This window comes from Vigna umbellata, chromosome 6, assembly GCF_029865625.1.
Source record: "Vigna umbellata cultivar VRB3 chromosome 6, Vumbellata_1.0, whole genome shotgun sequence".
Lineage (NCBI taxonomy): Eukaryota > Viridiplantae > Streptophyta > Magnoliopsida > Fabales > Fabaceae > Vigna > Vigna umbellata.
The window spans coordinates 22,220,787-22,292,875 of NC_142170.1; the positions used below are offsets into that span (position 1 = coordinate 22,220,787).

Below are 72,089 nucleotides of genomic sequence, written 5' to 3' on the forward strand. Positions count from 1 at the left end.
AGGGTATTATATTATCTGTACATATGATACCCATAAAAGATAAAAAAAAATTAATTTATATTTTATTAAGTTAAATTAATTTATAGTTTTAAGGTTAAAATTAATTAAAATAATTTTTAATTTATATTTACAATAATTTATATTATATTTTATGTATTTTTTGTAATTTTATTTAAATATTTGTGGGTATTCGCGGGTATCCACGGGTATACGCGAGGTTTAAAATATTTGCGGATATTTTTTAAGTAGGTATCCGTGCAGGTAACAGGTCGGATAGCCGGTGGATTTTTTTTGTTGGATCGGATTGCGAGTAGGCATTATCCGTGTGGGTAGCAGGTCGGGTAGCCGGTGGATTTTTTTTGTCAGATCGGGTTGCGAGTAGGCATTATCCGTGTCCGACTCGACCCGTTGCCATCCCTACCCAATACAATTAATATAACTTCAATTTATTTTGAGAAAATGAAATAATAGTAATAATAATAATTATAATAACAATAATAATAATAAAAAATAATAATAACGTAATTTTAAAATTATTTTTGATTTTTTTCTCTTCTTATAACAATTTTTACAATTATATATAATATTAACAATTATCATTTTATTTTACTTTTACTACAAAGGATATTTTGGTAATCTTTAATTTTTTTTCAATTAAATCGTTTTTTATTTGTTCGTCGGTCAAATTTTACATTAATTTTCATAATCTTTACTTCTAAATTCACTCCTACTTACCACCAAATCTCTTCAAAAAAAGGACAATTAATTCACTCTAAAATCTCCACAAATCCATATATTTTATCTTCTCCAAATCTATCATTTGAAGTGAACATCGCCTAAGTGGGATTGGAAAGTTTTAAATTCGTCCCTATTTATATATTATGCTTTGTTGACTCTCAACTTTTATTAAAACACTTAAATTAGGTTTTTTTCGTTATATTTTCAAAAATGATATTAAGAGAGTAGTAATTTGACAAAGTATAATGGTTATGTCAAAGTTTTCTAAAATCCTCCCACTCTCACATTTCCACATGGCCAACTCTTTCTCCCTTTTATTTCCCCACTATCTACACACATCATTCACTATTACTGCAAAAAATAACAAGAATTACCAACAATCAAACTCTGTCGAAAATGATAAAATCTGTCGATAATGGATTATGGACGTCAATAATTACCAACAGCTCCTATCTGTTGGTAATTACCAATGGCCATATATAGTTGGTAATTACCAAGGGCCATAGGCCGTCGATGATTATCGAAGGATAACGACTGTCGATAATTATCGAGGATCTATGACCGTTAGTAATTGAAGTCCTATTGGTAACATTCCTTACCCACCACAATAGACTTGCCAATAAAACACTCAACACACTCAGAATTCTCAGTTCAGACAATGCAATCAATATCATGGAACATGAAACATGAAATAAATATCATTGATAAAAATAGTTATTATATGATTGTATCATTCAAGCCATAGATAAAACAACTAAGTTTTAAAATAAAAAAATTACATAAATTTTTTAAAAAGTTAATGAACCCCTAATAGTCATTATAATCATCGGAATCATCTTGTTCTTCTTCTTGCAGAGGTAGTGGTTGGGGAGGTGGTTGTTGTTGGACAAATGGATGTAGTGGAGTGGGTTGCATTGATGGGCGTTGTTGCTAGGACGATGATGGGGTGGACTCATTTTGTCCTTGTTGAGGCAACAATGTCATGACAAAATTTTCAAGATTTTCATTAAAGGGTAACTTGTAGATGAGAGAGAGGTAGCAGTTAAGCAACTACAAATTGCAAGAACTCAAGGAAAAAGTCTACTAGAATGGGTAAGCATAGTTGAATGGGTTATGGTAGGTATATAAGTAGGTCAAAATCTCAAGATTTTGAAAAGTACAAAGAACTAAAATGTAATCAGGTGTTGTATTTGTGAAAGTGGCAATTTCATATTTTGGTATGGAGTATTTAAATTACTTCACTAGTCTTGATGATGCGTATATCTACTAGTGGATTGGTAACAGGGGTGGGATTAAAAGTATTGCTAATTGTTGCTTTCATACACTAGTTTATATAGGAGTATTTGTTACAATTATTGGGTAATGCTGCTGGAGTTCAAATTTACATATGAATGTCGTCTTTCACTTTAAACATGGAATGCCTTATGTTTTAATGTTGGAGGTTGTAGTTTTGTTCATGACAAACATTTTGGTAAATTTGTTTTACTCTATTTAAGTGTTACCACTAGTGCAAAAACAGTGTATAGTGTCACGCCCAACTACTGAACAAACGTTAAAAATGACCGGTGACATTTTTGTAAATAAATGCAATTATTATACGTCGTTTAGAATTGTAATTCGACGTCAATTTGTTATAAGACATCGAATATTGAGAAGTCTAACGTCCTATTGGATAAATTTTGCGAAAATGCTTGGCGCAAAGGTAAAAATGTATTTACGTAAGTCCCCAAATGCCCTAAAATAAAATGTCTAAAGGATATAAAAAATCAAATGCCCTAGCGTTAGACGTGAAAAGGTTATGAATTCAATAAAAATTTGAGTGGGAGATTGAAAATTCATTCACTTTTCTTAGCATGCGAGACCCTCTTCTCTGCTCAAACTTTTTTGGAACGAAGTTTGACGACCATCACATGTAATCTTTCTTTGATTTGATACAAATGCATGTTAATTAACTACTTTAGGTATGGTTTTCTTTTGTTTTGACCGATTATTTTCGTGTTATTGTCCTTCATAGGTGCATTCTGCTTTCTCTCTCACTGGTGACAACACTTTATTCCAACAAACCCACCTTTTGAAGGTTAGTTTTCGTTTTCGTTTTCAAGAACTTATTTGGTAAACTTGTTTGCTATTTTTTTTGTTGAACTTGTTTGTTGTTGTTGTTTGGTTGAACTTCTTTGTTGTTGTTGTTTGATTGAACTTCTTGGTTGTTTCTTATTGTTGTTTGTTGTTTGTTGTTTGTTGTTGATACTACATTACATGTTCATAATTCATGTTTTATAAAATACTAAAAACTAAAATTTGTTGTTTTTTTGCTTTTCAAGTCTCGTGGAGTTGTAAAAAAGGATCACAATTAATTAAAAAAACAAAAAAAATTGATAGACATCGTATATTGATAGAATTCGACGTTAATTTGCTTTACGTCAAACTTTTTAAATTCAACGTCAATTTAACGTCTTTCGATATAACGTCGATCTCGAATTCGACGTAAAAAGTCGAAAAACACCGACGTTATATGGTATTTTTGTACTAGTGTACAATTTACATGTATGCATGAAGCTAATTTTGGACAATTCAAACCAATTTAGCTGTTAAATTATTGGTCAATGATACCTAGATAGGACTTGTGTTGGATAACTAGATTAACAATGAAATTAACTTGGGTTTGAATAGAAAATAGAGGGTGAAAATCTGTTTAAGGTTGTCTACATTATTTGGAAGAATTGATTCAACCAGGGAGTAGACTAGAGTTTGGAGGGACTTATATCTTAAACGTATAATTTCTTAAGGTGAATGTGTGATCTTATTCTAATTCAACCATTTTCTTTATGCTCTTCTACTACTTGGTGTTGTGCCTATTGCTTACCAAGTTGTTGAATAAGATAACAGAAAATAATGAGGGAGACAATTACAAGTTATCGTATGTTTTGGTAGGTGTTTTAGCTTGTGCACAAGTGACGGAAAGGATCCATCTCTCAATGATGCATATTCTTCTATTTGGAAAGGTTGCTAAAGTGGATACAAGTGCAACAATCATTGATGAAGCCAATGGTAAATTGTCCCCAATGTTAGATGATGAATCAATATTTTCTTGACTTCACTTAGGTTATTGTACTTGATTTAATTTGACCAGAAATTCTTATTGTGATTATTAATTGCAGGGGAATTTTTGGAATCATATTTTGGAGACAATAAGGGCTGCCACGTCATTCTAAACCCTCCACATTAGCATTTTAGTTTACAATTAAATTGTAAATTCGTAGTTAGTGAATATTGCACCAGATTTCTATTAGATTTAATTTTGGGCCCAATTTTGGTCTTTTTGGGAGAGACCCAAAGTGTTGGCGAGATTGGCACTTACCTAGGGTTGAATGCCCATTCGCTTTTCAACTCTCCTCATTCTACATTTTCACGTTTTGGCTTCTTGGAGAACTCCCTCTTAGGCTTTCGTTTTCTCTTCTCTTTGTATTGAACTCCTTTAATAATCAATTGCATTCCATTTTGATTTTTGTTTTCCGTTTTTCCCTCTTTTCTTGTTGTTGCACTTGGGTTTTCGTTTTGGTATATGGTTGTTGTTCATCATTAGTTTCCTTTGCTCATTTCGTTTTCCTCTCATGAACTCATTTTTCCAGTTTTAAATTCGCACTCTATTTAGTGTTTTATGGTTTCGTATTGGGTTCGTTTTTGTGTTGCGTTTTGGTGTTGTCGTATTCCAGTTCTGTATTTTGCATTTCTAATGTTGGGTTGCAGTTCTAATTCGTTCATAATGGTAGCTTCATCAGTTTTGGTTGGTCATTAGTGATTGTGCAGCGTTTTTCATGAGATTATTGTGCTTCATTGTATTCTGTTCTTGTGTGCCCAGCGTCATGATTGAATTTGTTTTGCCTATTCTAATTAGGACATGCTTAGTGGACTGATTGGGTTTAATTATCGCTTAGTTAATTAAGTTATATGGTTAAGAATCAATTAATTAATGATGCATTGCGTTTGCTTAATTCGCTTAGTTGAGTAATTCTATTGGATTAAGGGTGAGAGGAATAGTTAATTATTGTTAATATGTGATTGAAACAAATGCACTTGAACTAGTGGCCAACCTGTTTTGCATCGTTGTTTGAATTCATGCTTGAATTTGGTAGCTTTTAGTTCATAAAACTGTCATAAAATACCCCCCACCAAGTGTTTGACTTAATTCCTGAACCATTGTTTGGTCCTTGAGAGACGACCTAGGGGTCATTCTCCTAGCATATACCGCATTTAATAGCTCATTTATTTGACTCGGGTACGATCTCGATCATCGGATAGTGGAAGGGAAAAGGAGTTGGATGACAACTATATGAGTTTGTTCACACTCATCGCAGTGAACAATGACTAGTTCCTAACTTATTTAGCTTTCTAAATGACCCTACTAAGGTACCACTCTTTAAACAAGTTTGTAAATGACCAATATAGCCTTTATATATGCTGAAGTAAAGACTTAAAACTGGAAAAGTGGCTCTAGTTGCCCGTGTCCTTTCCTAGCTAATTCACTATTCATTAGACCATGATTTAAACAATGAGATATCAATCACTCATACTAGCATAATTCATTCAAAGAAAATGGTTAAGATAACTTATGTCGACAACAAAGTTCACCCTTCATTCACAAACTCATATCAATAATAGATATAGGAAGCCATACCATTCGATCAACATCATCTAGTGTGCGTTTTATGAAGACATAGGCATAAATATAGGCCAAGGCGGATAATTGGTAACGTTATTGTGGCAAAGGTCAATAATGCCAAGCAAATAAAGAATTATTACAATTGCTAACATTGTCACTGAAGTTCCTTTCAAGCAAAGCTCAATACCAAGAAAACAAAAATAAAATAGGGAAGCAACCAAGTAAAAGCAGCTTCCATAACAGTCCAACAAAATCCAAACAACATATATCCCTTTAATTAAAGTCTAGTAATAGTCCAAACATTATCTTAATAAAGAACAATTACAAAGAACCACAAATTAATCAAACCATTGACATGAACACACCGCTAACACTACGAAATGTTCTTATGGCCTCTCCCACAAAATGAATTTCTGAAGTGGGTACAGGAACCTGAGCCTGTGGATCCCGAACCTCGTCAAATGTCACACGCACATGAGGGGGTAATAGGGGAACACCATGAACAATCTTCCCTCCCTCAAGTACTCGTCTGACAGCCACAATGCGTGGGGGATCCCCATCAACCAACAGCTAATACTGACCACTATACTTAGTAGGGTCTATAGCAGAGCATGATCCCCTAGTGCTGACCCTAGGTGGTATGGGAGCTTCAGTGGGCAAACCCATGGTGGGTTATGTCATGGAATGCAACTTATCTTCAAGCGCTTTTTGAATTTCTTTTTGTTCTTATAGTTGCTCCATGAATCATTGCTCCATTAATCTCATGCTTTCGTTGAGCCTTTCCTCCCATTGAAGATCCATCTTCCTCAGTGCCTCCTAACTCATGGATTGAGTGTTTTTTTGTGCGGGGCCAAAGTAGTCACGAAGACCATTCACCCCAGGAACTCCACGTACACGTCCTGCGTGCTCGGGCTTTCCAATGGTTGTTCCTTGAGTTTGCTGCTCAACCAACTCATCCTACATATAAAAAAACTTTATTACATAAAATACATGCGATGATAAATACACAATCAAACAATGCTTTAGTTCGAACTTAAATTTTTTGTGAGATCAAGGCAGCTAAGGAAGATGTCATTTTCCATTCAGATTTAGTCGGAGCAACCTCCATGGCTCGTACCTAGCAGGTGCGGGTTCTAGGTCGGGGGACTCAAGTCCTAAGGCCTCCGCTTGAGTCTTCCTCATCTTCTTCTCAAGTTTTGCATAACCACCTCGTCATAACACGTGTGGTGCATCATTTAGCCTTTGCCTTTCTTGGGCGATAAACCTTTTACCTTGTGAAACCATGTATATTCATAAGTGTAAAATCATAATAAAATGCATTAGCTAAAGACTCTATAGATGTTAAGAGACAAACCTGTCAGTCGGCAGACTCTCTGTTGATGTTAACTCTTGCAAAGCAATAAGGTTACTAATATTTGAAGAATAACCTTGTGAAACCTTCACGCTTCTTAAAAAGTTATAAAAACTTTGTTTTTCTTTTTCAGAAAGAGTGTGACATGTTGGGGGCAGATAGGTGCGCCTTCCAATTGACTGTGGATGTAACTCAGAACGGATTCCCATGTCAGCCAAATCTTGTCGTGCTTTTATTCTGTCTTTTGTCTTCCCTTTCACATTTAATAAAGTTCCAATGACACTGTCACAAACATTTTTTTCAACGTGCATGACATCTATACAATGTCTAACATCAAGTTTACACCAGTAAGGAAGATTAAAAAATATTAATCGTTTCTTCCAAATGTTTTTCGCAAAGGTACTTTTATGATGTTTTCCGAAGACAATGTCAATGTTTTTGACTTTGCTGCACACTTCTTCACCATTGTGGGGTCTGCACACAACCTCATCCTCAACACTTCCATTAAATGCTTTTTTGAATCTATGGTAAGGGTGATTACGAGGGAGGAATTTTCGATGTCTTGTATATACTATCTTTTGACCATGCTTCAATTGAATGTAACTAGTGTTTTCTTCAAAAATGGGACATGCAAAATGACCTTTAACACTATAACTGCTCAAGTTTCCATATGTTGGGAAATCATTTATAGTGCAAAACAACATTGCACGCAAACGAAAAGTTTCTTGATCATCTGAATCGAACACTTCAACCCCTTCTTCCCACAACATTTTGAAATCATCAATTAAAGGTTTCAAGTAAACATCAATGTCATTTCCAGGTTGTCTAGGACCTGATATCATCACGGACAACATCACATATTTTCTCTTCATGCACAACAATGGAGAAAGATTGTATATCATCAACATAATTGGCCATGAACTGTGTTTGCTACTTAAGTTCCCACAAGGATTCATACCATCAGTTGCAAGTGCAAGTCTTAAGTTTCTTGGATCTGCACCAAATTTTGGAAATGTTTCATCGATCTTCTTCCATTGTGGTGAATCAGTTGGGTGTTGAAGAAGATTATTGCACTTTCTTCTTGCAACGTGTCAATTAAGGTTCTTTGCATCTTCTTTAACAGAGAACATATGTTTGAACCTATATATTATAGGCAAATACCACATCACCTTAGCAAGTGCACCATCATTACCTTCATCACTAGTGTTTTTGTCAGTTTTCTTTTTAAAACGGGATAAACCACACGTTAGACAATACTTTAGCAAAGCAAACTCCTTTATGTACAAACCACAATCATTAGGACAAGCATGTATCTTTTGATATTCGAGTCCCATTGGACTTAAAATTTTCTTGGCCTCGTAATGACGAATAGGTAGAGTATTATTTTCCGGAAGCATCTCCTTCAACAACTCCAACAACTCTGAAAATTTTATCAGTCCATCCATTCCTTGTTTTTACACTAAACAACTTCAAAGTTGCAGATAGACGTGTGAAGTTGGGGCATCCTGGAAACAACAATTGCTCTGAATCATGTTTAAGAGAATCATACAAATTAGCTCTTCCAAAATTATCTTCACCAACATCACGTATCATGTCCTCTAAATGATCAGTCAACCGTTCTTCCACATAATTCGTTCCTCGTGACGTGGTAAGTTGGTTCAGTACTTCTCCATGCCAAGTCCAAACGGTATAAGTTCTCATTATGTCGAACATGAATAGATGGTCACGCATATTGCCTAAGTCTTGGAGTGTTTGATTAAGACAACGAACATAAGGACAAAAATATGTCTCTTTCAAAGACTTAACATTTTGATCAACATATTGCAAGAACTCCGAAACACCCTTCTCATATTCTTCACTGATGCGACGTTCATTCATCCAGCTTCGATCCATACTATGTTCGTAATACACTTCATCAGTTTCAATTTTTTAAATTTCACAAGGTTAGGCACTACCCATTCAGAAAAATTATTTTTCATAATTTGCTAAGACATAGGCAAAGAAGTCTATATCATAAATTTGATAAGATTTTGGCAGCATTTCACATTGGTCTCCGATATACACGAAATGAGAGTAGTCAAAGATGACAACAATCAAATATGCATTCGGAGAACAACACAAATACTGAACCAAAATTTTATCAATCTTATCCATAAACTCCAACATATATGTAGCAATTTATGAAAAATAATTTTCCCAAACTGTCCAATCGGACAATTCAAAATTTAATACAAACGATTTAAAGATTAATCGTTTGTATTAAATTTCAAACGTGAACTAAGTTTCACTCAATTAGATACTAATAATCTAACATACCAATCATAACAACACAACAAAACTTTATCACATGCCTATTCAAAAGCCAATAACATGCATACACAAAAGCCAATAACATGCATACACAAAAGTCAATAACATGTATATATCCAAAATCCAACAACATGCAAATCCCATAGCCAACAACATGCAAATTCGAAAGTTAATAACATGCATATTCAAAAGTTAATAACATGCATATCCAAATGCCAAAAACATACATACTGAAAATCCAATAACATGCATAGACAAAAACTTTTAAACAAGAATGCTAACCTTCTTAACCGATTACAAACGTAGTGGAGGAATTCGAGGAGTGGAAAACGCAAACATACGCTGCCCAAGAACGCAAGAAATCACCGCCTAAGGAAACGAGCAAAATTGCACCAAAACACAACGAAAACTCAGGGGCCTGGACGTCTATAGAGACATCAAACGTCCGACATAGGGGCCCAGACGTCTAAAGCAATGGAACAGGGCACCTTTTCACCTACTTGTCACATCATTAAGCGTCTGACATAGGGGTCTGGATGTCTATATAGACATTAGACGTCCGACATAGAGGCTTGGACGTCTACACTGCGAAATAAAATGAGTTTTGGTATTCTCGTGCCACCATGAAACGTCAGGGTCTTTCCAGTCTCACGTCTAAGAGTTGTAAAAAAATATTTTCTACCACATTTTGGCGTCCGACTCGGAGGAGTTGATGTTTTCGTGAGTATAGACGTCGGGGACCATCCTCGTCGGACGTCTATAACATTAACTTATTTATAGAAGTGCCACCGGTCATTTTTTACGTTGGATATTCGAGGGTCGAACGTCTAAAGGGTGACGTTAAAGGCCTTTTCTGCACTAGTCATAAGAAGAAGCTCTAATTCTTTTCCTTATTGGCATTTTTCTGCGAAAGTTAGCATTGAATTTGCAAAGACAGAGGAGTACAAGGAAGAAGGTGCAAGGTTGGTGCAAGAGAATGAGAGAAGAAGAGCTTTCGGGGGCTTAATTTGGTAGAGTGTTGGTGCAAGAGTGGTTTGTAATCGATTATAGGGTGTTATTTATTCATTTTTTAACGTTTCTAACCATTTTTTATCGTTACAACGACTAGGTTTGAAGTAACTGTGCGTATCGATTATGACTAACAATAATCGATTATTGTTTCAAAAATAATTTCCAAAAATCGCAGATAATCGATTATTGTGTCAAATAATCGATTATTATCGAATGAAAAACCTATATTGCAAAAAATCTTTAGATAATAAATTATTACTTGTGATAATCAATTAAGTTCGAACTAAAACATTTTCTCACCTTGAGATAATATTATGACCTTGAGATAATCGATAATTATGCATTGATTTTTGAAAAACGCAATTTTTGACCAAATTTCATTTCTAATACATATCTAACACTCCTAAATCTCTCTTAAGTTCGTAAAATCTGTCCTTAAGGAATGATTTGGTGAATATATTTGATAATTGATGCATTGAGTCTACATATTTAATGATGCAATCACCTTTTTGAATATGATATCTTAGAAAGTGGTGTCTAATTTCAATATACTTAGTTCTAGAGTGCATTATGGGGTTCTTAATCAGATTAATGGCACTTGTATTGTCACATTTTAAGGAATATGGTTAAGGAAGATATCAAAATCTTCAAGTTGTTGTTTCATCCAAAGGATTTGAACACAAAAATTCCCAGCAACAATATATTTTGCTTCAATGGTAGACAAGGCTACACACGCTTGTTTCTTTGAGTGTCAAGAAACTAAAGAAAAACCTAGAAACTGGAAAGTTCCACTAGTGCTCTTTCTATCAATTTTACATCCCCCATAATCAGCATCAGAATATCCTATTAGAGTTGGGGTTGCATTTGAAGGGTACCATAATCTAAAAGAAGTATTGCCTTTAAGGTATTTCAATATTCTCTTAACCACTACAAGGTGGGATTCTTTGGGATTAACTAGATATCTAGAACAAACACATACACTCTGCATTATGTCTGGTCTACTAGCTGTAAGGTAGAGTAAGGATCCTATCATGCCTTTAAACATGGTTTGATCAACCTCTACCCTAGATTAATCTTTATCTAAGTAGCAAGAGGTGGGAGTGTTGGCTTCTTTAGTGATATCCACCCCAAATTTCTTAAGAATTTCTCTACAGTATTTAATTTGAGAAATGAGCGTTCTCTCATCCATTTGCTTAATTTGCAATGCTAAAAAAAATGTTAACTCACCCATCAAAGAAATTTCAAATTCACCTTTTAGTATACTAGCAAATTCACATAAGGAATTATTAGTTGACCCAAATATTATATCATTAACATAAACCTGAACAAGCAAAATATGACTTCCTACTTTTGTTATGAACAAGGTTAACTCAACCTTTCCTCTAGAGAAGTCATTATCAATCAAAAATATATTAAGTCTTTCATACCAAGACCTAGGTGCTTGTTTAAGGTCATACAAAGCTTTCTTCAGTTTATAGACATGATTAAGAAATTTAAAATCTTCAAATCCAGGGGGTTGTTCAACATATATTTCTTCTTTAATAAAACCATTTAAGGAAGAAGTTTTAACATCCATTTGATACAATTTAAATTTCATCAAAGATGCATAAGCAAGTAATAATCTAATAGCTTCTAACCTTATTATCAGTGCATAAGTTTCATCATTATCAATACCTTCTTCTTGGCAATATTCTTTAGCTACAAGTGTTGCTTTGCTCTTAGTGATATGACCATCCTCATCTAACTTGTTTCTGAAGACCCACTTTGTTCCAATTACTTGATAACTTTCTTCTCTAGGAATGAGTTCCCAAACATCATTCATTTTAAATTCATTTAGCTCTTCTTGCATAGCTACACACCATTTATCATCTTGAAGAGCCTCACCAATGTTTTTGGATTCTATATGTGAAATAAAGGCAACAATCATACAAAAATTATTTAAATTATGTCTAGTAGTTACCCCTTTTGAGATGTCTTCAATTATGTTGTCCATAGAAAGGCCTTGTGGTTGTTGATAGCCTCTAGGATCATCTTCTTATTGTACATGGGGAATTTCAGAAGGGGTATTCTCATTTATGTACATCTCTTCAAGGGCTTCCCTTAGATAATCTTCATCACCTGCAAATGGCTTATTCTCCTCAAGAGGGTCCATTATCTCATAAAAAACAACATGCACAAATTCTTCAATAATCAAGGTTCTCCTATTCAATACTCTATATGCTTTACTAGTAAGATAGTATCCTAAGAAAATAGCTTGTTCAAAATTATCATCAAACTGTCTCAAGTTATCTTTTCCATTATTCAAGACAAAGCATTTACATAAAAAAAAAATTCAAACGAGATACATTAGGCTTTCTAACTTTAAACAACTCATAAGGAGTTAACTTTAAAATTGGCCTAACGAGCATTCTATTGAGAACATAACAATCAGTACTAACTGCATTAGCCCAAAAATATTTAGGAAAATTTGACTCATTCAAAAGAGTTCTAGCTCACTCTTCTAATGATCTACTTTTCCTTTCAACAAGCTCATTTTGTTGGGGAGTTCTAGGAGCAGAAAAATTATGAGTTATACCATAATCATCATAAAACTTTTCAAAAGACTCATTTTAAAACTCATTACCATGATCACTTCTCAAAACTTTAATTTTTCAGATCTTTTTCATTTTTGACTCTTTTTGTAAAGGTTTTGCACGATTCTTGTAAATGCATACACACACTTGGTTACAAATAAGAAAGGCAATTATTTGTTTTGATGAATGAATTGAAGTTTCCAAATAGCCAACCCTAATGCACAATAATAAATCTCTCATTTACCTTTTTTAGTCTTATTTTTTTGGTTTATAACCCTTGAGCTTGTAAAGAAACCAATCTTGTCCCACATCCCAAAAGAAGATAATAAGTAATAAATTTGACTAGAACAAAGATATGAGATGATATTAAATTTGGGGAAATAAAGATGATTGAAAGAGTAAGGAGTAAATTATTTAGGAATCTTTAAGTTTAATGATATAACATCTCTTAAAATCTCTCAAAAAAATGAAAAAAAAAATGAGAAAAGCAAAGAAAACATAACAAAGTAAAAAGGTTACATGAAAGAAAAAAAAGTTGATATATAAAATGAATGTGAGGGATTATTTTGTATATGGAGATAGATGATGTTTATGAAGGATTTAGGCACATATTTGTTCTTCTCTTCTTAAGTGGTTTCTTTGAATACTTGAAAAATCATAATTCTTCTATTCAAGTCAAGTTACAACCTTTGAAAGACCTTTTGATCTAAACCAATGTGTGTGAATTGTGTGAATGAGATGATATGAAACTGACAAAGTAGTTTTATGACATGATATTTATGAGTTTGTCATCGATAAACATATATGTAAAGTGAAACACAAACTTTGTGTGAGCTTTAATGATGCAATTCTTTGGTTGTCAGCTCTCATTATAGGTTTAAGGTTATGATTTGATAAAAGCACTATGCCAAATGACTTTTGAAAATATAAGTGAATTATTCCCCTATACTCTTCACTAATAACTCAAAATTATACATGATTATCAGAGTTAATCCACCAAAACATGTATAGACTTCCAAACATTCCTTTACACGAAAAAAATCATAATACTTAAGTAGACTTCCCTTCTAACATGTAAATGTAACAAAAATGATCCCTCCAATCTCCATCAAACAAGTAGTCATCATCATTTCACCACTAACCCAAGAGTTTAAATCACACAACAACAACATGATCATAATAGAAAAGCAAACAAGGTTGAGATAGTTCCTCTTACCAATCATCACTAAAAATTATTCAACGTATACAGAGACATACAAAGGTAACAAAAAATGATTGCCCCCTTACCTTATTTTATGCAAACAACTTCTTTCTTAGTTTGGCTCTTGCTTCTTTTTTTTCCTTCTACACAGCTTCTCTACTAACTCACCCTCACAGGTAAAGAAAATATTCTAATGCCAAAAAAGTCGCACCACTAAAACTCACGTTCCCTATATAATTTGTTTTCATGTTGAATATACTAACTACCAACCCTAAATATGTTACATTCACTCTTAAAATTTTCTCATAATTCACCTTAATTAGTTTTTATTTCCTATGCTTGTGACTAGATACAATGAATTTGTTCCCATGTATTCACCTTCCACAAAAAATGCAGAAACACTAAAAACCCTAATATATTTTTGCTTAGGTCAGGGTTCAAACTCATCACCCCCAAGTTCCATACCAAAACTCCAAACAAAATAGACTATTAAATTGATGTTATCATTCAAATACACAAAAAAAATATAAACAACATCACACACCAATATGTCCAAAAATATAATAACAAAAAGAAATAAATCAAATCTAATGCACACAAAAAGAACCGAACACATATGACTGACTATGATACACTTTACTTTCATATAACTTATCATTTATTATTTTAACTAATGGTATCCATGCCTATACCACCCTTCTAGAAATTTATTTTTCCTAGATCTTACAAAGCATATCACTTCTTATAGCAAAGAACTTTGACATGACTTCTATAGAAAAGAAATAAAGTGTTAGATACTAATTATGTAAAAGACACCACAAAGACAACCACATGCCTTACCCTCAAAGTAAGCAACATGATCCTTGGCAAAAGGGATAGTAAGCATCTCCCGATTAAGTAGCAGAGGAAGTTGGGTATACACGGTGGATGAGGCCTTCAACTTAAATACCTAGTCTTGAAACTTTTGAAGGATTCGGTATACATAGTGAACAGAGAACTATACTAAGCACTGCTTAAGGACACCCAACTAACCTTGACATCATTTTTCAACTGGAAAATATACATAAAGGAATGACGAGTAGGGGTAAGACCAAGACTTTTACACAAACCTGGAATGCTTACATAAAGGCCCAATTGTTCGGGGTGAAGCTGACTTGGAGCTAGATAAAACATTGAAAGAAGACCGCTCTTAGAGTAGGTCAAAGGAAAAGAAATATCAAAATATTTGGATAAATCTCATACACAAAGACATAATTTCTCACTCTCTCTTGGGGCCTCATGAAAACGCTATCCTCAAGGGAGTTGGGTTGAGCGATCAACTTGTTTAGGCAAACATTGAAGGTAGCCACGAACTTGGCCACCTTCTTGACAAAAATGAAATCTAATGCATAAGACACTACTTACAATACCCTAAAGTTTAAGTTGTACGACCTTCTTTCCCTTGGCCACCTTCTTTTTATTTCTTAAGAGTCATTATGGTCACCCCAAAGGAAGAAACCACTGGGCCACAATAGCGAGGGGTTATAGTGAGGAAACTCCATCACCAGAAATAGAACAAGAAGACTCAATAGAATAGCCCTCACCCAAAGGGGTGATCTCCTTATCTAACAAAGAGTGACGACTATCATAATCAAAAGAAGAAGAATAAGACATATATAAAACAAACACAACACATAAAGAGCGAAGAGCTCAAAAAAAAAAAGACGAATTGAAATTGAGAAGAAAGTTGAGTAGTGAAGCATGAGCATAATGATAGGACAAGAAGTAAAACACAGAGAAGAGAAATGTGAAGTTATAAGCAGGGAGAATTTGAAACGCCAAAATGACAGACCCAAGCATGACCTTTGACACTTCATCTCCTGTGTTCTAACACTCAGATGATGACACGTTAGCAGCATTTTTAAGATCATTTAATGGAATAGAGGTTTCGTAACCCAAGGCAATAATTACAACGCTTCAAACATGTTACTCAGAAAACCCCTCATGAGACTTTACAGAAATCGAAAAAATGACTAATGTCACATAAGTTCACTGCTTAGAGGTCAACCTTAAAGACAAGATTGAGTCGAACGTGATCAAATACAAGAATGTACAACATGACTAAACAGTCAATCCATTTGCAAGCTTGAAGCTGACTACATCTCGACCAAAAAGCCAATTATAGTCACAACAAATTTGTTCTACCTACCAATTAAACTTTCGAGCATGGGGGCTTGTGTAACTACTTGGCCTGACAAACACACTAACAAACATTACCCAACAAGGCTCATTCAGTATTATTGATTTAAAGTGGCTAAATAATATTAGCAGAGGTATTTGTTGCTCTAATTACCGAATATTAATAAAATGTATAATAAAAGCTCGGTAATTTAATTATATGATATATTGATGTCATAAATATCCTTTTATACTATATTTGAATATAATAATAGTTAAATAATATATTACTAATGTTATTATCATGCTAATTTATTGCATATGGTTAATAATGATTAATATGGTAAAACAATATATTATTAGTGTTTTTATTATTGGTTGTTATTCTTTAGTAATCTTGATTTTGTAACATATTTCATTGGGTGTAGAATAACATTTGTCATACTTACTCACATACTTATAAAGAATTTGTAGGTAAATTGTCTCTCTTTGTCATAGTCATCAATAACATTCAAGCCATCAAGATGATCAGAATTATTTTTTAGATAAATTTTTTAAACACCATGCTTCGGATTCCACTAAAACATTTGTATAATAGATAAAATATAAATCTCATTAAATAGTAATGTAATGTTGCATTGAAATATTTTTAAAAGTGTACTATCCAATTATTTTTTTCTTTGATTTACCAACTATTTTTTTATTGGAGAGGGAAAGGGTAGATTGGTCACTTAATAATTATTGTATTCCTACCAAGAGTCAAAAGAAGAAAACAAGTGAAAAAAAAAACAAACACTAAGAAAAGGAAAGGAAAAAATGTACATAAAAATTATTGTTTTCAAAAGAATTTCTTTAGTTTATATCATTACATGTTTTTTCATTGTGAAAATATTTAGTGGAATGATAACAACTTAGTTGAACAAAAATGTTGGGTACAAACAAAGTCCCACATCAAATAAAATAAGACATGAACATGAGTTTATATACACATAACATACCTCCATTGATAAGAGGCCTTTTGGAGTGGTACCAAAAGCAAATTCGTGAGGGCTTGGTCTAAAGCGGACAATATCTTATCACTGTGGAAATATCTATGTGTACATGTGTGTGTTGTACCTCCCAACAAATGGTATCAGATAAAATCTATGAATCGAGAGTGATAGGGAAGAAGATGAAGAAGAGATGAACGATGATGAGATTTCTACCAACTCGGTATGGTATCTAAATACTGGAGCAATCAATCATATGCGTGGGAACGAGAACTTTTTTTATGAACTCACCAAGGTGGAGGTCAAATTTGTGTCTTTTGGAGATGACTCCAAGGTGGCCGTGAAAGGGCATGGAATAATTCGGCATATTCAGATTAATGGACGAGTTGGAGAGATTAGGGATGTTTATTATGTTCCAAAGTTGAAGAGTAATATTTTAAGCATGGGTCAGATAATTGAAAAAGGTATTTCAATTTTTATGAAAAATCAGGTACTGTATTTAAAGGATAAGCATGGTCGTCTAACAACCCAGGTAAAAGCAAAGAAGAACCGGTTGTATGAATTGGAGCTGAAAATCTTGGAGAGAAGATGCAAACCCGAAGTAGGATGATGCACATGGAAAATCGAACGAAGAAAGAAAGAATTTAAGTTTATGTGAGAGTTTGTTGGGATAAACTTAAATTTTAGGGTTTTATTAATAATTTTGTTTAAATCTTATTTTATTAGTTTTTGGGTATAGTAATATTTAGTTTGATTTGATAGAGATAAAATAAGGACACATAGTTATGATTTTCGGTTTATCTAGGTACAATATTATTTTATGATAGATTAAACACATTTTATTTTTAAGATAGTTGATATTTTATTTTTATTCCTCGTAATATTGTAAGTGTTATGACTATTTAAAGCCCTTCAATTATAATGAATAATAAGACTCAATTTCAGGAAAATATTTGAATGTGTATGGTGAGATTTTCCCAACAGTGATATCAGAGCCATAGTCCTTTGTTTGAGGGGAGGATGTTGGGTACAAACAAAGTCTCACATCAGATAAAAGAAGAGTTGGACATGGGTTTATATACACACATAGATACCTCCATTAATAAGAGGCATTTTGGAGTGATACCAAAAGCAAATCCGTGAAGGCTTGGTCCAAAGCAAACAATATCTTATCAGTGTGGATATATTTATGTGTATATGTGTGTTGTACCTCCCAACACAAAAAATCATGTCAATTTAATAGAAAAAAATTGAAAAAAAAATTATGAGTAAGTATTGATTTTGCTTTTCTGCTGAATTTATTTGTAATAACGTTCGTTTGAATAAAAAATTTAAATCATAGAAACAAAAACCAGGGTAGGGTAGGTTAGGGTTCTGTTTGCTTAATTTAAAAGACACGTATATGCATTAGTAAAAGATTAAGATTTGTGTTCTGAAATAACATCATTGGTTTGACTGGTAGACGATACTCAATCAGTAGTACTGTTACTGTATATGGAATCATTTCGCGCATGAAATTTGCAGAAAAGCTATTATATCCAAATAGAATACTCCACTTTCTTATCTTCATTTACATGAAAAGTTGACGCTTCTAGTTAATTGATAGATTAACACCATAAAGTAATAATTTATTTGATTTGTTTTAGGAACTTCTTAATTTATGTGAATTTTAAAGTTACTTTAATCTCATAAAATTATTACTTTATAAGATGAAATATAGTCTTTAGAAATTTCAGAATGTATTTTCTCGATTTTATAATTGTCTATTCTTTCTACAGAATAATGCTAACATGACTGAAACTTGTAACATAGCTTTTATTCTTGAAAAAAATATATGAATACTCTTGAATTTAACAGTCTTGTATTTAATACTGGTAATATTTTGTGATAGTACTCTTTAGTTTCTTTTTTCTGAATTATATTTTCTCTAAAATATTTACCTTCAATTTTTTAACTCAATTTTATTTTAGCTTCTTTGAATTCTTTTATGGATATTTCAGGACTCGATATGAAATAAGAGAGATTTTTTGAATTAATTAATAAAAGAGATATGACATTATTTCTAACGCAAATCCTTAAAGTATGTAAGTTATATATATATATATATATATATATATATATATATATATATATATATATATATATATATATATATATATATATATATATATATGGGGTTTGCGTGCGTACGCCTGTTTTTTCAGTTGGTACATTTTAACAATGTGTACTGGGTTTTAGTAGACAAAAATATCCTTATATATCATGATTCTAAGTTTTAAGGTTAAGGGTATTTTAATAATTTCATTCTCAAAACTTAAAAAAAAAAAAAAAACCCAAACCCAGGTCTTCCATTCCTCTCAATCCTTTCTCTTTCATCTTTCTCACTCCAACCTCTTTTCTCTGTCATCTCTACTGTAGCCCCAATTGAAAAAATCAGAAAGTCTTTAAACAATATGCCTTTGTAAAGAGTTGAGTCATTGACATATTCACCTTCAGGCAAAGGTTCATTCAAGATCTCTTCAATTTCACCATTTTCACTAACCTCTCTAATTTCATCATCTGCATATGTTGAATCATCTCTAAAAAAACCCTCCAAGCCAATTACCAATTCTTTCGAATGTCATTATGCTTGTGAAAATTAGATAAAATTATATACGACAAAAATTATAAAATAAAAACTCATTTTTTTTGTAAGAAATTGTTTAACAACGATTATTTCTGATTTTTTTCCAGCCAATTACTAATTCCTTTGATGTCATTATGCTTGTGAAAATTAGATAAAATTAGATAAGACAAAAATTATAAAATAAAAACTCATTATAAAATCATTTTTTGTAAGAAATTGTTTAACAGCGAGTATTTCTGATTTTTTCCAGGTAAATTACCAATTCCTTTATACTTGTGAAACGAGTATTTCTGATTTTTTCCAGGTAAATTACCAATTCCTTTATACTTGTGAAAATTGGATAAAATTAGATAAGACAAAAATTATAAGATGAAAACTCATTATAAAATCATTTTTTTTAAGATTGTTTAACGACAAGTGTTTCTGATTTTTTCAATTGGGGGTTTCTTTTTTCTTTCTAGTTTTGAGAATGAAAATTATTAAAATATCCTTAATCTTAAAACTTAGAATTCATGATATATAAGGATATTTTTGTCTACTAAAACCCGGTACACATTGCTAAAATGTACCAACTGAAAAACAGGCGTACGCACGTTAACAAACCTATATATATATATATATATATATATATATATATATATATGTCACTTCATTATTATTTTTATTTAAAATGAAACTTTTAATTGTACACTAGAAAAAAAAATAAAACATCATCATAAGAAAACGAACATTTAGAACTAACTTTCACCTAATACCAACAAGTAAACATCGATGCTAATTATTAAATAACATTAACTTTGTATCACATCTACAACATACTCTAAAACCATAAATGCTAATTCGATTATCTTGAATTTTGAAGTCGATTCTAGTAGTGTCGACTGAGAAGATTAGTAAAAGAGATAAGTGCAAGATTAGTGAGAAATTTTATATAAAAAATGGAAAAAGAAAAATTATAAATAAAAAAAAATTGTCATTAAAATAAATAAAATAAGTATCAATTGATATTAACTTAAATAAATATAAATAAATAAGGTTATTGTAAATTATATCCATATTAATCTTATATATTTGTAGTGTTAAATTAATAGATGCTACTAAGACATTAGCATAATATCTTTTGTAAGACCCTTGATATTTAGCAAAGATAATTTCTGACATCCTCACCATTAATGCACGCCATATCATTTCTCAGCCATTAAAACCACTACCTAATCTGATCCCCTCCCTCTCTGGCATACACGGAAAGCCACGCCCATCATTTCTCTGAAACACTAAAAAAAAAAACATACCAAACACTGCATGCACACACGCAACCTGTCGCGGGAGAAGCTTCCCATTTCAGAGTTGGTGTGCAGGTGTCAACTTGGGAGACGTTCGTTCGAACGAACGTGAGTTTAACACAACTAGAATTTTTGAAGACTCTCTCTCTCACCTGCACCATTCATCTTCTTCCTCAGAACCCAACCTTTCGTTTTCTCCAACTTTTCTCTAGAAGCCTTCACCTTCTCTTTACTGTAACTCATCACCTTCTTCTCCGATCACGTTTCAGAACCGTAGAAACGTTCCTGGCACCGTGAGCTTCAATCCGAACCGAACAGATCCTAGTTCTGTAACCGGTAAGTCACTCGACTCTGGACGTTGATCTGAACGTTTGTTCTGTAGTACATGCAAACTAAGATTCAGTTGCAGGCATGGGGTATAGGTCTGAGTTGTTTCTGATTTCTGGTGTTTTAGATTAAGGGAAAGTTGTTGAGCGAAACCTGAGGGTAGAACGCTGTTAGAGGTCGAACAAAACCTTGCTTTTCGGGAGTACACTGCTATCCAGGTAAGGGAAGCTTAGTAATTTAATTTATACTTGTATGTTGTATGTAAACATGATATGAACTGAATGTATGAGATGTATGTCGATTGAGTATGCATGGTCGAACGTTGCTTTACTGAATGAATATGATATATGTTGGTTGAAATGTATGATATGAGTGATACGTATGAATACGAAATATACATGCTTAGGAACGAGAGAATGTAAGTGAAACTTGAATATCAACTTCCCTATGATAACGTGTGTCCGACATTAAACGGTTCTCGACCGTTTGGTGTTCTAGTAAACTTCTTTGAATTGGAAAACTTTCATTTGGGAAGGATTCTGGTCGAGCGTGAGCTATGTAGGTCTTTTACTTAGAGCTCATAATGAGCAAGGTCGATCTTACACATAGTAATCGTATTGGGTAGTGCTCGGTCTTACACCAAGCGCTCTTACTCTTTTCTTGAAAAATCTTTGTAATACAGATCATCCATCTGTGTCGATCGACAGTGTCGAGCACTCTCGAAATACATACCATTCATCTGTGTCGACCGACAGTGTCGAGCACCCTTGTAATACAGATCATTCATCTGTGTTGACCGACAGTGTCGAGCACCCTTGTAATTCAGATCATTCATCTGTGTCGACCGACAGTGTCGAACCCCCTTGTAATACAGAACATTCATCTGTGTCAACCAGCAGTGTCGAACCCCCTTGTAATACAGATCATTCATCTGTGTCGACCGACAGTGTCGAACCCCCTTGTAATACAGATAATTCATCTGTGTCGACCGACAGTGTCGAGCACCGTGTTAATACAGGTCGTTCATCTATCTGGTAGTCAGTATTACTTTATTTTGGAACGGGGTAAATTCTTCAGTCTCGTTCCTCACGGTTGTCCTCGTTATAAAGAGGGCTGAAAGTTTAATTATTTACATACTCGGACTGAAAGACAAAAATGAAAATAAAAGTGAAAGATTTTGAATGATGAACATTATATGAGATGATTAAACGTTTATGAATGTTGTACGAGCGTTCCAGGGAGGAACGACTCACATATGTTGAATGTGGAATTTTGTAAAGTATGACTGTGGGCATGCTAATGCTGGCTTGGTCCATCCTGATATTCCGTGATACTCATCTTCACGTAGAGGAGAGTAATTCATGCGTGGGAATGGCAGGAGGTCCTTAGTCCATAAGTTAACATGGGCAACGTAAGAAACGGACTAACCTCGAGTGGCAGCTGTCGAGTGTATCCCAGTTACTACACCACTCGGGTGCAAGGACGCCTGTAGCTACACAGATTCATACAGTCCGAACGGTCCGTCTAGAAATAGTTGTTGGATATTTGTTTATTTATTTATGTTGAATCATTCTGGTATGTTTGACTGGATTGAATTGATACTTTAATGTATGAATTAAATTACATAAGCTTACCCTGTGTTCTCTTCTTTGTGTTGTCGATTGTCTTTGTACGTCCGTCTTGTCCGTGCGATGATCATCCATGTGGATGGGAGCAGATGGAAGTGAGCTGCTGGAAGAGGCGCTGGCAGAAGAAATTTCGGAAGATGTTGAACCGGTTGAAGTAGGGATTAAGGTCGAGTCCTAGAGTGCTCGACATGTAGTAGTTGTTAGTATTTTTGTTTAGTCTTAGAATGTGGATACCGTCGGCTACATTACATTTTGTATTTTAAACCGTTCGACGTTTTGGACCTTGTATGTTTTTGTAAAGACTGCACTGTTTTAATGATTAATGTAATTAATTCTGATTATGGTTATCACTATATTTTGGGATGTTACATTAGTGGTATCAGAGCAGTTTTGTTCTATAAAAAGGACACTGTAGGATATGAGTGCACTGTGTTTTTGCTGTGTGCTTATTATATGTTTGGTGAGTTATTGTTTTAACTCTTACACATCACTAACGTTCGTTTTTCTCTGGCTCAGAGAACAAATGGCGCCTAGACTTCCTCCTCCTCCACCACCCAATGGATCGGATACGACCGACAGTGCCAGATTGTTGGAAACCGTGATCGAACGGTTGCAACAACAAAATGCTACACTAATGGAGCAGAACGCAGCTGCTTTAAGAAGTCTTGAGGCCGCACGCGAGAACTCCGAAGCTACTCAGAGACAATTAATGGAACTCATTGCCGCCACCAGAGGCACGTCGGGAGCGTCCTCTTCCAATGCTGTTCATCATACCGAGTGGAGTTTGGAAAATTTTCTTCAACACCATCCGGCCAAGTTTAGTGGGAAGGGTCTTCCGGATGAGGCAAATCAGTGGTTGCAGGATATGGAACGGATTTACAATGCTAAGAGGTGTCCAGATGAGAATCGTTTGGCTTTCACGGAGTATTTGCTTACTGGAGAAGCAAGCCATTGGTGGTCGAGCGCGAAAGCTATACTGACGGACGCTCACAGACCTGTTACTTGGGAAGGTTTCAGAAGCAAATTCTATGAGGAGTACTTCCCGGATAGCGTCCGTTTTGCTAAAGAAGTGGAATTTTTGCAACTGGTGCAAGGGGGAATGTCGGTTTCAGAATATACAAATAAGTTCAAGCACTTGGTGAGGTTCAATACTATGGCCACCAGTGAAGAGTGGCAATGTCGGAAGTTTGAGAACGGCCTAAGGAGTGATTTGAAAGTTATGATTTCAAGTTTGTGCATAAGAACGTTTCCTGCCATGGTTGAGAGGGCCAAAGTGTTGGAGAAGAACATGGCGGAAGCTGAACGACATAAGAAACAGCAACAAGTGAGTAGGGGACCGATAGTGTCCAGGGGAGGTATGGTTCAGAGGAGGACTCCGTACGCTCGTCCTATTCAACCATCTCATGCAGGCGGATCACAAGCAATCGTTCCTGTCAAACAGTCTGGACAGGTGAACGTAACTTGTTTCCAGTGTGGGGGACCACACTACCGTTCTTCCTGCCCACAGCTGATGGGAGGTAAATTCTGCACTCGATGTAGAAGAAATGGACATCTGGAGAGTGAATGCAATATGGGCGGACGCGCTGTTATGAGGCCGCCGAACGCTGGAAGGAACCAACAAGGGAGAGGTGGTCGAGCCCAAGCTGTCGGGCGTGTGTATGCCATTACTGGAGCGGAAGCAGCGAGTTCAGGTACGCTCATCACCAGTACCTGCTTGATTTATGGAAAGCAATGTTGTGTGTTGTTTGATTCGGGGGCGACACACTCCTTCATCCCGAAGGCGTGCGTTGATAAATTGGGAATAGCTGAGAGCGAGATGCAGTTTGATCTGGTGGTGTCGACCCCAGCAGCTGGTGAGATCAGGACATCTACTGTGTGTGTTAGATGTCTTGTTGAGGTAGAAGGGCATAGATACAAGGTGAACCTCATATGTTTGCCTCTAAAAGAATTAGAGGTAATTTTGGGAATGGATTGGCTGAATACCAATCGCATTCTCATAGATTGTGGAGCGAAGAAATTAATCTTTCCTGGTGAAGTAGAGGAAGTTCTTTCAGTGACGTTCGGTCAGCTGAAGGAAGATATTATGGAAGGGGCCAGCTGTTTCCTCATCATGACGCACGAAGACAGTGGAGTTGTGAATGCGAATGAGGAACGATCGTCCAAGGTAGTGGACGAATTCCCTGATGTTTTTCCGGAAGATATCCCTGGACTGCCTCCGGTTCGTGAAATTGAATTCACTATTGACTTGGTGACGACAGCAGCACCCATCTCTGTTCAACCATACCGAATGGCGCCCGCAGAACTGGTTGAACTCAAAAAGCAGATTGAAGAGCTAATGGAGAAGAACTTTATCAGGCCGAGCGTATCACCATGGGGAGCGCCTGTGCTCTTGGTGAAAAAGAAGGATGGCAGCTCTCGGTTATGTATAGACTACAGGCAATTGAACAAGCTGACCATCAAGAATAAGTACCCGCTGCCAAGGATAGATGATTTATTGGATCAACTGCATGGGGCGACGGTGTTTTCTAAGATTGATTTGCGTTCGGGATATCATCAGATCAGGGTGAAGGAGAGCAACATCCAGAAGACTGCTTTCAGGTCTCGTTACGGACACTACGAATATGTAGTGATGCCGTTTGGTGTGACGAACGCGCCAGCAATCTTCATGGACTACATGAACAGGATATTCCGACCATATCTGGACAAGTTTGTAGTGGTCTTCATTGATGATATCCTGATTTACTCCAAGAGCCATGAAGAGCATGAAGAACACTTGCGGATTGTGCTTGGAGTGTTGAAGGAGAAGGAATTGTACGCCAAGCTGTCGAAGTGTGAATTTTGGATGAAGAGCGTGCAGTTCTTGGGGCACGTTGTGTCCGCTGAAGGAATCTCTGTGGACCCGGCAAAGGTACGAGCAGTTATGGAATGGGAAAGTCCGCGTTCGGTCACGGAAGTAGGGAGTTTCGTTGGTCTCGCGGGCTACTATCGACGCTTCATTGAAGGATTTTCCAAGATAGTAGCACCACTAACACAGCTCACGTGCAAGGATCACCCTTTCGCTTGGACCGATCGGTGTGAAGAGAGTTTCCAGGAGCTTAAGCGGAGGTGGACGAGCGCTCCGGTTTTAGCGATTCCAGACACTGCCAAACCATTCGAAGTCTATTGCGATGCCTCTCATCAAGGTTTGGGCTGTGTGCTGATGCAAGAGAGACGAGCAGTGGCCTACGCCTCTCGACAACTAAAAATTCACGAGAAGAATTACCCCACACACGACTTAGAGTTAGCAGCAGTCGTGTTTGCACTGAAGATTTGGAGGCATTTCTTGTATGGATCCACGTTCCAAGTTTTCAGTGATCACAAGAGTCTCAAGTACCTCTTTGATCAGAAGGAGTTGAATATGAGGCAGAGGAGGTGGCTTGAGTTCTTGAAGGATTATGATTTCGAGCTACTCTACCATCCAGGAAAGGCGAACGTGGTAGCGGACGCTCTAAGCAGAAAAGTGGTGCATGTGTCGTCCATGATGGTGCGCGAGCTGAGTTTGGTGGAAAGCTTTAGAGATCTAAGGTTACAATTTGAGTTGGAGTCGAACAGTATCAAGTGTTGTAACCTTAGAATATCCAGCGACGTGTTTGAGCGGATCAGAACGAAGCAACGAGAGGATGAAGAGTTAGTGAAGATATTTGATGCCCTCGATACGGATCAGGCCAAAGAATTTAACACTGGAACGGACGGTTTCTTACGTTATCAGGGCCGGACGTGCATTCCGAATGATGGAGATCTGAAGAGAATTATTCTGGAGGAAGGTCATCACAGCCGTCTTAGCATGCATCCTAGCATGACCAAGATGTATCAAGACCTCCGGAAATCATTTTGGTAGCCTGGAATGAAGAGTGATGTCGCTCGTTTTGTGGCATCATGTTTAACTTGCCAGCGTGCAAAGGCTGAACACCAACGACTAGGCGGCTTACTTCAGCAGTTGGAGATTCCCGAATGGAAGTGGGATAGCATATCCATGGACTTCGTGACTCACCTACCACGTACGATCAGAAATCATGACTCAATTTGGGTGATCGTGGATCGACTGACGAAGAGCGCCCATTTCCTGGCAGTAAATTTGAAGATGTCGATGACCAATCTGGCCAAGCTCTACATTCAGGAAATTGTTCGTCTGCATGGAGTGCCGTCGAGCATAATTTCTGACCGAGACACAAGGTTCACTTCACGGTTTTGACAGTCACTTCAAAGCGAGCTCGGTAGTAAGTTACAAATGAGTTCGGCTTATCACCCTCAGACGGACGGCCAGTCTGAACGGACCATCCAGACGCTGGAAGATTTGCTGAGAACGTGTGTCCTAGATCACTTAGGCGCCTGGGATGAGGTCCTGCCGCTAGTGGAGTTCACGTACAACAACAGTTTCCAGGCGAGTATTGGAATGGCACCGTTTGAAGCACTTTATGGGAGGAAGTGTCGAACGCCACTTTGCTGGTTCCAGGAAGGAGAGAACGTGCTAACTGGACCCGAACTGATCCAGCAGACGACCGAAAAAGTAAAGTTAATCCAGGAGAGGTTGAAAACGTCGAGGAGCAGGCATAAGTCCTATGCCGACAAGAGAAGAAGACCGTTAGAGTTCCAAGCTGGCGATCACGTATTCCTTAGACTGAATCCAACCACGGGAGTCGGCAGAGCTATGCGACCAAAGAAATTATCCCCGAAGTTCGTCGGGCCCTATCAAATACTAAGGAAGATTGGCCCAGTAGCGTACAAGCTAGCATTACCTCCTCAACTCTCAAATCTTCATCCTGTCTTCCACGTTTCCCAGCTCCGGAAGTACATAGCCAACCCTTCTCATGTTTTGGAGTTGGAAGACGTCCAATTGCGCCCAGATCGAACGTTGGAGTTGCAGCCTGTGCCAATTGAAGAAAGCAATACTAGATATTACAAGAAGAAAGCTGTTCGAATGGTGAAAGTGTTATGGGACGCAAGAACTGGTGACTCAACGTGGGAAGTGGAGAGCGCCATGAAGGACTTGTACCCACACTTGTTTACGGGTAAGTTTTTAATTTTCGAGGACGAAAATTTTTGTAGTTAGGGAGAATGTAAGACCCTTGATATTTAGCAAAGATAATTTCTGACATCCTCACCATTAATGCACGTCACATCATTTCTCAGCCATTAAAACCACTACCTAATCTGATCCCCTCCCTCTCTGGCATACACGGAAAGCCACGCCCATCATTTCTCTGAAACACTAAAAAAAAAACGTACCAAACACTGCATGCACACACGCAACCTGTCACGGGAGAAGCTTCCCATTTCAGAGTTGGTGTGCAGGTGTCAACTTGGGAGACGTTCGTTCGAACGAACGTGAGTTTAACACAACTAGAATTTTTGAAGACTCTCTCTCTCACCTGCACCATTCATCTTCTTCCTCAGAACCCAACCTTTCGTTTTCTCCAACTTTTCTCTAGAAGCCTTCACCTTCTCTTTACTGTAACTCATCACCTTCTTCTCCGATCACGTTTCAGAACCGTAGAAACGTTCCTGGCACCGTGAGCTTCAATCCGAACCGAACAGATCCTAGTTCTGTAACCGGTAAGTCACTCGACTCTGGACGTTGACCTGAACGTTTGTTCTGTAGTACATGCAAACTAAGATTCAGTTGCAGGCATGGGGTATAGCTCTGAGTTGTTTCTGATTTCTGGTGTTTTAGATTAAGGGAAAGTTGTTGAGCGAAACCTGAGGGTAGAACGCTGTTAGAGGTCGAACAAAACCTTGCTTTTCGGGAGTACACTGCTATCCAGGTAAGGGAAGCTTAGTAATTTAATTTATACTTGTATGTTGTATGTAAACATGATATGAACTGAATGTATGAGATGTATGTCGATTGAGTATGCATGGTCGAACGTTGCTTTACTGAATGAATATGATATATGTTGGTTGAAATGTATGATATGAGTGATACGTATGAATACGAAATATACATGCTTAGGAACGAGAGAATGTAAGTGAAACTTGAATATCAACTTCCCTATGATAACGTGTGTCCGACATTAAACGGTTCTCGACCGTTTGGTGTTCTAGTAAACTTCTTTGAATTGGAAAACTTTCATTTGGGAAGGATTCTGGTCGAGCGTGAGCTATGTAGGTCTTTTACTTAGAGCTCATAATGAGCAAGGTCGATCTTACACATAGTAATCGTATTGGGTAGTGCTCGGTCTTACACCAAGCGCTCTTACTCTTTTCTTGAAAAATCTTTGTAATACAGATCATCCATCTGTGTCGATCGACAGTGTCGAGCACTCTCGAAATACATACCATTCATCTGTGTCGACCGACAGTGTCGAGCACCCTTGTAATACAGATCATTCATCTGTGTTGACCGACAGTGTCGAGCACCCTTGTAATTCAGATCATTCATCTGTGTCGACCGACAGTGTCGAACCCCCTTGTAATACAGAACATTCATCTGTGTCAACCAGCAGTGTCGAACCCCCTTGTAATACAGATCATTCATCTGTGTCGACCGACAGTGTCGAACCCCCTTGTAATACAGATAATTCATCTGTGTCGACCGACAGTGTCGAGCACCGTGTTAATACAGGTCGTTCATCTATCTGGTAGTCAGTATTACTTTATTTTGGAACGGGGTAAATTCTTCAGTCTCGTTCCTCACGGTTGTCCTCGTTATAAAGAGGGCTGAAAGTTTAATTATTTACATACTCGGACTGAAAGACAAAAATGAAAATAAAAGTGAAAGATTTTGAATGATGAACATTATATGAGATGATTAAACGTTTATGAATGTTGTACGAGCGTTCCAGGGAGGAACGACTCACATATGTTGAATGTGGAATTTTGTAAAGTATGACTGTGGGCATGCTAATGCTGGCTTGGTCCATCCTGATATTCCGTGATACTCATCTTCACGTAGAGGAGAGTAATTCATGCGTGGGAATGGCAGGAGGTCCTTAGTCCATAAGTTAACATGGGCAACGTAAGAAACGGACTAACCTCGAGTGGCAGCTGTCGAGTGTATCCCAGTTACTACACCACTCGGGTGCAAGGACGCCTGTAGCTACACAGATTCATACAGTCCGGACGGTCCGTCTAGAAATAGTTGTTGGATATTTGTTTATTTATTTATGTTGAATCATTCTGGTATGTTTGACTGGATTGAATTGATACTTTAATGTATGAATTAAATTACATAAGCTTACCCTGTGTTCTCTTCTTTGTGTTGTCGATTGTCTTTGTACGTCCGTCTTGTCCGTGCGATGATCATCCATGTGGATGGGAGCAGATGGAAGTGAGCTGCTGGAAGAGGCGCTGGCAGAAGAAATTTCGGAAGATGTTGAACCGGTTGAAGTAGGGATTAAGGTCGAGTCCTAGAGTGCTCGACATGTAGTAGTTGTTAGTATTTTTGTTTAGTCTTAGAATGTGGATACCGTCGGCTACATTACATTTTGTATTTTAAACCGTTCGACGTTTTGGACCTCGTATCTTTTTGTAAAGACTGCACTGTTTTAATGATTAATGTAATTAATTCTGATTATGGTTATCACTATATTTTGGGATGTTACATCTTTCCTTATCAAAAAATTAAAAAATGTTAAAAAACTTATTTTAGTCAACATTAACATAAAAAATTATTTATTAAAATAAATTGAAATTAATAATAGGATTAAAAATACTCTTTGAGCATTAGGTGAACACGGTTATTTAAAACTTACATTATTTAAAAATAATTTTACATTGTTTATTTAAAAAATATAATATCATATTAAAATTTGATAAATCAGGTCTAATTATATGCAATGTAACCAACTTTAATGTTCTCTTATAATACAATACACCATGCATATGTAATGTGACAGCACTTGATTGAGTGCATCCAATCAAAAGTTATAGTCATATATTAACTATTACTAGTTTGGACTACTACACGTGCGCCATGATTGACCAAAGTCAGCTATGTTTTATAGACATGAGATCAATTTCTGATCCAATCAATGTGTTGGATATTGCGGCTCTCGTGGTCCTTATTAGACCATATTCAATGTCTTGTCTGGCTGCGACAAATCTTAGCCAACTTTCTCTTCCTAAAAACAATTATGACGATTTTCACTGACGTCAGCCCTAATGATTTGAAATATATATATATATAATATTGTTAAAATATGAAGTTAGCTCATTGATATGCATAATTAATAGTTAAATAATCTCATAATGTTAGTCAATCATATGATTGGTGCAAAATAAAAATCATGTTAGTCATTATAAAATTGGTACAAAATAAATATTATAAGGAAATCTTAAAAATGTTTTTTGAACTATTATTATCAAACTATTTCTTTCTTTATTTTTAAAAATAAAAGACAATACTTTTAAAAACAAGACCCGAAATAAAAAGCCCCTTGGAAGAGAGTTAATTTTGTTTATTTCCTTAACAGTTTGTATTTTTAATTAATGCAATGACTTATTAATGTTGTAAACAATAAAATATTTGCAAATCATATTTAAAATCAATATATTAACAAAGTTTTCTTAAGGGAAAAACGTGTTTATTTCCTGAAATAGAATAACAATACAAATAAAAGTAAACAATATCGTTGTTATTTTTTTTTTGTATTTTATAATATTTTTTATTTCGTCGTAAGATTTCCTTTAGATATCACTTTTAAATAAAATTCAGTACTTTATGTTTATGAATTCTTCATTACGTGAATATATTTATTGAGTATAGTTTAGAGCATCTATTAAATTAGTTATTGGCCTTACTAAAATGGAAAATAATTTTCCTTTTTACAAAAGTAATATTGAATAATAATATTTAAAATTTAAGATATTTGTTAAGAGAATTAAATTTAAGATTAAAGTAATTCTAAATCACCAGTTAGATAGTTAAAAGAATTAAGATAAGAACAATACATGGAATTTATGGAAAACAATGCAACTTTTTTCAAATCATAAAGCAAAGAAATATATGTATATAGTTGTTTGATTATCTTGCTAAGAGGTTATTACTTTATAATTTTTTCCTTTCTTTTTCATTTTGTTTGATAAAATGTTTTGTGTGATGAGATATGATTGTTGAATTTTGAAGTTTAAACCTATTTGGCATGTGATACATCATAGTGATTTTTATTAGAGTAAGAATATTGAGAAATAAAATACACGAAAACAAAAATTCTTTTTATATACTTTTATAAATTGTATATAATAAAATATTTGGAAATCATATTCAAAATTAACGATATATTAGTCAAATGGGTTTGTACGTACTAAATTATATCAAGAAAAAATCAATTAAAAAATATATTTTTACTTTTTCCATGATTATTTAATGCTGCTTGTTTTAGAAAAAAGATTAGTTATGCTATTATTTCCTAGTAAAGAATGTTTAATTCAAAACTTTAAAAACATATTTTAATTTCGAAATACTAAATTTAAAAGATTAAAATGATGTTTTTAAGGATTTAACGTGTGCTTAAAATCTGGAATTTAACATGTGCTTAAAATTTGGGATTTACGATTTTAGGTTAATTAAAACTATATTTAGTCTTTTAAATTTAGTGTTTAGGAACTATAATAATATACATTTTTTATTTTTAAGTACTATTTAAAAAAACATTTGAGAGACTAAAATTATAATTGTCTCAAGTTTTACGACAAAATTAGATTACCGTTTTTTTCTTAAAAGCCTTCTTTATTTTTACAAAGTTATCTTTTTATTTAATTATTTAGTTTAAAAATCCTTATTTTAAGTTTATAAAATCGTCTAATAATAGTTTTTCCGTAAATATGGGTTGAATAATTGATGGTGGGACCACAAAGGTGTCAACATATGGATATATAGTAGTCTGTGTCTGTGTGTGGGAATGGTGAGTGCATTATTTGGAAACGGAACTTTTTAATTTTTGACTAATTTGTCTCTATCTCTTTAATATCTGGAAATGTTCTATAGTTTAGAAATTTTTGTAAACAGACAAAATGACATAATTGTACTCCATTCATCACAATCACTCTTTCATTCTTATTTCTTTCTATATTATTCATGGATTGAATTTATTCAGTTTCATCATGAAAGAACCCATTTCCTCTCCTTATCTCAGCTTTCTTAATTTAATATTTACCAAGTTTTTAATCTAATGTAAAGTAATTTGAATAGGTTCATTTTAGTTTTATTTGAACCTTCTAAAGTATTAAATATGAAGTAAAATATATACGAAAAAGAACTAAAAAAAAGAAAATATATCATCAATAAGTCATTGTAAGACTGCTAGTATAAAATGTGAGTATATATATACATATATATATATATATATATATATATATATGTATATACATATATATATATATATATATATATATATATATATATATATATATATATATATATATATATATATATATATATGTATATAAATACAAGATTATTCTTAGTGATCTTTCTTATAAAAATATTATGATTTACAAGGGTATCATAAAATTCAGGATTAAGGTATATGCTTATGATAACCTAAGTCTATACATATGTAAATGTTTTCGGTATAATAATATTTTTGTTACAAATTCTATTCATTTACTTGATATAGAATATAAGCGAACTAAAGAGACATTTATTTATACTTAATACATACGATCATTAATTTGTTAACATACCCTTGTATATATATAATTTACAATAAAATATTATATTTTTATTATTATATTACTTGAATTAGTAATAACATAAAGTTCTGAAAATGTCGTTAATGAATATGTGAGATCCTAGAAAAGTATATAAATATGATTAAACATTTCAAGTAAAATAGTTCGTTGATTATAATTTAAAGATTTATTTTATTTTACGAGATTTTTTAAAATTAAACATTGAAGATTAATAATTTGAGCTTGTTTCTTTGGGTTTGGAAAAAAATAGGAAACATGAAATGTTTCTTGGGTTTTTATTAGTAACGATACTTCAGAATAAAATATATTTTTGGGACTATGCTCTTTTGAGAACTAGTAAGATAAATATTGAGTTATTGAGAATGAAATGTAAGTATTAAATCATCAAAAGTTAGACCATCTTAGATTACTTGAACTAGTAATTGCATAAAAATCTGAAAATGTCTGTGAGTGAAACTATGAGATCCTAGAAAAATATATAAATATGATTAAAATATTTTAAGTAAAAGATAAAAACGATATGTTGATTAAAATATTGGTTTAAAGATTTATTTTATTCTAAGAGATTTTCTAAAATTAAATATTGAAGAATAATAATTTGAGCTTGGTTTTTTTCGAGGAAAAAAGTAGTAAACATGAAATAAAGCCTTATTAGTGTCTAGGGTTTTTATTAGTGGCAAAACTTTGAAATACAATATATTTTTGAGACGATGCTGTTTGAGAGTCTGTAGGATAAATATTAAGTTTTTGAGAATTAAATGCTAGTATGAAAAAAATCAAAAGTTAGAACATCCTATATAACTTGAACTACTAATGACATAAAAATCTGAAAATGTCGTGAGTGAATCCTGAGATACAAAATGTATATAAATATGATTAAATATTTCAAGTACAAGATAAAACGGTTTCTTGATTATAATTTAAAAAATTATTTTATTCTAAGAGATGTTCTAAAAAATAAATATTGAAGATTAATAATTTGAGCTTGTTTCTTTGAGCTTGGAAAAAAAGTAGTAAATATTGAGTTTTTTTACAGTAAAATATGTTTTTGGGACCGTGCTATTTGAGAGTCTAAGGTAAATATTGAGTTTTTGAGAATTAAATGTAAGTGTACTATATGAAGTATACCAATCGAAATTGATTGTCATTAAGCAGGTACTAATAGGTCAGATTGTCTTACGCTCTATAAATATACGACATTAATGATTAATTATTGGGTTTGATTACCTAAAATATATTGTACTAATGGTTAATCAATGGACGTGAATGTCACAAGACTTATAAGTAGATAGCTGATGTATAGGTACAATGATCATTTTCTATCCTAATAAAATACAGACCTCTTTATGAAACATATCTGACTTGAACGTCGGAGTGTCTTCTACAGGTCAACAACCCATTGGAGTGGATCACGTTCTCGGGGAGGATTGAAGATCAAAAGAGAGCATAGCAAGGTTCTACCAACTCTTAATTTATCCTGCACAGGAAGGTACAAAGTTGCGTTCAACCTTATCAGGTTCTACCAACTCTTAATTTTAAATTATAAAATATTATGCACAGGATGGTTCAGAGCTGCGTTCAACCTTGTTAGGTTCTACCGACTCTTAATTTTAAATTATAAAATATTATGTGCAGGAAGGTTCAGACCTTAACTTGGTCAGGTTATAATGGCAACTCGGGGGAAGTCAAAAAAATGACTTCAGAAATCCTCGCTCAAACGCAGGAAGTGAGAAAAATGACTCCTACCTTAAGATCGTTTGGGGGAAGTCAGAAAAATGACTTCAGCAATCTCCGCTCAAGTAGGAAGTCAGAAAAATGACTCCTGCCTCAAGATGCCCGATGGGAAGTCAGAAAAATGACTTCAGAAATCCCCGCTCAACGCAGGAAATCAGAAAAATGACTCCTGCCTAAAGCCGCTCAGGGGGAAGTCAGAAAAATGGCTTCAGAAATCCCCGCTCAACGCAGAAAGTCAGAAAAATGACTCCTGCCTCAGACCACTCAGGGGTAAGTCAGAAAAATGGCTTCAGAAATCCCCGCTCAACGTAGGAAATCAGAAAAATGACTCGTGCCTCAAGCCGCTCGAGGGGAAGTCAGAAAAATGGCTTCAAAAATCCCTGCTCAACGCAAGAAGTCAGAAAAATGACTCATGCCTCAAGCCGCTCGGGGGAAGTCAGAAAAATGGCTTCAGAAATCCCCGCTCAACGCAGGAAGTCAGAAAAATGACTCCTACCTCAAGCCGCTCGGGGGGAAGTCAGAAAAATGGCTTCAGAAATTCCAGCTCAACACAAGAAGTCAGAAAAATGACTCCTGCCTCACGCCGTTCGGGGGGAAGTCAGAAAAATGGCTTCAGAAATCCCCGCTCAACGTAGGAAGTTCGGAAAAGAACTCTTTTCAGTCAACTACTCAACAGGTTCAACTTTGTCAGGTTTCAATGCCTTTTCATTATAAAAATAAATATTGAAGCGTTTACTTTATTTAAAAGCATATTTTTTGGAGTGAAAATCTCTTGCAGAGGAAAAAGTTTCAAAAAGAACTCTTAGCATTTTCTATTCAGTCTAAGGAACAGATCCAAAGAGAACTCCTAAAGTTCGTCGCTCGGTACATAGAGCAATGAAGACTTAAAGCATCGAAGATAGACTCCCTAAATACAATGTGAGCGACCTCTTTTAAAGCTCATAATAATCCCTACGCACCTCTTTTAATAAAGAGCTTGCTCGGAATTGGGGGGCTTATGTACTATATAAAGTATACCGATCAGATTTGATTGTCATTAAGCAGGTACTAATAGGTCATATTGTCTTACGCTCTACAAATATACGACATTAATGATTAATTATTGGGTTTGATTACCTAAAAGATATTGCAATAATGATTAATCAATGGACGTGGTTGTCACAAGCCTTATAAGTAGACAACTGATGTCCAAGTACAATGATCATTTTCTATCCTAATAAAATATAGACCTCTTTATGAAATATATCTGACTTGAGCGTCGAAGTGTCTTCTGCAGGTCAACAACCCATTGGAGTGGATCGCATGTCAGGGAGGATTGAAGATCAAAAGAGAGCAGAGCAAAGAAGGACGACCGACCCTCAGACCAATTTAACCGAAACAGTAAGTATGAAATTATCAAGAATTAGAATGTCATAGATAACTTGTGAAAAAAAATAAAAAAATGAACAGAACTATTTTATTAATGTAAAATTGTATACTAATGAAAATGTATGAGAGTCTATTTATAATTGTACTATACATACCCGTCCGGCAAGAACAGAACGAAACAATCGGGTAAGGATGCTGATGAGTGCATATTTATGCTTGAAAATTCAAATTTTTGATGGGATAATTGTGCTTAAATGGTTTATTTTAAGTGAATTTGTGATGATTGGAATTGTTGGGTTTGGGAAATAAAGAGATGTAAAAAGTGAGTTTTAGAGGATAAATTATTCTTGGATGTTCTAATGTTTATTTGTGCAGCTGAGAATATAAGTTTTATTGGTCCAAATGGCAATTCAAGGCCCAAAATTAGATTTTATTTGGAAAATTCAGAAGGGGCTAAAGTGCAAATAGAGGAAATTTCAGGGTATTTGTGCAATTTTGGAAAGTTAGAAAATCTAAAAGATAAAATTCAGTTGTTGAATTTAATTTAGGAATATCAACAGAAAATATCTTCCAAATAATTTTATCATTATCTAAATCTTTTAGTTATTTGGAAGATATAGGATATGAGATAATTGAGTTAATATCTATCAAATATTCTTTAAAACTGATTTAATCTAATGAATATTTGAAAGATATAATATATCAACAGAAAATATCTTATCAACAAACTATTCAGAGTCCAAGCCCAATCAAGCCTATATAAAGAGACCAAGGGGGAACTTCACTTCATTCATTCATTCTCTCATACTCCTCATACTTTTCTTTCATCTTGTATTCAACTCCATTCATGGAGAGCTAAGCATCTAGGGGTATTCTGCTGTAATTCCATTATGGATTCTGAGGTTAGATTGAGTTAATACGATTGTTTATTTTGATTATTGATTTAAGTTGTTCTCTCTCTATGTCTTTCATCTCTCTATCAAATTGAAAGCAAAGATTTTTGCATCATAATGTGTTTGAATCTACATGCATATTGATTATATGAGTTCTAGGGGTTTCTAGGTTAAATTGAGAATCTACTTTGATTTAATTTAGGAACTTTCATATGATTGAATGGTTTTTACTATCAATTGAGAATGTACTTTGATTGATTAGTAATAATTTCAACTATAATCAATTGAGAATTTACTTTGATTGATTAGCTTTTAATTCGGTTAGGAGATTTAAGAATAGACATGATTAAACACAATAGAATTTGATTGAGAATGTACTTTGGTTGAATTTATTGTGAATAAACTAGAAAGGTTTTGCATTTGATTGAGAATTTACTTTGGTTAAATGCATGATCGCCTTCAAATTAATTAAGAATGTACTTTAATTAATTTGAAACTTAAACAATAATCAATTGAACAATTATCCGTGAATAACCGATGGCGAATCTACCTTGGAAAAACAGTGGAATTAGCCTATTTCATCGTATCTATTTTTAATTTTCTTATTTGTTCTTTAAACATTCTCCAAACATTACTTTTATCCATAAGCATTGCATAACATTTGTAAGAGTCAGATATTCAAAAGCAATTTCGTGTTCGTTGGGAGACGACTCAGGGTTACTTTAGCCCTATCTACTTTCTTGAATACTACTTGGCAATACTGAAGTTGCCTTGAAAAGTAGTATTAATTTGATAGCTTCAACGACAACGTAGGGCCCGAGCAGAAAGAGCGGACTAGGAGAAAGTTGAGCCTCGAACCCTTTTCAACTGAAACATTTTGGCGCCCACCGTAGGGCCCGAGGGAAGCAGGAGAAGCCTTGTTGAGACCACAATGGCGGAGTAACTTCAGGAGATGCAGAGGTAGATGCAAGAGTTGAGGGCAGAGGTAGCAACTTTGAGGGAAAAGTAGGGTAAAGGCCAGAGGGAAGTGTCGATTCAGCAGTCGGTGATGCCAACACGAGCAAAGAGAGCAGATAACGGTTCAGGTGGAAAACAGGGGGAGGAAGCAAATAGTGCTGCGGCAAGACCAGAGACTGTTAACCGAAAGACCCCAGCAGCCACCCTCGATCTTGTTGTACGCCCCGATCGGGCCAAAGGGCTACATTCTTTTACGACCGCTCTTATGAGGGCTGCCATGCCTGAGAACAAAGTGCTCCCTGCAATGGAAAAGTACAACGGAACGACCGATCCAGAAAAACTTTTGCAATCCTTAGTAGATGCTATGGTCGTTTACTCACCAGATGACTTGGTCTAGTTTGGGTTTTTTCTTTGTCCCTGAAGGGAGAAGCATTGGATTGGTTCCACTCCTTGGAACCTAGAACAATAGACGGATTTGACACCTTGTGAGATTTGTTCAGCCAACAGTATGCTTCTAGCAAGGCATAGGGACTAACGTATTTAGCCCTTGTGAAGATGAGCCAGGGGAAGGACGAAACGTTGAAGGATTTCATGGACCATTTTAATCAAACATTGCGTCAGGTGAAGGATGTGGGGACGAATTTTATTCTGAGAAGCTTAACAACAACATTGAAACCAGGCCCCTTTGCTGATAGCCTTTATGTTGAGCCTCCACAAATGTTGGTAGAGTTCCAGAACAAGTCAGCAAAATTCATACGCATTGAAGAAATGTGCGCTTTTCAGAAACAACAGCAATAAAATTTTGTAGGAGGAGAAAATGCGGATGCCAGACAATCGTTCCACGACAACAATAAGACAAGAGGTCCTCGTTCAAAAGACGTTCCCCGAACGCCTAAATTTGATCATTACACATCTGTTAATCCACCCAGGGCAAAAATCCTTGAGGAAGCCCTTAGTGCTGAACTTGTTTTGGTCGGAAAGCTTCATTCACCAAAAAATGCTAATGGAGGGAAGGATTGCCAGTACCATCAAAACCTGGGACATACTACTGAAGAGTGTGTAACACTTAAAGATAAGATCGAAGAACTTATTCATGCGGGTCATCTTCGTAAGTACGTGAAGGAGGAACAACCCCAGATAAAAAGCCCATCAAGAAGGTCTCCCTAGAGAAGTACCAAACGACTGTATAGGAAAGAGGAACAAAGACATAGGCGAAGTCGTAGCCGCAGTCATAGCCCTGACTGCTCGGTTCGGGAATTTATCATCTAGAAAATAATATAACAAAAAGTCTTTCGTAATGCTTGGAATGTGACTCATCTCAAGTTTACTTTAGTTCAATTTTGATGTCATGTTTTGTTTTGATTTAATTCTTTTGACAAGACTTACGTGCTTACACTTTTGGTATAAATAAAGCCAGACAATTTTCGTTCTATCATAGGTTGCGTAGTACGCTCTTCGAGAACCCTTGGTCCTAAACCGAGCGATAAGTAACGTTCTCCGTGAACCCTCACTCTCGTCCACAAAACCTAGGGAACGCTCACCGAGAACCCCTGATCCTAAACCGAGCAGTGAGGAACGTTCTCCATGAACTCTCACTCTCGTCCATAAAACCTAGGGAACTCTCTCCAAGAACCCCTGGTCCTAAATCGACCGGTGAGGAATGTTCTCCATAAATTGTCACTCTCGTCCATAAAACCAAGGGGACGCTCTCCGAAAACCCTTGGTCCTAAAACGAGCGGTGATGAACGTTCTCCGTGAACCCTCACTCTCGTGCACAAAACCCAAGGAACGCCCTCTAAGAACCTCTGGTCCTAAACCGAGCGGCTACGAGCCACTGAAACACAAATAACTCGTCTGAGACACATGTTAAGGTGGCCTCTTAAGTTATAGAAAGAATCCCCTATCATTAGCCTCTTGGCCTAGGTGAATCCTAGGAAAAGAACTCTCTGCCTTTGCGCAACTAGGAAAGTTATGGAGAAAGAACTTTAGGTGGACACTTAAGAAATGATTGGGTCAAGGGAACCAATACGCCGTCGGAAAGAGGTTCTTCTTGCCATTCCAAATTCATTTGGCATGAACAAAACCCTTTGCAACTCTTTTCAGTCGCTCGGGCTTGGGAGCCTTATGTACTATACAGGACCCGTCCAGCAAGGAACAAAAGAGAAACAATCAGGTAAGGCCGCAAGGACAACAGATCGGTCGTCTGGACGAAAGGGCGAATTGGTCACATAGGTATGTGGAAGAGCATTAATGGGCAATGAATGTGAGTAATTACCATATCGTAGGCATATATATTACATTTATGAATGATTATCAGTATATGTTAATTGAGATACATTGAATATATGACATTAAGGTAAGTAACGGGTTATGTTGCATAAAAATATACTGCATTAATAGACATTTAATGGGTTGGACAACTACAAAGCCTATAAATACAAAGTGAATGATGAGGTAAGAGGACCCGATTCAAGAATTACATTAAGACCTGTTTGAGGCGTATATCTGACTTGAGCGTCGGAGTGTTTTCTATAGGTTCATCCACACTTGTTACTAAGGAGCGGACGATCGACGAATTGAGCAGAGGAACGGAAGATTGCAAAGTGTGACTGAAGGAAGAGTGGACTAGGAGAAAGTTGAGCCTCAAACCGTTTTCAACCGAAACAATAATATACCTGTCTTTATTAATACTTAAGAAAAAAAATATTTGGACAGAATTTTGTTTGACAACAGTAACATATTCTAAACCTAATGAAAAAAAATAACATGTACGATGTATCAAAATATTGTAAAATTCCATATTATCCTATAATTGTGAGAATACTTACAAAATCTTACAACTGTCAAATATAAAAAGTTATACGTTGTAAAGAACATCAGAATAAAAGCAACTATCAACTATATTATTCTAACCACCCCTCAAAAACTTAATGGGAAGATTTTTCAAGGGAAAAATTCTTCATATTTAGTTTTCTATGAAGAAGAGAAAAACGGGTAGAGGAGAGGGATTTAGTCAAAACATCAACCCACTGATCAAGAGCTGGTATGTGAGAAGTAGACAACTGTTCAGCCATAATTTTCTCCGTACGAAGAACACATCAATCTCCATATGTTTAGTGCTATTGTGAAAAACAACATTATGTATTATCATAGAACAACTTGGGTGTAGTAAAAGAAACATTTAGTTCTGTGAGAAGTTTAGAAATGTCAATTCAGCAAAAGTCTGAGCCAAACTTTTTTACTCAGCTTCTGTGCTAGAACGGGCAATAACTTGTTGCTTGTGTCGATCATAGCAGCACCAGAAATTAAATTTGAACCCAAGAACATAGTTGCACCAGATGTAGAGTGTCGATCATCAACATTGGAGGCCTAATCAACATCACATTGTCAGAGAAACTGGACTGGGCAGCGGAGTTGATTGGAAATGAAGACCATAATATAGCTTGCCCTTTAGGTATCTCAAAATCCGTTTAACGAACTGCAAAACTAATCTCCGGTCGAGTAAGAGTAGCATATTGTAGAGCTCCAACAATAGACCTGTAAAGAGTAGGGTTGAAGAATATATCAGCACCATGTTTAGAAAGTTTACAGTTGGACACCATTGGATGAGAAATAGGATGATCTTTTGCCATGTTAGTTCTGTGAAGTAAGTCACAAATATATTTGGTTTTTTTCATGAGAAGTGAGATGATTAACATCTGTTGGGTCTATCAAAGAGGAGGTTAATCGGGGATACACAAACACCAATAAAATATGAACCTAATCATATAAGAAATTGATACTACTATCTACCCAAAACATTAAATCAACCTTAAAGGAATAGATTAATGAGTCTTTCACCTCATTTTTATTTAATATGGGATTTAGACTCACACTTAGATTTTCAATAAAGACAAAAAAAATAGTCTAACTCATCAAGCTCTTTGAGAGAATAAGTGGCATGAAGCTTGGTAGTAACATTCTGAATCAAACTAAGAGAGGTTCCAATGATAATAATATCTTCAACATAGACCAAAAGATATATATCATCAGATCCATGCTGATAAATGAACAGAGAAATATCACAACTGCGGCTAGTAGAAAAACCCAGTTGATGAAGAGTAGTCTGCATACGAGTAAAACCACTGTCTTGGGGCTTGCTTTAGCCTTTCAAATCTTGGTGGTTGATGCATGTACACAGTTTCATCCAAAAACCCATTTAGGAAGGCATTATTAATATCAAGTTGAAAGAATTGCCACATATGAGAAACTGCAACTATTAGGATAATGCGTATAGTGTCTGGCTTAATCACCGGAGAAAATGTTTCATGGAAATCAAAACCATGAACTTGATGAAACCCTTTAGCTACGAGGCGAGCATTATACTTATTTATAGAGCCATCAACATTTTCTTAGACTCTAAACACCCATTTAAATCCAACTACTTTTCTGCCAACAGGTAAGGAAATCAAATCCCAGGTTTTCTGATTTATTAAGCCTCATTCTATTGTTGCATTTCAGCTTCCAATTCACATCATTAAGAGCTTGTTTTACAGACTTAGGTTCAGAATGAGATAGCAACAGAGAAGGATGAACTTTGTGTTGATGAAGAGCGGTTTTGGACCTAGTTTGCATGGGATGAACGTTCACACAAGGTGTAGGAACAGAATCTGAACCCCTATCTATAACAGGAGATGAGAAACTGGAGGGATTAAATTCAGCCTCTGAAATTGGAGAAGAAATATCTAAACTGGAAGTAGATGGAGAGACAGGAGAGGTATGCGCATGTTGTATCGCAGTGCTGGAAATAGAATGTGCAGGTGCAGTTTACAAAGATTGTGACAAGTTGGGCTGTAACGTGAACTATTGGTTAACATGTCTAATAGAATTGGGAAACAAATCAGAATAAGGAAATGGAAGCTCATCAAATATCCTTAGAAATAAAGATGCGCCATTGGAAGCTAAACATTTATATTCTTTGTGTAGATGAGAATAGCCAAGAGACATTCTTCAAACCTAAAGTCGAGTTTACGAGGCTTATACGGACGTAACAAAGGAAAAAAGGAACATCCAAAGGATTTTAGAAAAGTATAATCAGGAGATTCATTAAACAAGACAGAAAAGGAAATGGCAAATTTAAGAGAAGCTGCAGGTAATCTATTAATAAGGTATACAACAATAGTAAACATAATCCCAAAACTGCAAACGAAGAAATACTTAATGTAACAAGGTAAGCTCTAACTCAACAATGTGCCTATGTTTTCGTTCAATAACTTTTATGATGATTACGAGGATAAATGAGTCTATGAACAATACCATAATGTGGTAAATGATGTAAGAAAGGAAAAACTAACCACCCGTCAGATTGGACTTTTGCAAAAAATACTAATCCACCTCACCTCACCGCTTACCATTTATTGTTTTATATTCTTTCCTCACTTTTATCTATATATATATATATATATATATATATATATATATATATATATATATATATATATATATATATATATATATATATCCTTTCCCTTTTCTCCTTTTTGTTTTCACTCCACTGCACAGCGACAATATACTTTTCATATATGAGTTTTTCTTCTCCTTCTTGCTATCCTCTATCTTTTTTTTCTGGATGCATCATGAATTCTTTCAAGAAGTATGCACATATACCATCAATCATTGTAAAGCTATTTTTGTGATGTTATTTATGTGATGGTATTAGAGCTCTTCATTTCAAGAGCTCTGCTGTGCCTAATACTCTCCTCCTCTCTGCCTTATACCTTGTGAGGTTTTTGAAGATCTTTCCCTTTCTTTTTCGGTTCTTGCACCACGAATGACGTGAACAATCATCCTTCAAGCTTTCTATACCTTCATCCCAGTGAAAGTCCAGCCACATCTCTGGTTTCTCCTCTTTTAGATTCCAATAATTACCATGCATGGAGCAAATCTGTGACCACAACATTAAGTGCCAAGAATAAAGCTTAATTCATTGATGGAACTGCTGAAGAATCGCCCAGAGAAGACCCTTCACACAATGCTTGGAAGAGATGCAACAACATGGTGGTCTCTTAGTTAGTCCATTATGTTTCTCCAGACATCAGGCACAACATTCTTTGGATAGATGATGCCCAAGCCATTTGGAATGATCTCAAATCAAGGTTTTTCCAAGGAGATTTGTTGCGCATCTCAGAACTATAGAAAGAAGCTTCTTCTCTCAAACAAGGCAACCAAACTATTAGTGAATTCTACACAAAATTACGTATCATATGGGATGAATTGGATAATTTCAGACCTGACCCGATTTGCACCTGCGATATCAAATGCTCCTGCAAAATGCTCTCCATCATTTCACAAAGAAAGCATGAGGACCGAGCCTTGCAATTTCTCAAAGGCTTGAATGAACAATATGGTAACATTCAATCCCATGTCCTCCTAATGGATCCTATACCACCTGTTTCCAAAATTTTCTCCTATGTTATGCAACAGGAAAGACAATTAGTGAATAATAATTTTCTCAATCACTTGGAATCTAACAATATTACTGCCATTATAAGCACTATCACCTATTCTTTTTTGTGGCAAGACTGGCCACACTGATAATGTTTGTTTCAAGAAGCATGGTTTTCCTGCAAAACCTTCATCGGATAAGAAACCTTGCTCCTACTGTGGCAAAACTGGTCATATTGTTGATGTGTGTTATAAGAAGCATGGGTTCCCACTTGGTCACAAGTTCTACAATGGTAAAAACCTTCTTTCAAGAAATCAAGAACCTGCAGTGATAATCAAGGAGAAACACCTGACCATGAAATGTGTCTCACCAAACAACAATACCAGGCTCTTCTAGCTCTCCTCAACTCTAATACTGAGGTTGATGCCGTTTCCAATCCTCAAATTGGCTCCCCAATTTCTAGTTCCTCAGATACAGGTAAAACGCTTCTGCATTTTAATTTTGTTGGTGACTCAAGTACCACAACATGGATATTGGACTCTGGTGCTACTGACCATGTTGTTTCCTCTATTAAATATCTCCATTCTTATGATAAATTAAACCTTTGATAATTAATCTTCCTAATGGCATCACTACACAAGCTACACATAGAGGAACTATCCAACTCTGTGATAAAATTTGCCTCAAAGATGTTCTTTACATTCCAGATTTTTTTTTATAATTTGATCTCTATATCTAAATTGGTTTTGCATAATAGTGTACATGTAACCTTCACTAAATTCCAATTTTTTTTATCCAGGACTCAATAACACATCACAAGATTGGTTCAGTTGACTCTCACACTGGTTTATATGCTTTTCATGGACCTAACCTCACTGTTGCTATCTCTATACATCCTACCAATGCACACAACACACATTGCTGATAAAAATAATATTTGGCACAACCGTGTAGGCCACTTATCTGATAAACGGTTAGATATTATTAAACAGAAATATCCTTGCATACATTCTCGATTAGACAATTGTAATACCTGCCGCATTGCTAAACAAAAGAAATTGCCTTTTACTTCAAACAATTTTGTTGCTTCACATGCCTTTGATATCATGAATGTTGAAATTTTGGGACCTTATCCCACTGCATCCCTACATTCTCATAAGTATTTTCTCACTATTGTTGATGATCATACTAGATATACATGGGTTCATTCGATGCATGCTAAATCTAAAACTCACAATCATCTTTTGCATTTCATATCACATATCAATAATCAATTCCAAACAACCATTAAAGTCATCAGGTCTTATAATGGGCCTGAGTTTTCCATGCATGATTACTTTAACTCTCAAGGGATTATTCACCAAACCTCATGTAATGAAACACCCAAACAAAAATGGAATTGTTGAAAGAAAACATCAACACCTTTTAAATGTTACTAGGGCCTTGCTTTTTCACTTAAAACTTTCTAATTATTTCTGGACATATGCTCTTAATTATGCCACTCTTCTTATCAACATTATGCTCACTCCTCTTTTTAATAACAATTCCCCATATGACAAATTTTCATAAAGATTTTGATATTTCTAGACTTAGGGTGTTAGGATGCCTTTGTTCTACTAGCACCCTCCAAGCTCATTGCAAAAGAAACTTGACCAAAGGGCTACCCCAAGCATCTTTCTTGGTCTACATCCTACTACCAAAGGATACATCACCTATAGACTTGACATCCATGACATACAGATTTCTCACAATGTTACATTTTGTGAAAATGAGTTTCCCAATATCCCCTCTCCTTCCTCTCAAAACTCCACTTTACCCTTGCCTCTCCATCATCCTGATACTTCTCATGATCTGCATCAAATCAACCATCCAGCATTTATTCCCCCTACTACTACTGCCAATCATACTGACAGCAACATTGTCTCCCTAAGAGATCCACAAGACCTAGGAAAACACCTACATATTTAAAAGATTTCCAAATATCTTCCTATAGTACCACTACTACTAAATATCCTATTGAACATGTTCTCAGTTTTGACAGATTGTCTCCCACATGTAGAGGTTTTATATTCTCTATTGATTCAATACATGATCCTACTGACTACAAAGAAGTCGGTCAACATGAACATTGGCGTCCTGCTAGGAGGGCAGAAATTACTGCTCTTGAACAGAATCAGACCTGGACTCTCACTGAGCTACCTCCTAACAAGAAATCCATAGGTTGTAAATGGGTTTATATAAAACAAAACATAAAGCTGATGGCATTGTTGACAGGTTCAACGCTCACCTTGTTGCTAAAGGGTATACACAATTGGAAGGCATTGATTATTTTGACACCTTCTCACAAGTTTCCAAACTCACCACGGTCCGATTATTTCTCTCCTTGGCTACTGCAAAGAATTGGCCTCTAAGGCAACTTGACGTCAACAATGTTTTCTTACATGAAGAATTAAATGAGGAAGTCTACATGCAACCCCCACCGGGATTCCATGATTCCGACCACAACAAAGTATGTCTTTTACATAAATCACTCTATGGCTTGAAATAAGCCAGTCACCAATGGTATGACAAGCCGTCTTCTTTCCTTCTCTCTCACATGTTTACTCAAACTTCTAGTGATCATTCCCTTTTTATCAAATGTCATGGTGGTACAATCACTACCTTACTAATTTATGTTGATGATATCATCCTTGTTGGTAATAATATGCATGAAATTGATCACATCACCAATATACTCAATGCACAATTCAAAATCAAAAATATGGGTCACTTGTCTTACTTTTTGGTTTCGAGGTTGCTTGTAACTCTGCAGGTATCCACCTCTCCCAGCACAAATATGCCTTGGATCTCCTTCATGAAACTAAAATGCTTGTTGTTGCTCCTGTCAGTACTCCCATGAATTTTTCCGCTAAAGTTTTCTTGAAGGTGGTCAGCTTGCTGACCCCACCGTTTTTCGCCGTCTGATCAGGTGTCTCATATATATTACTAACACCCGCCCGGATATAACCTATGTTGTTCATCGCCTCAACTAGTACGTTGCCTCCCCTACTTAGGCTCATCATCAAGTTGTTTTTCGCATCCTTCGCCACATCAAAAACACCCCTAGTCAGGGCATTTTTCTCAAAGCCACAAGCAATATCACCTTGAAGGCTTATAGCGATTCTGATTGGGCCGGGTGCCCTAATTCCAGAAAATCTACCATCAGCTACATTGTTTATCTTGGAGATTCACCAATTTCATGGAAGTCAAAGAAGCAACCCATTGTTTCTCATAGCTCCTATGAAGTCGAATACCACGCCCTTACTCAAACTGTCTGTGAGATTCAATGGCTCACTCAAATCCTTAGCGAACTTCGTCTTCCTCTATCCCACCCTGCCACCATCTTCTGCGACAATCACTCTGCCACTAAAATTGCTACCAATCAAGTCTTCCACGAAAGCACCAAACATATCGAGATCGATCGCCATCTTATTCATGAGAAAGTTCAGCAAGGAACAGTAAAACTTCTCCCTGTGCATTTAGCTCTCCAACTTGTCGATATTCTCACAAAATCGCTTCCTCCTTCCACCTTTCACCACATAAATTCCTAGCTTGGCACAATTGATATATATGCCAAGCTTGAGGTGAGCTTTCAGAAATACAATCTCAACTAATCCACCGCACCGCTTCCCATTTATTGTTTTTTGTTCTTTCCTTTCTTTTACCTCCTATATATGTATCATTTCCCTTTTCCCCTTTTTTTTCACTTTGTTGTACAACAACAATATACTTTTTATATATGAGTTTTTCTTCTCCTTCTTGCTATCCTCTATCTTTCTATTCTGGATGCATCATGAATTCTTCCATGAAATGTGCATATATACCATCAATCACGATAAAGCTATCTCTGTGAAAAGTTTGAAAAACTAAGAAAGTTTCATTCTTAGTTTTATAGGAAAAATCCACGTATATCTAAAGAAGGCATTAAAGAAAGAAAAATAATATTTAGAATGTTACTCCTTGCATCTCTTTATTTTTTTCTATGCATCTCAAAATTTCCAATTTTATCTTTGCATTAATAATTAATTGGTTTTAATAAAATAATTAAAAATTTTACGAATTTTAAAAATTATTAGGACCTTAACCAACTTTTAAAAATCGACTGGTGTTTGAATTGGGTTAAGGAATTTTCTTTCCGAAAGTCAATTAAGAAAATTTCTTAATCGATTTTCAAAAGTCAATTTAGAAAAATTTCTTAACCAATTTATGAAAATTGATTAAAATTCTTTACTTTTATAAATTTTTTCTATTTTAGTTTACTTTTTTGTTTTTATACTAATAATAATAATTATAATAATAATAAAATAAAAATAATAATATTTTAATATATCAAATTAAGACGTTAATCGAATTTTGATAACCGATTAACCTGTTTTTCTAATTTTGTTTTTTAATTTAATATTTAATATATACATTTATTGCATTTAATATCTTTTATATAATTTAATAATCATTAATATTTGAATTTATTAAATATAATTTTTTATATAATAACAAAAATTAAAAACAAAAAAATTTAAAAAATATCTTTGCAAAACCGGTTAACATATATTAATTTCTTCTTATGCATAACAAAATTATTAGATTAGATTTTGTAAAATGTTAATTAACATATGTAACCGGTTTTCTAAATATGATTAATATATTTTAAAACTTTTTTGTTTTTAATTTTTTTAATATGTTTTAGTTTTTTATTTAATCAATAATATTTTATAAATTAAGATATTATTGTATATTAAATTATGTAAAAAATGTTAAATTAAATAAAATTTATTAAATTTTAAATTAAAAAATAAAATTAGAAAAATATGTTAACTCAAATTGAAAATCCGTTAACATCTTAATTTGATATATATTAAAATATTATTATTAGTATTAATATTAATAATAATAATAATAATAATAATAATAATATTATTATTATTATAAAAAATTAAAAAGTAAACTAAAATAAGAAAACTGGAAAAAACTTAACCTTTTTGAAATTGGTTAAAGAATTTTCTTAAGTGATTTTCGAAAGACGGTTAAAGTCTTGTTGGCTTTAGAAAGCCGATTTTAAGGATTTTTTAAATTCGTAAAATTCTTAACTGAATTCTTTAATTAAAAAAATGGATAAAATTGGAATTTTGGAGCGTAAGAAGAGAGTAAAAAGACGTAGAGAGAATCATTATAATATTTATATCCCACGTGAGATGTGCGGGACACCACAAGTCAGTAAAAATTAGTTCTAAAGGAAAATAGACAGAGGTAGACTTATGAGATTTACTAGCTAAACAAGATTTAAAAAAGTAGAATCAACTTTATTATGTAGAATTATTAAAAAAGTAGAATCAACTTTACTGGACCTTACCTTCAAACCATGTGTTATGGACTCCTAAATTACAAACGGTTGGTGCAAGTGGACCGAACATTTCTGTTCGAAAGATATAGGGAGAATCTTTTGGTGATTCTGGTACAAGATACGAAACAACATACTTTATATTGTTTTTCTATAGTTTGAGGATGAAACAATAGACGTTTAATTATTTTTTCTAAAAAACCTTAACAGACATGTCACATCTCAAGAAAATTTGTGTTTGATTTTCAATCGCCACAACTTCATTAGTGCAACATTCAACAAACCAACCATTGGGTGGACAAAAGGATAATGTGTGTATGTGTATTTCATTCAACACATTCCACAAAGTTTCACCCAAAGATTCAGGGATATAAGTTTAAAGAAGGACCTAATCAACATAAGTAGGTAACTACTTCATTTTTTAAAATTTTAACAAATTAAATGTCGTCTTTATTATTCTTCGTTATCCGTAACCAAATAAATAATAAATTACCTCTTCCTTCAGCAAATAATCACTGCTAACAAAAGTTAAAATTCGGTTTTCTTATAGCTAAATTCAAACCTACCTTTTTTAAAATTCACTCAAAACAAAAGTCATATTTCGATTTACTGGAAAACGAATTACAACGTACATTTTCACAAAAAGTAATGCAAAAATAAACTTAGAATTTGGTTTGTTTATACTTTTTCAAAAAAATCCATAGAAAATAAAAGTCAGAATTCAATTTTACGAAAACCAAATTCTAACCTACGTTTATAAAATAACATTCAAAATAAAAATCAGAATTCGGTTTTCCAAAAACCGAACACTAACCTATGCTTTTCTAAAAAATTCCCAGAAACCGAATTCTGACCTAAGCAAAATTTGTGCTATTTGAGGAAATTTCAGGCACATTATACTATTATCATAATTTGAAATGTGACCTGTGCTATGTTAGAAATTTTGTCTCATAACATGACTATTTACATGCCCTAATCTGTTATGCCAAAAAGGAAAACTACTGCTTTCAGAAATAGCTTTATTTGAAATATTTATAGCAAAATAAACAAGAGTTGGACGTGCAGAGTAGAGTACATAAGGGCCAACAAAGCAGAGCCATCACTAGAAATACTCAAACCTACACCATTGCCAATGAAAATTTGATCTAGTCCTATCCATCAAGTATTATCTTTACCTTGAGTGTAAGATTGCATAACCATATCATCAGGATCAATAGTGGCAATGAATTTATAATTTGGATTTATCTGTGTTGGAAACTTCGTAGGAGCTAGCTAAGTAAGGGATGGAATGTTGTTTGGCTGGATCAATGAAAGACAAAGACTCATGTGTCTGAAATGACGTATCAGACCGAAAATCACAGACATTACTTCTATGACCAAACTTCAAGCAGATCTGACACTAAAAAATAGGCAAATTTGCTACCAAGACCACATGCAAAACTACTCCCTCCACGAGAGAAGCCACGAAAACCACCTTGTTGATTTTCACCATGAGAATAAGAGCCTTGAATATATTAATAAAAGGTGTGACTAAGGTTTCTGTCTCAACATGTATAGTTAAACGAGTCTCACACTAGTATAATAATAAGAGCCTTTTAATCTCTTAATTTAAATCTGTTTTGAAAATAATAGACTTAATAAATGTGCGATGATATTTTTGTAAATAAAAGTTCATATTTTAAATTTTTTAATCTCGTAACAAACCTAAATTTTTGATTTTACACCTCTTAAAATACAAACAGACTTAAATTTTATATCTATTGAGTTTTCCAATAGACCTAAATCTACTGTTAACCTAAATGAGAACTTTTTCTTCGCAAACATTGGTTCTCATTTGTCTACTCAAAACACAAAACACGTATTTCTCCATTTTCTCTCATAGTGAGAAATTTCTTCCTCTCGCCATTGGTACTCATGTCTAACCCCAACGAGTTGTTGTTCATCCTATTATTCGTGTGCCTCTAACATCTGCTCGCACCCTCCACCTTTGTTTTCGTGTGGAGAGATCTATCCTCCTCTGTGTCCAAGATTGATGGAAGTGTTTTCCGTTGCTCCCACCCTCCACCTTCATCTTCGTGCGAGATATCCCTGCCTCTGCGCACAAGGGCATGCGTGTCATAACTACTGCCTCGCAGACCGTGTCTCCTCACCCCCTCCAACACGGCTGTTAAATTGATTTTTGTCTCTTAGAATCAGAACAAACCAAGTTTCGCCACTAATTAATGAAGTATAGGGACAACCTAGGTATCAATCCAAGGACTCAACAGAATTAAGTTTTAAAATGTAGAGTTAAGTCTTGTATTTATTTACTAATTATTTACTTACTAACTACTAAACAGGTGGGGACATTTAAAATGAATGAAACTAAAATAAAAGAATTGAAACTAATCTAAACTAAAATATATTTAAAAGAATAAAGAAATTGAAATGTAATTAAAGAAAAGAAATAACAGTCTAAACTACTAAAAATAGAAATAAAACCTATTTACTATAACTTCCTACAACTAAAACATAACAGACATGATACAATCTAAACAAAACTCAAATGCTAAAAAAAAATAAGGAAAGACAATCTTTGAAATAGAAATGCAGAACAAAAGCAAAACCTAAGTCTAAAAGAATGCATTAACAATCAAGAGATATTCCTAAACTAAGCATCAAATCTGAATTAGAATGTAAAACATAAAACCTAAAATGAATCATCAAATCCTACTCTAAACAGAAGGAATCAAGAACAACATTAGAAAGCAACTAAAAACAAAATTTAGAATTGAAACAAAGTAACAAAAAATCGGTACCTAAATTCTAATTGATCAAAAGCAAAATAAAACTCAAAAATAGAATTGATTTCATAGGTGAAATGCACATTGGAATGAATAAAAGAGTGCTTAGAGTTCTCAAGAAGACATCCTGTGAAGTTGAATCCCAATACACGGTATTCTAGGTCATATTTCAGAACCTAATTTGACTCTTTCCACTAATTTGTCCAACCAATGTTCATTTGCCTAATCATCAATCTAAAATTCACAAACAGAATTTAAATGTGCAAATGATTGAGGATAAAGTTTCAATTACGCTCAGAAAGACATTCTGACTAAAGTAAGCCCATCACAAGGTCTTATAGTTCATATTTCAGAACTTATAGTGTTAATTCCTACTCATTCTCAATCAATGCAAACATAAATCTGATAAAAGAAACACAAATTTGAATCAATCTTTATGCATTGGACCCATCTCTCACTCGAGAAGACATCTCGAGAAGACATCTCGATAAAGAATGCTCAATACAGAGTCATTTAATTCCAAAAGGAATTATAGAATGCAAAGTTCTAGAGTCCAAATCAATTTCTCAGAAAAACAAGAAACACAATCACACAAGAAGACAAGAAAACAAAAACATCACAAAAATCAAACACATATCATAAAATCTCTCAGAACAGAACACATCGACAAAATAAAACATTTTATTAACGAGAAAAAAAGAGTACAAGAAAAGGTACCGAACAAAACTCGCAATCGAAGCCACCATGGGCTGTCACCACCGTGAGTGTGCGCTCCAAAAGCAAGGAAAACGAAAACCTACTCTATAGAAAGCGTAAAAGAAAACCTAATCTACAGAGCGTAAAACTGTATATGAGAAGTTGTAAAGTGTAGAAGTGTTTACATGGCAGAAGCAAACCCCTTTATATAGGGTTACAAAAAAGAAAAGAGAAAAGAAAGGGGAAAAAGGAAAACAAATGGGAGAGGGAACCTTGCTCGAGAAGCTTCATAATCGACGGCCATTGTTCATCCTTCTATTTAAGCCCTCCGATCAGCTTGCATCTTTGTCGGTTCGGCTCCGGTCAGCTCTCCTTCTTCGGTCCAGGTCATCTTCTCTCTTTCTCGCATTCTCCCCAAGCCCTAGCTCGTGGGTGTTTGTTTTCCTCTCAAGTGAATTTCTCCCTTTCTGCCAAATGAATGCGTAAGGTGAAGACCCCCTAAGGCAGTTTCTGCCACTGAAACGCAGAGTTTCACTAATTCAGCTTATGGTCCAGCCCAAAACAAGACGACGTCGTCTCTCTTAAGTTTAGCCAGGCCTCTCCAACCCCAAAACCTTGCGTTTCATTTAATTGAAACCCAATCCTGCTAGCGGCCCAGTTTAATTCAAATAGCTCAGCTGAGTCAATGGCCCAATTGTCTAATCAGCACACTTCAGCCCAATTTATAAGGCCTATTCTACACCAAAGAAAAAAAATCAAAATTAAAGAAAGAAAAGAAAATCAAATGAAAGAAAAGAAGTCTTACTTAAAGAGTTTCTAAAAAAATATTAATTTTCTAATTATTTAAAAAATTTACAAAATACTCCTAAAAACCTAATTTTAATTACAATTTTATAAAACTACAATTTTAAAGAAAATTCCTAAAACTATCTTAATTTTAGACAATTAGAAACAAAAAATACACTAACAAGGACTTCTAAACACAGAAAAGAATGCAAATTTGGAGAGTTATCAACGACTGACGTCGTCGCTTCTCACGCTATCGCTACCACCCCTCGCGCTGCTATTGTCGCCTCTTTTGTTGTCGTTGTCGTTGTTGTTGTCGCCTCTCTTGTTGTCATGTTTGGCAGCGTCCTCCTCACTCCACCTGTCCTTAATTTCGAGTACAAGTGAAAATAATAGGTTTTGGTTTGTAAGGATTAAGAATTAGGATCTTTGTTTTCTTTTTAAGGTTTTAGATTTTAATCTTTCTGTTAGTGGATTTTAGGGTTAAGAATTTTTAGGGTTTTATGGTTTCTTGTGAGTGATTACTAATGGCTCAAATTTCTCTTCTCTTGTTTCTGATTTGTGTTATGTTTTGCAAATAATGTGATTGAATTTATGGGTCTTGTTGTATTTGTTTGGTTGTGAAGATGAATTTAATTCGGGGAATGATTGGTTGTGAAGATGTATTTATGTTGTATTATATTCCAATTTCATCTTTATTATGCATGGGAATTTGAGATATAAGAAAGATGAACATTGTGGTTGTTGATTACAGTAACTGGTTAATTTTTTGAAGAGGTGTCACTGGAATTTATGATTGAATTTGCAATTTCGAGTAGAAAATCTAAGTTTATTGATTCACAACAAAGTTAAAATTTAAATATGTTGCTTAATAACATATTTAAAATTTAAGTCTTTCAAATCTAACTCTATTCTAAAACAGACTTAAAAAACTCAAAATAACACGCTTAAAAAGTCTATTTTCTACTAGTATCATGACCATGTAACAAACGCTTCAATGTCGGCTATAAAGGGAGTTCTGTTTTTGCTTTCAATGGCAAATTCCACGGGTGCATAATCCGAAGGAAGACCTTCTAGAATGGAATTATTAAAGTGTAACGAATATTCTAAGAAAAAAAAAGAAAATCCTATATATAAAAAATGTAATACAAATTTTATAATATTGTCGAAAAATCTTAAAATAGGAAGAAAAATGTCAAGAACATTTGACATAGATAAAAATCTAGAACATTTCACATAAGTTGTGATTAACATTTTCTAGAATAATCTATGAATCTATTAATATTTATGTACTATACCATTTGATGTAAGATAACATCTAACACAACTAAAACAATTACAAAATATATTATACTTCCAATTACTACTTTCACATTATATTATATGTCTTCACATTTTCTTTATCCCATCAATTATTCTAACTGTAACATTAGAGCTACGTTTGGTCATCTATTGGGCGTAAATAAATTTTTTCAATTACTTTAAAAATAAATCTATAATTGCATTTTATACTACCACTAGTGCAAAAAGGGCTTTAGACGTCTGTTATTTTGGCCTTTTAACATCGGATATGTATTCGATGTCTTTGTGGGTGACGTTAATCAGACATCGGGCAGTGTGATGAGTCACCATTCTTCATTATACACTTAGCTTTCCGCACCATATTTTGTTAGTGAATTGTGTTTAATTTTCCATTTTTATCTCATTTTCCCTATTTGGGCTTAATTTCAAGACTAATTCTTATTTTAATTAATTTGAATTATTTGGGCTTAATTATTTCAATCATTTTGTGCAGGACAATCACTGTTGAAAGGTTGAGAAAGGATCTCTTGAAGATGGTCGAACGGTCTGTGAAGCAGTGTACAAAACGACAGAGAATTCGCCCAACTGAACGTTCTGCTAAAGCCTTGACCGAACGGTCTTCTGAAGGCTTGTCCAAATGGTCTGTCGTAACTGAATGGTCTGCAAAAGTCATTACCGAACGGTCAGCTAGAGCCTACATCAAATGACCGAGCATCACAGAACCGAGCGGTCTGTGGACACATATACCGAACGGTTTGTGAAAGCCCATACCGAATGGTCAAGGCTGGGCCGAACGGTTTGAGCAGTGTTGCACCGAATGGTTAGAGAACCATGCAGAGCTTGATGACCAAACGGTCTGATATAGTGATGAACCAAATGACATACAACTTGTTCGAGCCCTTCATGACGGAACGGTCTGATGAAGTCTACACCAATCAGTTCCTGAGCCTGTTGAGTATCGCTCAACCGAACGATCTGATTCCTTAATGACCGAACGGTCAGATGGAGTGACCATCAATAGTGTTTGGAATCATATTCTGAGACTAAAAGAGTGTGACCACATCAGTAGTGTAGTCTAATTTCATTTTAGAAGGTCATTGGGTCAAACTTTAGGACTTTGGGCCCAATTTTAGGTCATTTTGTAAGTCAAGCCCATTAGAAGGGCATTTTGGTCTTTTGGGGTCTATAAACCCCAAAATCACTTTCACTTTCACAAGTCTCCCAACCGCCATTTGCATTTTTGGGGAGCGTCTTCTTGTTCCTCCCCTTTGGGGGGGTTTAGGTTTTGTTTCCTTTTCATTTTCATGTATTGAATCTTGTTTACATTGCAATTTAAGAGTTGAAATCGTTACTGCATTTACTTTTCTTCTCCATTTCGTTTCATCAAGTTTTTGTTGCTTCGTTTTCAATCAATTTACTATTCACTTTCTTTCTCGTCTCTGCTTATTTCGTTTCATCCAATTCCATTGGTTATTTCCAAATGTCACTAGTGCACTAAGGGGAAATAGCACCGGTTAATTTTTCTTATAGGCACCGGTTCTGCAACCGAGGCATATACAGACGAGGTAAAAAGGGGGTAGCTTTATGTCTCGGTTCTGAACCGAGTTAAAACGAGATCAGATTATGCCTCGGTTCTTAGATAACCGAGGCAATAGCGTGTTTTTCTTTTGGGTATGCACAGTCCACTTCTCCCTCTTCGTTGCACAGTCCACGGTTCAAGTTCAAGCAAAAACAATAAACAATCCACAATTCAAGCAAAACAGTCCACAGTCCAAGCAAGTTATTGAATTTTCCTTCCCTTTCACAGAACCAAATCTCAAAAGATACAGAACCAAATCTCAGAAGCAAGCACTCCAACAGCAACTACACAGAAATCGCTCCCAAAATAACACAGAAAAAAAAAAGTATGGGATTTGATGCAATGAGCACTGCGGAGGTTGTCATCACCAACTCTGAGAACGATTTGGGGAAGAAGAGAGGCTCCTGCAAGGCCAAACCAGAACAGAGAGAAGAAAAGATGAAGGTTGATGCCTCCCCTTCTCGCAGAAACGCCACCGCTGCAGGACGCCCTTGCCGCCATCGCCACGACCTTACCGCCACCTCGTTGCGGCCTCGCTGCGGCCTTGCTACGGTCTCGCCGCGGCCTCGTCGCAGTCTCGGTGTGACCTAGCCGCCACCTCGCCTCTGAAGAAACCACCGCGATTCGTTCAACTCTTAGATCGACGAACGTCCCACCAAATGCCTTAGATCGACGAGCCTCCCATCATCGCCGCCGCGGTACTCGTCTCCACCATCGCGCCTCCACTCCGCTTTCGACGCCGGCCACCATCGCGCCTCCCCTCCGCTTTCGACGCCGGCCACCATCGCGCCTCTCCTCTACTTTCGACGCCGGCCACCATCGCGCCTCTCCTCCGGAGTGCAAGCTACTGCAATGGAGGAAAGAACCTCCTCGCGCCGTGGCTGCCAAGTGGGAGAAGAGAGATTTGGTTTGTGCTTCTGCTGCGAGAGGAAAGAAAATCGTTTCTGCTTCTACTGTGAGAGTAGGTAATGTGTGAGACGTAATAGGCCTCGGTTCCCCGTTGACCGAGTCGATAGAGGTAATAGGCCTCGGTTCTCCTCTAACAGAGTCAATACGCCAAAACACATATCTCGGTTCCACCTTTAACCGAGTTAATAGGTTGTAATATGTGCTATATGCTTTGGTTCTCACTAAACCGAGGCATATAAATTCATCAAAACTACAAAATTGCAACCGCTTTCTGATAGGCCTCGGTTTTTCTTAGACCGAAGTCTAGTAGGTGAGTTAAAACGCATATTTTTTACTAGTGTGTGCATTTTAATTCTGTCAAATTTTAGCTTTCCATTTCACGTTTTTCAACTTTGCCCATTTATGTTTCCCCGCTCAATTTCATTGCAGCATCTGCTTGTGTTTTGATTTACGTTCAGTTTTGTTTAGAAGTTCGTTTTGCTTCGTTCCAGCTCTGCATGTTCATTCCACTTCTTCTAGTTCAATTTACTGTTCATCGCGTTTTCTGCTTCATTTCTGCAACGTTTTCTGAGCTTCTGCATTTAGATCGTTCGGTTTTATTGTTTTACATCGTTCGGTCTGTTAAAGACCGAACGACTTGTTCGTTTTCTAGTGTCAGTACTGTTCGGTTTTAGTTTACCATTCGCTTCGCTCCTTTTCTGCATTTCTGCTTTAATACCGTTAGGTCACCTGTAATACCGTTAGGTCACCTATACGACCGTTCGACCTTTATCCCTACTGTTCCTTTTGCTTTTACAGCTCGGTTTGTTCCATTTACTTTAGAGACCGTTCAGTCTCAATGCTAAAACCGTTCGGTCTCAATGCTAAAACCGTTCGGTCTCACTTTAAGACCGTTTGGTCTTCATGCTTTCCACTTCTCTTTTAGCGTTTTTAACTCTGTTTAGTTATGTTTAACTTCCAGTTTAATTAAGTTTAATTTTTCTTGCAAAAAAAAAAACACTTTTAAACCCCCCACTACGTGTTAGACCTAAGTCCTGAACCACATTTGGTCCTTGAGATACAACCTAGGAGTCACTTCCTAGTCTATACTGCATTCTTATATGCACATCAAATTTGCATGGGCCGTGATAGCCATCAGAGTGTATACCCGACGTCTATATAGACGTCGGACTGGATATATCCAACATCTATAGAGACGCCGGATGTAGGCATATCAGACGTCTATAGGCCCTAAAACGTTTTGTTCACTGTAACTCATTGGACGTCGGTTTGTGCATTGACAGACGTCTATAAACGTCGGGCAGTGCATTAACCGACGTCTACTGGGTGTTTCTTTTTTAAAAAGTAATTTATTTTTACAATAAAACCACACCTGAAAAACAGAAAATACTATACTATAATATATATATATATATATATATATATATATATATATATATATATATATATATATATATATATATATATATGCGTTTCATATAAAGAAAGTTCTACTTAATGTAAAAAATAATCCAGTACCAAAACTATCAAAATATAAACTTAAACTAAACTAATGTTCAACAAGAAATATAAGTGATCCTAGCTCCATCTTTGCAGAAGATAAGTTGTCCACTCCTGCCTTATCTACCTAATTGTGTCCTCTGGTATAGGAGATGTACTCTTGAAGCGCTACAAAATGAAGAAAGATTCATTATGGTTTCATATATGTTTAAAGATGAATTTGATTTGTAATGTATTCAAGGTATGCATCATTACCTCATTCCAGTCATCTGTAATGACAGCTCGAATGATGGTCTTAATCCAACACATGACATAGAATCCACATTCTCATGAATCTAGCTGTTGGTTACACTAAAATGATAAACTAAATAGTCAAGAATTTAGATCATTCAATAACATAGAAAATGAATTAGAAGTATAAATGACTTACAACCAATAACTCTATTTAGATTGAAAACACAAAGTAAAATTAATATAACTATATTTATCATAAAAGTTTAAGGTGAACATCAAATTCAAAGTCATTAAGGGTGTAGAAACACTTACCCTTGAAGCATGGTTCTCAAGTAAGTTTTCATCTTCCTGTGCAGCAAACAAAACCATATAATTTTACATTGTTTCGGAATGATGACCATTAGCTGCCAGTGCGACCTATCACAAATAGTTAGTTAACTAATTAAGTAAATTTTAATGAACTTTTACATATAACAACACCTACCCATCAATGTATGGCACAAGGTATACTTCTCTTTTTGACTCATCCATCCATGTTTGCAAATAATGTTGTTTGCTTTCAAGTGTGTTACCAGAAGGTTGAATGGTCTGAGGTTCAACAAATTCGTACATGGAAGATCGACCTTGGTCTACAACGATTGTGTCCATGTACCTAAAACAACAAAGTTAAGTTGTTAGAAATGATTAAAAGATTAATCGTTTGTGTTAAATTTCAAACGGGAACTAAGTTTCACTCAATAATTTGATACTTATAATCTAACATGCCAATTATAATAACACAACTATCACATGCATATTCAAACCAATAACACATGCATACCTAAAAGTCAAAAACATGCATACGCAAAAGCCAATAACATCCATACACAAAAGCCAATAACATGCATGCAAAAAAGTTATCAACAAAGAAGCTAACCTTTTTAGAAGATTAAAAAAGCAATGCAGGGAAATGGAGTAATGCAGGCCCAAAAACGTAGGCCAAAAAGAGTTAAAAGCGCCACCCAAGCACAAGCCAGAAACTACACCAAAATGTAACGAAAGCGAATTTTAATCGGATCAAATGGAAGATATTTCATCAAAGAGTAATTTAATCAGAGTAAAAGTAAATTTAAACGGTCCAAAAGAGAGGAAATGCACCTAGAAATGCAATGTCTCAGAGAGAAAACGCGGAGAAGACGATGAACAGTGAGCATAATTCCTCGCAGGTTCGCGTTTTGCAGTATAAATGGCTCTAGATGTCGGGGCCCTAACTAATATGACGTCTTTCTGATTTAAATATTCATATTCGCGGGAATTATAGGCGGCGGTTTAGAGGGGCCCCGATGTCTAGGTGAACGTTTCACCTACCCTGTCAGCCATATAGACATCTGCTAGGAGGGGTCCCGACGTCTATAATATTCCTAACGGACGTCTATATGCCTACTTATTTACGAAAATGTCACCGGTCAATAATTTACTTTGGTTGTTTGGTGGACCGACGTCTACGAGATGACGTTAAAGGCTAATTCTACACTAGTGTACTTCCAAAATATTTTCTCAACCCATGGCTACTACCAATCAAACCTCATCAATTATGGTACCTATTTTCATAGGAGAAAAATATGACTTCTAGAGTCTCAAAATGAAGACATGCTTTGACTCTCAAAATTTATGGAACATTAAATATTCTCTATTCTGGAAGACACCTCTACTTTTACTATAACTCAAAAGGAGTTGAAGGAAAACAAGCAGAAGGATTCAACAACTTTATTTGCTTGTCAAAACGCAATTGATGACACAATTTGCAAAGAATAATAAGTGTCACAAGTGTAAAGCAAGCTTGGAATACAATACAAGAGGAGTTTCAAGGAAGTAATGAGCTATAAAATGTTAAACTTCATTCCTTAAGACAAGAGTTTAAATTAATAATAATAAAAGAATCTGAGACCATTAAAGATTACTATTCAAGAACAACAAAAACAGTTAGTTAAATGAGAGCCTGTGAGGAAAATATTCTTAACAAAAAAATCGTTGAGAAAATTATAATTTCTATTCCCCAAAAATATGATGAAATCGCAACCGCAATTGAACAATAAAAGATTTGACTACATTGTCAATAACATAACTAATGGACTATTTTTAAGCTTATGAACAATGATTGAAAAGGCGGAAATAAGACTCAGTCGAAAATGCCTTTCAATCAAAACTTACGATCTCAACATAAAAGATATAAAGGAAATAAAAGTAGGGGAGAAATTTCTAGAAATAAAGAAAATTCTAGAAGCTTATCTATAACTGATAACAGTTGATTTTACCATTATTTGTGATGCAATTTTGATACTAAATCAGCTCTTTGACTGTGAAGCTTGCTTAAACTCTTGTTTTTAGTTGAATTTTGTGAATAAGTTAGTCGAGGTTATACTTACTAATTTTTATCACTAATTCCCTCAATTTTGTAGGTTATTGGTATGTTTTGGAAGAGGAGCAAAGTATCAAGGAGTTGGAACCCGGCAGTAGAAGCACCAGAATAGAAGGCTATAAAAGGCTCAAGGACGCCTGATTGCCCTTGTTTGGGGGCCTGGGCACTGGTTGCCTTTTTCTAGAGCCCTCCGTGCTAGTGGTCGCGCAAGGACGCCTGCTTGCCCTCTTCTGGGGTGCTCAACGTTGAAGGCAACACAATCACGCCTGATTGCCCTTCTTTGGGGCACTAAGCGCCAGTTACACCGCAGCACGCCTGGTTGCCCACTCAAGGGGCGTTGAGCGCCACTCTTCGCGCAGTCTCGCCTGGTTGCCCTACTTGGGGCGCTAAGCGCCAGCGACGCTGGCTTATGTGGCACTTCTAATCTATTTAAAGGCTTTTACGCACTAGGGTGGATATCTTTTGACGGCTGAAGCACAAAAACGATATTTTTGGGGTTTCCTTTTATCTTTCGAGGGTTTCCATCTCATTTACATTCTTCCATTATAAGCCAAGGTTCTCCATGACAATGGAGAGCTAAATTCATTTTGTTGTTGGGGAAATATGTAACCTCCGAACTTCATGTAGTTGAACATGTTTTGAATATTTTATGCTTCTTTCATTGAATGTTATTGATTTTCTCCTATTCTTAATGCTTGTTATGTTTTTGACAATTCATAGCTTGATGATTGAATTTCTTTGTTATTGGGAAATACTAAGGAACCATGATCTGGAGGATTTCACCTAAAGGAAATATTATCTAGGGATAAAAATAGGACATTTAGTTGTCTTAAGCTTCTTTTCTTAATGTAGAATTGGTTATTAGGGTTTCAAGGGATTGTTGTCTAATAATCAAGGCTAGGCTTTTTACGCCAAGGGATTGGGTTCTAAGTAATTTTGTAAGTGACATTAGCATTCCAATGAAGAAGATGAGTTATAGTATGCATGAAAGTGAAATCTAACCCTAACAACATGATCATCTGAATATCATTCGTTCATTCTTGTTTTAGCTTCAAAAGATCAATTTTAGATTCAAGTTATTATGTTTACTTTTATTGCATTAAATTTCATTCAATGGTATCGTTCTTTAGTCTTAACTAGTTAATTTATTATACATTGTTTGGTGTCACGAATCTCTTGGGAAACAATACTTGGTCTTACCATTTGATATTACTTGATACGATTTGGTACACTTGCCAATGAGTTAACAATAACCCATCAAAAAAAATATCCTCCATGTGGAATTTGTTAAAGACAAGTCACTTGGATAAAAGATTATTGTCATCATGAAAAATCTCAATGTGAGAATACTGCAAGAAATTTTGTCACTTATAAAAATATTATCGTAATAAAAATAAGCATCAAACACACATTGAGGAAGAGATAAAAATTGAAGATATTCTTCCTTTTCCCACAAATTATGAGAGATTAGAGAAAGAGAGACAATTTGGGAATTTTATAGAAATATTCAAACAATTGGAGGGTGATTTACCTTTGAAGGAGATATTGCAACAAATTGCAAATTATACAAAACCCATGGAACAAGTCTCCACAAAGAAAAGACAAAGAGAAGAGGAGACAAATGATTACAAAGCGGTCAAGAAGAAGCTACTCCCTCAAAAACTGAAAGATCCAGGAAGTTTCACCATTCCATGTGTCATAGAAAAGAATAAGGTAAATAAAGCCTTACTTGATTTAGGGTCAAGCGTTAATTTAATGCCTTATTCTTTACTTGAACAAATGGGTGATCTTGAAGTCAAGCCTATAAAGATGAATTTGTTAATGGCAGATGGCTCTTCAAAGAATCCGTATGGTATAGCAGAGGATGTTATGGTTTGTGTTGGAGAACTAAAATTCTTGGTGGACTTTGTGGTGATGGAGATGAAAGATCAAAGGGTCCCTATTATTCTTGGAAGACCGTTTATGAAAACTGCTAAAGTCATCATTGATGTAGATGAAGGAGTAGTGGTGTTTCAAGATCGAGGAAAAAATGTGGTTATTGATGTCTTCAAAGAGGAATAGTAGACAAAGACTAGTTATAAAGCTACATATCAAGATGTACTCATGACTAATCCTTAAGATGCAAAGCCAAGCTTCAAAGGTAACAATTGTTTCTTATTTCAAGATAGGGAAGAAGAACAAGATAGCAAAGGAAGGATGGTTCATGAAGATTCAATGCAAGCACAACCCAAACCTAGTAAACATGTGAAATTCAAAAACAGGTTGTGGATTGTAAAAGAATATAAGGAAGATGGAGTGATAGAAATTGAGTCTCCACATTCAAGAAGAATCAAAGAGGTAGACCGGAAGCAGCTGATGAGTTGGTGTGATGATAGAAAGATAGACACCAACATTGAAGATGGAACGTGAGCTTTACTGGGTCAAGCTAGTGACGTTAAAAGAGCGCTTTTCTGGGAGGCACCCTAGTAATTTAAGAACATTATTTTATTTTGATATTGGTTGTAATTTTTTTTAAAACTTTGGACATTACTTTTGTGTTGAAACTTTTTGGGTTAGCATCTACTGATGGATACCAGGTGGTTAAGTATCTACTGAAGGATACTAGGTTTATTAACAGGTTTGTTACACCTACTGATGGGTGTTGGTAAGGTAAAATTGCACCTATTGATGGGTGTTGGTGGATTTTGGGTCAGGCTCGTGACGTTAAACAAGCGCTACCTGGGAGACAACCCAGTTGATTTACTTTGTCTTTATTGTTTATTTTGATTTTGCTTTAGTTGCATGGTAGGGACTAAATGTATGAGTTATCTGAGAACTTAAATGCATGAAGTGAGTGAGAGGCATGAGTGGAAGACACCTAGGGTAAGCTAGGAAGAAAGAAAGCATCTCATGCAAGTGCCGCTCAGCGAAAATTTCCGCTGAGCGGCGATTCTACAGAATGTTTTTTTCGGGTTGCCCTTAGCGGGACCCGAGCCCATTAGGGTATTTTTATACCCTAGGGTGCGATTTTGGTCTCATTTTCAAATTTCTTTCCTCTCACACACTTCTAAACACTTTTCTAAGAGTTCTCTACATCTTTCCCTTCATTCCCCTTTACAAAATCTCTCTTCCACTAACTTTCTCACTAGTTTTCCATCTAAGTTTGGGGTTTGGAGAGAGCATTGTTGTTGGGGCTGAGTTCTTCACTTTCTTAGTTCATTTTCTACTCATCTAGCATCTCCACCCAAGTAAGTCAAGCATTTTTCATTTTAGGGTTCTTGAAAGCATGAATTGGTATGAATATGGATGTTCAAAGCATGATTCTTTAGGGATTTTGATTTCTATGCATGATGTGATGAATTAATTGATATTTGAACCGATTAAAATGCTTGATTTTGGTCTGGAAGTATGAAAATTGCATGTGGGTGGAGTTAGGAAGTGTTAAAAATAAAATTTTCAAAATCTGCAGAATCGCCGCTCAGTGGAAATTTCCCCTGAGTGCGATTCTGACAGACTTGGTTTTTGGCTTCTTTTTCTTGCTGTATTGGTGCACTAGTTGCGTTGAGGGGTTCTTGTGACCCTCAACGGTGGTTTAACATGGATTTGAGGTGTTGTTTGTTGTTTGTGTTTGATGTAGGGATGACATCCTCTTCAGGCAAAAGATTAAAGACTATAGCGTCCAAGAGGAAAGACAAGGAACCAAAACAACCCCATTCTAGTAGGTTCTTATCTCGCAAACATGAGACCGAGAAAAAAACGATGACCCATTTAAGATTGACCAACAATGAGGACCAAATGAGGGTTTAAATTTTTTTATTGTTATTATACGCTTAAATACACTAAAATAAATATAAATATTACAAAAGAAAAATAAGATTAGCATTTATTCAATCGACACTAATTTTATTTATTTTCAATATTTATTTTATTTAGTATCACTAAATCAATACTAATAAAATTATTTATCTAATAAAAGAATTTAAAAATGATTTTACATTTTTTTAACTTTTTCGTTTTAAAAAATTATAACTTGGAATAAGTTAAGACGATATTAATTTAACACTAACAAATATTTATCTATCAAAAAAGTTAAAAATAATTTCACTCTTTAGTTTTTTAAAACAAAATAATGGTTTGCGTCCTATTATAATCAACTAAGCCAGCGCTGCTAGTATCACAACAACACTAATATAAGAAAATTAAATTTATGTTTTTTTAGGGTTTCCAAATTCAATAACTATATATTAATTATTACTAATATTTAAAAATGTCAAAGGAATAATTTATTTAAACATAAATAATAATCTGGCAAAGAAGTTCTTAGGTTTTGATTGGGAAGTTCAATGATGCGGCAAGATATGCACTATACCTAATTTATCTATAACTTATATTCTCTCATCTGGTTAGTAAGTTGAGTGTTACGACAATTACTAAACTTGCAGGAATAGGCATCATACCTAATTTATTTATTATTTTTTTCACCAATAATAAAGATACAACTTTTTAAAAATATATAAAATAGTTACTTTTTTTGTATATCTATAAAATTGTTTCAAATTTTATGATTTTATATTTGTGTTCTTCTAAAATTCTAATTAAAGAATTTAATTATAGAAGTACTTTATACAAAAATAAAAAATTATTACACTTATACAAAGAAAATGATTTCTTTTTAATGTAAAGGTGATGAAATTAATGTTTGGGAGCCCACACCTTTTGCCTTGCATTTGCTTACGTAATGTTGTTTCTCCTTTGTGAGATGTGTCTGGTGCTGGTTCACATGTAGAAATATATATTATCAGTCACTTGTATACTATGCTATTTATTAATTAATATAAATTATTTATCATTTTTTTTATTATTGTTTCAAATGATAAATTAATTGTTTGTGTATACGTGTGTTTGATAAATAATATACCAATGAGTCTGAATAATAAATGATAATGAAATTACTATTCTACTTTCACACATTGGTAATCAAGTGATTCATATTTGAAATTACTATTCTACTTTCACAAGTTTTATATCCCTATCAGGGGAATTTATGTGTTTGAAATTTCATAATGGTATCGAAATAATATTCACTTTAACCAAACAAGCTAGAGTAGTGCCAACATACATTAAAATGATTTTCATTTATAGCATATATACTTCAAATGTATAAATAACTATTTTAAGTTAAACACATATTTGGGGTAATGGCCTTCGGAAATGCTCCTCATAAAGACTTTAAATAAAATAAAATAAGCTTCTAAAAAAATTAAAATATAATTATAAATAAGTTATTATGACTTCTCTAAATATTAAATTTTAAACCTCGTACAAGTTAATTTTAATTTATTAAAAAAAATTGAAATATTCTTTTTATAGAATTGATTTTGCAAACATGGTGACATTGTACAATTATTCGATATTAATACGATAATGAAATATACCAACTAAAGTATTAGCTGAATCTGTGGTTCTTGGAGGAAGCATCACTGTGTGGTTAGTAATTTTTAACTATTATCTAATTATTAAGTGCATGCAAAAATAGATATCTTTCCATATCCTTGAAGGCCCTTCCAATTATAACGAGATAGTTAAGGTGGTTGTTGGGAAAACTAAGCCTTCAATGATGTAAACGGCGTGTCGATAATAACATATATATTTATTATATGAATATGTTGAAAATCTAATTAATTTCACATTCGGTACAAATAAGAAACTTTAACATATTATAAAGACTGTAACTTCGTTGTTTCAATATTTTGATTGAAAATGATATTAATTACTTATTTAAAATAAATACATATTTTATTGGTCTTACGTCTTCTTAAAAAATCATCCATATATTGCATCAAAATAAATTATTTATCTAGATATCCACTCAAATAAAAATAAATAGGTCTGATTGTGATAAAATTGACCTTAAAGTAGTTAAGGTCAACAATTTAGATAAAACCTACACTAAAACCTATCAAGTCTGTTCTGTAGATAATTCATACTTCAGATAAGATAAATCTTCTCGGTTTATCCTAATAAAAAATTTCAACATAATAAAGTAGAAAAAAAAGTCCTATTAGTGTGAACAATTTTTTTCTAAATGAAATACTAAACATAAACAAAAAGTATGATAAAATTTAATATAAAAGATTTATTTTATATTTATGTTTTGGATTTATCACTGCTACAGTTAAGAAAAATGATAGCGGTTATTTTCGCTGATAGGCACCGGTTCCTGAACTGAGGCATATTCAGGCGAGGTAAAAAGTGGTAGACTTTATGCTTCGGTTTTGAAACGAGACATAAAATGGTACAATTAGGCCTCGGTTATTAGAACCGAAATTGTTTCTCTCCCTCTACTGCCTCGGTTGGAGGCTGAACCGAGGTAGTAGGGTCCTTTTTTTTTTTTTCCTTCTTCTTTAGCCAGTCATATAATTTTGGTGCCTCGGGGTCGGTCTTATGCCTGTGCTCAAGCTCCTTGACAAAGTTAATAGCACCTCCTATGAACTTGATCATGCGTGAATGGCTAACCAGACCAAACAAACAAATCTTTTAGTACAAAGGAAGCAAGTAAAACAAATCAAAACAAAATCTCAGATTCAAAAGATCATTCTCAGATTCAATTCAACAAATCAAAACAAAATCTCAAAAACCAAATGCAAAACTCTACTGAAACCTGAAGCAGCTACGGTCAAAAGCTCTCCAGCGACGGTCACAACTTCCTGAAACCCGAAGCAGCTACCCGAAGCGGCGCTCATGAGCATCGTTCCTCCGCCCTCCACATTTGCCTCGACCGCTTCTCCTCCTCCTCCGTCGTCATCAAACCCTAATTCGCACCACCACCATCAACATCTGAAAAACCCTAATCTGACCACCACCACCACCACTATCATCGTCGCCACCATTGACGCACCACCACCGCTTGCTCTTCCCTCCAAAGGCGACGCACTCGCAGGAGATTTTGGAGCAGTAGTCTTCAGAGCGAGACCGAGAGAGCGACGGAGCGAGAGAGCAAGCCAGCGAGAGAGTGAGGAGAGGCGAGAGCGAGAGCGAGAGCGAGAGCGAGGGGAGGGAGGCGAGAGCGAGAGCGAGGGGAGGGAGGCGAGAGCGAGGGGAGGCGAGAGTGATAACAGTTGAAAAACTGTTATTTTCATGATTAAAATTGATACTAAAAGCAACCTTTAACACTTAGAAACTAGCTTGAAATCATGCTTTTGTTCATATTTTCATAAATAAGAGAGCTGGACAGGTTTATGCTTGATTTCAGTGTTTTTGTGCAGGTTTTAAGGTGAATTTGGTGAAAGAAGGGAAGAAGGAGGGAGATGGAATTAGAAAAGACATCAAAAAGTGCAAAAGGAGAAGCCGCAACTGCCGCTCAGCGGCAGTTTACCGCTGAGCGGCACTCAGGAGTTCACGTTGGCACCGCTGAGGGGCAAAATGGCCGCTGAGGGGAGAAAACGACTCACGCACTTACCGCTGAGCGACACTTTACCACTGAGCGGCACACTTATGGGCTTGGGCCTAAATTTTCTGTAATTTTAGAATAGTATATAAGCTTTAGGACGTCCTAGGGTTTGTATCTTTGGCAGAAACGAAGCAAACACTCTCTCTTCCACCCCTTTGAAGGAGGATCTTGGATGCTCAGGCTACCTCTTCACCTTTCTAGGGTTTTATCTTTCATTCTTTCATTATTGTTCATCTAGGTTCACCATGAATATGGTGAACTAAACCTTGTATGTTGGTTGGGGAATCAATGTAATCTTTTGAAGCTCTCATATATGGAATTTGTGTTTACATCTTAATCTAAGACCTATGCTTTCTTTCATCATTAGTTAGGGTTTTTCCTCTTTGCTCAATGCTTGCTTTGTTTAACTCATTGAATGCATGATTATTGATTTTGTCGATACGGGAACGTACGGGGAAGTCTAGATCCGGGGAATTTCTCCCAATAGTATATTGGTTGCCTTAAGCTCCTGTGCTAAAAAAACTAATTATTAGGAATGCTAGGAATCGTATGAACTCGTAATTAGGGAGAAGCCTTCTTGAAACACTAGTGTAAGAATGGGTATTGGCATAAGTTATTTTGAACACATGGTTTCGGTTCTACAACTAAAGCATATCTAAGCAAGATAAAAAAAGGGTGACTTTTTAACTTTGGTTATGAACTAAAACATAAAGGTCCCTAATATGCTTTAGTTTCCCTATAATTGAAGCATGAAATCATAAATAAAAAAATAAAAAAATTGGATTTGACTTCGATTCACATAATAATTGAAGTCTAAACTCTTTACGATTTAAAACAATTGTTTTAATTAAAAGGAATTAGGTTTCGTTTACAACCAGAACCGAAACCTAATACGCTTAAAATTAAATGATATTTTTAATTTGAAAGGGTATTAAACTTGGGTTATTACTAGAATCGAAGCCTACTACTCTTAAAATTAAATAATATTTTTAAATTAGAAAGAGTATTAGGCTTTGGTTACCACCATAATAGAAGCATAATTCCCCCTTTATGCTTTGTTTTTGGATATAACCAAAGACTAATGTAGGCATTTTTCGAAATAAATTTTTTTATTTTGTTTCTTTCTACATATTAAACATGCACTAAATACCATAGAACCTACATAAAAATAACATATTATATTTATCACACCTAGAATAAACCAAAATCCTTACAAGAAGTAAATGTGATAAATGCTATTGTATATTTGTATTATTTAGTTTTCACAAGCTATTCTAAAATACTTAATGGACTTATTGGGAATTGGTATAGAACTATTGAATTTCTACAAAAAGTAAACCATAATTTCAATAACTTCGAAGGGAGCCATCACAAATAAGGAGTTATGTAATTTCTATTGCATTAAATTTTCTCTCATTCAAATAGTTGACATAAGAATATCTAAACTTCATTTTACCATCACTTCTACCCTCACTACATTGCAAAAATTGTACAAATTCTTGTGCTCCTCTCTCATACTTAGCATTGATGTGTGGTGATTTAATCCAATCTTGATACACACACACACACACACACACACACACACACACACACACACACACACACACACACACACACACACACACACACACACACACACACACACACACACACACACACACACACACACACACACACACACACACACACACACACACACACACACACACACACACACACACACACACACACACACACACACACACACACACACACACACACACACACACACACACACACACACACACACACACACACACACACACACACACACACACACACACACACACACACACACACACACACACACACACACACACACACACACACACACACACACACACACACACACACACACACACACACACACACACACACACACACACACACACACACACACACACACACACACACACACACACACACACACACACACACACACACACACACACACACACACACACACACACACACACACACACACACACACACACACACACACACACACACACACACACACACACACACACACACACACACACACACACACACACACACACACACACACACACACACACACACACACACACACACACACACACACACACACACACACACACACACACACACACACACACACACACACACACACACAC

The 72,089-nt window shown here is 35.1% G+C and overlaps 3 protein-coding genes and 1 long non-coding RNA gene across 4 annotated transcripts; 3 read left to right on the forward strand and 1 right to left on the reverse strand.

Moving 5' to 3' along the window:
- Positions 1-17,183: 17,183 nt before the first annotated feature.
- LOC148196990 (uncharacterized) lies at positions 17,184-17,600 on the forward strand. Its single transcript, XM_088093564.1, has one exon. It carries the CDS (start codon positions 17,184-17,186, stop codon positions 17,598-17,600), a length of 417 nt encoding a protein of 138 aa, XP_087949690.1.
- A 5,777-nt stretch (positions 17,601-23,377) lies between these two features.
- LOC148196991 (uncharacterized) lies at positions 23,378-28,569 on the forward strand. Its single transcript, XM_088093566.1, has 8 exons — positions 23,378-24,083; positions 24,129-24,545; positions 24,660-24,785; positions 24,855-25,216; positions 25,424-26,320; positions 27,104-27,232; positions 27,389-27,902; positions 28,565-28,569. The coding sequence occupies exons 1-8, from the start codon at positions 23,378-23,380 to the stop codon at positions 28,567-28,569; spliced, it is 3,156 nt and encodes a 1,051-aa protein (XP_087949692.1).
- A 23,436-nt stretch (positions 28,570-52,005) lies between these two features.
- LOC148196992 (uncharacterized) lies at positions 52,006-54,261 on the reverse strand. Its single transcript, XR_015780511.1, has 2 exons — positions 53,779-54,261; positions 52,006-52,442 (listed from the first exon to the last, which is right to left on the reverse strand). It is a non-coding gene; the product is annotated as an uncharacterized LOC148196992 (long non-coding RNA).
- A 9,779-nt stretch (positions 54,262-64,040) lies between these two features.
- On the forward strand, positions 64,041-64,526 carry LOC124835108 (uncharacterized). The gene has a single exon (XM_047309987.1). The coding sequence runs from the start codon at positions 64,041-64,043 to the stop codon at positions 64,524-64,526; it is 486 nt and encodes a 161-aa protein (XP_047165943.1).
- Positions 64,527-72,089: the final 7,563 nt, after the last annotated feature.

Excerpts from the sequence above, each read along its gene's own strand:
- LOC148196990 (XM_088093564.1), top strand. The coding sequence starts at position 17,184 with ATGAACGATGATGAGATTTCTACCAACTCGGTATGGTATCTAAATACT.
- LOC124835108 (XM_047309987.1), top strand. The coding sequence starts at position 64,041 with ATGGAACAAGTCTCCACAAAGAAAAGACAAAGAGAAGAGGAGACAAAT.
- LOC148196991 (XM_088093566.1), top strand. The coding sequence starts at position 23,378 with ATGGCGCCTAGACTTCCTCCTCCTCCACCACCCAATGGATCGGATACG. Across the intron at positions 25,217-25,423 it reads AGAACTTTATCAGGCCGAGC|GAGAGCAACATCCAGAAGAC; the intron begins GTATCACCATGG and ends ATCAGGGTGAAG. Across the intron at positions 27,233-27,388 it reads ACTTAGGCGCCTGGGATGAG|ACGACCGAAAAAGTAAAGTT; the intron begins GTCCTGCCGCTA and ends CTGATCCAGCAG.